Source organism: Arachis hypogaea, chromosome 16, assembly GCF_003086295.3.
Source record: "Arachis hypogaea cultivar Tifrunner chromosome 16, arahy.Tifrunner.gnm2.J5K5, whole genome shotgun sequence".
Taxonomy (NCBI): Eukaryota; Viridiplantae; Streptophyta; class Magnoliopsida; order Fabales; family Fabaceae; genus Arachis; species Arachis hypogaea.
The window spans coordinates 7,284,908-7,342,842 of NC_092051.1; the positions used below are offsets into that span (position 1 = coordinate 7,284,908).

At 33.7% G+C, this 57,935-nt stretch overlaps 3 protein-coding genes and 1 long non-coding RNA gene across 5 annotated transcripts; 3 read left to right on the forward strand and 1 right to left on the reverse strand.

The window, feature by feature from the left end:
• Positions 1–1,782: 1,782 nt before the first annotated feature.
• LOC140179960 (uncharacterized) lies at positions 1,783–2,295 on the reverse strand. Its single transcript, XM_072220330.1, has one exon. It carries the CDS (start codon positions 2,293–2,295, stop codon positions 1,783–1,785), a length of 513 nt encoding a protein of 170 aa, XP_072076431.1.
• Positions 2,296–4,298: 2,003 nt separating this feature from the next.
• Positions 4,299–12,732, forward strand: LOC112758456 (DExH-box ATP-dependent RNA helicase DExH12-like). Its single transcript, XM_025807135.3, has 5 exons — positions 4,299–4,498; positions 4,637–6,666; positions 7,510–7,899; positions 8,984–11,297; positions 12,267–12,732. The coding sequence occupies exons 2-4, from the start codon at positions 4,690–4,692 to the stop codon at positions 11,291–11,293; spliced, it is 4,677 nt and encodes a 1,558-aa protein (XP_025662920.1). The 5' UTR covers positions 4,299–4,498; positions 4,637–4,689; the 3' UTR covers positions 11,294–11,297; positions 12,267–12,732.
• A 1,977-nt stretch (positions 12,733–14,709) lies between these two features.
• Positions 14,710–15,979, forward strand: LOC112756369 (uncharacterized). The gene is made up of 3 exons (XR_003179310.2): positions 14,710–14,981; positions 15,091–15,263; positions 15,365–15,979. It is a non-coding gene; the product is annotated as an uncharacterized lncRNA (long non-coding RNA).
• Positions 15,980–42,040: 26,061 nt separating this feature from the next.
• Positions 42,041–47,224, forward strand: LOC112756368 (protein cornichon homolog 1). Of its 2 annotated transcripts, none has more exons than XM_025804943.3 (5): positions 42,041–42,318; positions 42,417–42,598; positions 43,722–43,844; positions 44,952–45,046; positions 46,830–47,224. In XM_025804943.3, the coding sequence occupies exons 1-4, from the start codon at positions 42,241–42,243 to the stop codon at positions 44,995–44,997; spliced, it is 429 nt and encodes a 142-aa protein (XP_025660728.1). In that variant the 5' UTR covers positions 42,041–42,240; the 3' UTR covers positions 44,998–45,046; positions 46,830–47,224. The 2 variants fall into 2 exon arrangements, with proteins under 2 accessions (XP_025660728.1, XP_025660727.1); XM_025804942.3 differs by lacking the exon at positions 46,830–47,224 and adding an exon at positions 45,710–46,002.
• Positions 47,225–57,935: the final 10,711 nt, after the last annotated feature.

The window sequence follows — 57,935 nt, forward strand, 5'->3', positions numbered from 1 at the left end:
CTTTGATTCCAACAGAGCCATACAAAAATAGAGCTATAGAGATATTATTTATATTCTTTTTTATTTAATTATTTAATAATAATTAAATGATTTTTAATAAATGCATTCTTATGTTCTGGTATTGTGTCATCTTTGGACAATTTCAACTGTTATTAATTAATGAAAATAAATATTTTTTTTTGTACCTTATCCTTATTCATAATTCAAGCTCAAAAGGGAATTGACGTATTGGATATAAAATCATTCATGTGCTTTAAGTTCATGTTTTTGAAATAGATGGTTTGTCAGTTTCGATCAAAGTGTCATAAGGCATAATTTGAGACTGAGATGATCTCAGGTAGAAGGTGACATTCTTTTAGGAGGAGGCTCGTCAGAGGCAATCATCCATCCTACTCGAATCCGAGCGACCTGCTGTATACTCACGGGTCACATCTTGTGCTCTTGATCATGATGCGGAGTGTGTCACTGAAATATTAGTTAGAGGGATTTGTAGGATACCCAATCTAAGGATTTGGGAGAAACCCTTACAACAAATATACGTTGACCTCATCCTCTCCGAGTACAATTCTTCAAGATTGTCAATGATGGAAAGCTGGTGGCTTACCCATGGGACATGCCTGCTCCTCCAACAAATTCGGCAATCCTCTCATCTTCGATGTCTTCTTCGCCGTTTTCACATATTATTGCATTCCTTCCTTTGAAAAAGAGTGAGCCCTTGAATCTCTATGATCCTTGCGCAATTATTTTGTCCTCAAATACTCTCAGAGCGTGGCAAAGAGAGTAGAAGGCCTTATCGAAATGCTACACAAATTGTGCAATGAGATGCTGTGTGATGACCTTTCTCTACCGTTTATTAATATTAATAATAATATCAATAATATTAATAATATTAATTAATCAAATTTATAAATATCTTTCGATCCTTTACTATTTACAAAATTTAAATATCATACAAGTATATGTATAAAGAATATGTCACTAAGATTTAATATTTTTTTAGTGTAAATTTTAAAGTTCTAACAAAATAATAGGTGTCTAATCGATTAAACCTATACTCCATATGCTAGTACCAAAAATCATACACATTACTTATACCCTCCAAATTCAAGAGTTTATAATTTTAAGCACTTATATGGCCTTGTGCTAATCCTGATTTCATGAATATTTACGAGAATAAAACCTCTAAAATTCTCGATTAGAGTAGCACCACTCTTATATTCATATAGATGGAATCTTTTGATAAATAATATTATCATTCCATTTAGAGTTTTAACCCACCCTCCTAATTTAGTGTAAATAACACTAAATCCTATACTTTAGTACTTCAGTTACTAAATAACTTGTTATTACCCATTAAACCTTGAAACTAGTGGTCTACTAGAATAATGTTGGGTTTCCATTGTTTAGTAATAATAGGTTTTAATCCCATTTTAGCAGTAGTCTCTTTGATTTTATCCCTTGACAAACCTTTAGTCAAAGGGTCTGTTAAATTTCTTTGCGATTTTACATAAGTGATGGTAATTACACCATCATTTATTAGTTGCCTCACAAACTCATGTCTCAAACTTATATGTCTAGACTTTTCATTATAAACCTTATTATATGCTCGAGACATGGTTGATTCACTATCACAGAAGATTGAAATGGCTGTCGTCTGCTGTGGCCACAACTTTTTTTTTTTTGAATTAAAGGGAGCTCAACACAATAGAGTGGAGCAAGTACAAAGCCACATGGTTCGTGAAAACATAAATTAAACAACGCCTTATTAAATTTGATATTGTGTCAACAACCAAAGGGTTCACCGCCAATCCATTCTTCTGCATGCGCAAATGACTTGTTTATAATTTCCCGCATACTGGAACTGTGATTTCGAAACAGCCTGCTATTCCTTTCTAACCAGATTGTCCAGATAACAGCAAAGAACCCAAGGAACCACCTCTTTCTCTCCACCTTCCAGATTGCCATGTTTATCCAGCTTTCGAAGTGTTCCTTGAGATTACCGGGAGGGCACCAACTCCTACCAAACGCCTGCAGCCAAGCACACCACACCTGCCAGGTGATATCACAACCAAGAAACAAATGGAACACAGTTTTCTCAGACTTAGAGCATAGCACACACAGCGTATCATGCTGATCAATAACACGTAGTCTACACAACCGGTCCTTAGTATTCACCCTTCCAATCAGCACAAACCAAGACAAGAGCTCAATCCTTGGAGGGACAAACCCTTTCCAAATGGCCCGCGTGAAACTATAACTTGTAACTTCAGTTGGAAGGGCTTCCGCTTGCACCATCTGAGTGAAAGAGTTCGTTGAATAAACACCTGTGGCCACAACTTTATATCATATAACAAATTTCTTAACCATTCCACTTCTTTACGTGCAGCTGATAAAGCTACAAACTTAGTCTCCATAGTAGAATATGTAATACATGTTTGTTTCTTTGAGACCCAACTTATTGCTCCACCACCTATGGTGAAAATCCATCCTGAAATGGATTTGTTATCACTAAGATTTGTAATCCAACTTGCGTCAGAATAACCTTTTAAAAAGATAAAGTATATTTTTTATCCTAAAATTTACTAAAAGTTTTAAAAATACTTTTAAGTTTTATTTTGTCTAATTTTGTTATAGAAGTTTTTAAAAAAATTAGGACCAATTCAAGAATAATACATGATAATTATGTCTAATTTACTTGTGTTGAAAGTTGTTTTTATGAAATTATTATTAAATTAGTTATAAAGTTTTTTAAAAGGATCCCGTTAGAGAGACAATGGACTATTTGTACAATATGTACAATGGGCTATTGAGTTACAAAATAAACATCCCCCATACTATCTAGGTACTAGGGATAATAAACATCTTCCCAAAAGATTAAATTGATTTTGGGGTTCACCAAGGATCGAAATCTTGACTTTTCGAATCTAGAACTCTAATACCATATCATGATATCACTCATCTCAAAAGCTTCAGTTGATGGAAAAAGGTAACACTAATGGTTATATCATACTTTTCCTTTTTAAAAAATTAGCTGTTAAGGATAGATTTAGATTTAACAATCTTTGATATAAAATTGAGACATTAAAATTAGCTTGTTCTTATAATTTTAGCAAATTTTAAAAACAAAAAATATACTTTATATAAAACCTAAAAAATAAAATTTTAAATTATATACTATTATTTAAATTATTGTTTTAATATTTTAATTTATAAATTAAATATTTTAAAGACTATTTATATTTTATAATAACAAAATATAATTATAAAGTAACAATGTTATAAAGAAGGTTTCTAATCTCCATCAAGGCCTAATAATTTTAAACAAGCAAATAAAAATGGAGAAAATAAAAAAATACTAATCTATACAACTAAATTAATTGGTAAATTTTTTCAGAAAATACAAATTTTCATGATAAAAAGGAATTTTGTGGTCCTGTGAAATTTGCATGGGTCAAATGCTAGTTTTAAAAATATAACAAAATTAAAGATAATTTAAGAAATTTAATATAAAACTAAAAAAAATAAAATATTTTTTATTCACTAAAATTATGCAAAAAGATAAAGAGTATTTTGAATATAAATTTTTATCTTTATTTTAAATTAAATACTATTAAAAATAAATAAACTTAATAATGTTTATAAATTTATAACTAATATCTGTAAATATTTATCATGATTTTGTTATATATAATTTTTTATTATTTTATTTAATATAAATTTATAAATTTTATATGTTCCAAAAATAAATAAATATTAAAATTTTTATAATTAATGATTGCTAATAGTTTTATTTATATTTGAGAAATAAGGTTTGACTTTGGATATACTAATAACTAATAAGCTACAAAATTAATTATTATTATTATTATTTGTGTTTTTTCTTGAGTAGATATATTTTTTTAATTGGAATAGATTAAATTTATATAATACAAAAATTTGTACTATTGGATTTATGTTTAATAATATAATTTTGTTTTACACATAATAAATAAAATATTTTCTATGTAAGAGCAAATTAGTTTTTGTTATTATTTAATAGAAATATATCAATTTTTAAAATTTTTAGACCAATTTTTTTATAATCAAGCAATATGATATGTGAGACTAATTTATCTAACAAAATAAAATTTTAAAAATTAATTTAGTAATTAAAATTTATTAAAAAATAAAAGATAGTATCGACAAATTCTTAATTCATCTAATCTTTCTTTCTCACACTTTAGAAGATTTTTTTACCTACCACAATAATACAGGTCGTGTCTTGGGTTCCAAGTTTCAACATTCCATGCATCGTGCCATCAAAATAAACCGCCATCTTCTTCGTGCTTAACACTACGGCACCACCCATTCTCTATTCACTTACCTGCCAATACCCTACTCCAAATCTCTAATCTTCCAAAGTCCCCAGTCTCTCTCTCTCAGGAACATCCGAATGGCCGCCATTCTTTCTCCAGCATTGCTCCTATTTCGTCTCTCCAACAAGGCTACCGTTTCCAAGGTCGGACACATTTATTATTACTTTTTCTTCTTTCGATTGCTTCAATCTTATTGTCTTTCTTATGTTGCTGGTTTTGTTTCAATTGGTTGTATCCAATACTTTTCTGATCCATTTTTGCTTTCAATTTTGATTTTGCAGGGTTAGGGTTTTTGTCCTTTTTTTTAACTTGGATTTAAAGAGAGTAGAGAAAAATGTCGCACCTTGGTGGTGGTGCCGAGGCACACGCACGGTTCAAGCAGCACGAGTACGTGCCAACTCGAGCACGGTTCAAGCAGGAGGAAACAGAGAAGATTGAGGAGGAAATGAAGGGGACAGATTCGCAGCCTATTTTGGAGCAGTTGCATGCAACAAGGGCCTCTGCGAAAGAGAGGCAGAAGAACTTGGAGAAGAGTATAAGGGAAGAGGCACGTCGGTTGAGGGATGATACCGGCGGTGATGGGGATAGGGACAGTGAGAGGAGCAGGAGGGGGCTTGCTGATAGAGATGCAGAGTGTGGATGGTTGAAAGGTCAGCGTCAGATGCTTGATCTAGATAACCTTGCTTTTGCACAAGATGGTTTGTTTATGGCAAAAAAGAAGTGTGACCTTCCAGATGGGTCCTATAGGCATCTCAACAAGGGTTATGAAGAAATTCATGTGCCGGCTTTGAAGGCTAAACCACTTAAGGAGAATGAGAAGCTTGTTAAGATATCTTCTATGCCGGACTGGGCACAACCAGCCTTTAAAGGAATGACACAGTTGAATAGGGTTCAGAGCCAGGTTTACGAGACTGCTCTTTTCAAGCCTGACAATCTTCTTCTTTGTGCTCCAACTGGGGCTGGTAAAACTAATGTGGCGGTCCTCACAATTCTCCAGCAGATTGCCCTGCATAGAAATCCAGATGATGGTTCAACTGATCATAGTGCATACAAAATTGTTTATGTTGCACCTATGAAAGCCCTTGTAGCTGAGGTTGTTGGGAATTTATCCAATCGGCTGCAGAGTTATGATGTTAAAGTTAGGGAGCTCAGTGGAGATCAATCGCTAACCCGACAACAGATAGAGGAGACTCAAATTATTGTAACAACACCTGAGAAGTGGGATATTATCACTCGGAAGTCAGGAGATCGTACTTACACACAACTTGTGAAACTAGTTATCATTGATGAGATCCATCTTCTTCATGATAATAGAGGTCCTGTTCTTGAAAGCATTGTTGCTAGAACAGTAAGGCAGATTGAAACCACAGAAGAGCATATTCGGTTGGTGGGTTTGTCTGCTACTCTCCCTAATTACGAAGATGTGGCACTATTTTTACGAGTTCATCTGGAGAAGGGGTTGTTCTATTTTGATAATAGTTATAGGCCTGTTCCTCTTTCTCAACAGTATGTTGGAATCACAGTAAAGGAGCCACTTCAGAGGTTCCAGTTGATGAATGATATTTGCTATGAGAAAGTTATGGCTGTGGCAGGAAAACATCAAGTTCTTATATTTGTACATTCAAGGAAAGAAACTGCTAAAACAGCTAAAGCCATCAGAGATACTGCTCTTGCAAAAGATACTCTTGGTAGATTCCTTAAAGAAGATAGTGCAAGTCGGGAGATTCTTCATACTCATACTGACCTTGTGAAGAGCAATGATCTTAAGGATCTTCTGCCATACGGTTTTGCAATTCATCATGCCGGTGTGACCAGGACAGATCGTCAGCTGGTTGAGGATCTCTTTGCTGATGGGCATGTGCAAGTTTTGGTATCCACCGCAACCCTTGCCTGGGGTGTGAATCTTCCAGCTCACACGGTGATAATTAAGGGAACACAGATTTACAATTCGGAGAAGGGAGCATGGACTGAACTGAGCCCTCTTGATGTGATGCAGATGCTGGGTCGTGCTGGAAGGCCCCAGTACGACTCTTATGGTGAAGGAATAATTGTTACTGGCCATAGTGAGTTGCAGTATTACCTCTCACTTATGAATCAGCAACTTCCTATTGAGAGCCAGTTTGTGTCCAAGTTGGCTGATCAGCTGAATGCAGAAATTGTTCTTGGTACTGTCCAAAATGCTAGAGAAGCCTGTGATTGGCTTGCATATACTTACTTATATGTCCGCATGTTGCGTAATCCTTCACTTTATGGTTTAGAACCTGATGTGCTGACAAGAGATATAAATTTGGAGGAAAGAAGAGCTGATTTGGTAAGTATCACTGCAATATAAGTTTTAATTGTATCATAATGCATTATTACATGAACCAAAAAGATGTTTTAACTTGACACTTTCTTTTTCTGTTTATTCATTAAAACCTTTTCCCCCTTCCCTTTTCATTTGTTTGTGTGGGCGTTCGCGTGCAACATATATATGGATCGGCTTTGTAGTCGTGTTTATGCTTGTCAGTGTCATGGTTTCTGTAGAATTATTTAATGGGTACTAGATCTTCATCGGCCAAGAAAAACTTGATGTTGCACTGCATTATATGCTTTCATGGTGTCGTTATGCATCATTTAGCTGACCCAAACTGATTTCTTTGCCTTTCTTTGGTTTGTTTTATTTAGTTATTTTTATTTTTTAACCCAACACTGGTTTATTTGTCATGGGTTTTCTTTTTCTTTCCATTAATTGTTAATCTGTTTTTTGTTTGTGAATGTATGTAATGTCTCTCTAGTCATGTTTATGCTTGTCAAGTCATGGTTTGTGTAGAATTGTTTAAAGTGGTTACTAGTTCATTATAGGCTGAGAAACATAAGGTTTGTTTAGTTTCAGAAAATGCTTTGTATTTTTATTTCGTGCGTCCAGAATTAATTACAAAGACGCCACATGGTTTCCATTCTATTTTTCACTTGAGGAAAAACTTGTTGTTTTCACCACCAAAAATTGCCTGGTTTCCTTTACCTGGAATTGGGATTTTCTCTTTCGATAATATGGTGGACGAATTTGAGTGATGTTAATGCAGTTGTTTTGGATGTGTATTCTTGTATTGCCCATTCCTGTCTTTTACTGGTTAAATGGCTAATCTTAATCTCTCTGATTGAAATCTTGCAGATTCATACAGCTGCAACCATCTTGGATAGAAATAATTTGGTGAAGTATGACAGGAAGAGTGGGTATTTTCAGGTCACTGACTTGGGTCGCATTGCTAGTTACTACTACATAACACATGGAACCATCTCCACATATAACGAGCATTTGAAGCCTACGATGGGAGACATAGAGCTATGCCGATTGTTCTCACTGAGTGAAGAATTCAAGTATGTGACGGTAAGGCAGGATGAGAAGGTGGAGCTAGCAAAGCTTTTAGACCGTGTTCCCATTCCCATCAAGGAGAGTTTGGACGAGCCAAGTGTGAAAATCAATGTTTTGCTTCAAACATACATTTCACAGTTAAAGCTTGAAGGGCTTTCACTAACATCTGATATGGTTTTCATAACTCAGGTTAGACTGTGTTCTATTCTATTGAGATATTAATGGTCAATTTGGTTAAAGAAATAAGAAAACATGTTTTCATTTTCTGAAACAGATTTTATTTTCATATTTTCAAGTTCTAGGAAACATGTTTGGTTTGACTATATTTTCTGTCTTTAAAAGCTTGAAAACATTGAAAATCCGTTTGATTTGCCAATTTTCAAGTTGTTAAAACTTTTAGAATAAGTAAATATCAATTTAAAAATAATTTAAACGTGAAATATCTTTAAGTAAATAAAAAAGGAACTTAATTTTATTATGCATCATATTACATGTCATTGTTTTAAAAAATTATGAACTAAAAAATATTTTACATGAACTTCAAAATAAATTGAAATTGTGATATTAGAATATGTTTAATCCTATAATGTACATGCCTGTATTTTATAACTTGGTACAGTTATGTTGATCTTTTTTTTTCCCCTTAAAATGCAAACTCAGGATACAAACTGATTTTTCTTTTCATATCCATTATCAATTCCTTAACACGAAATTAACCTCATTATGAATGCAACTACAATTAATTGAAAGGGAGGAAATGATAAAAATACCAAAAAGGCTTAAAATCACAATTTCATGAAATTACTGTTAATGTATATGAAGATTAAAAGGAAGAAGGAAACTGTTGCAAAAATGCTTGACAGTGGTCGCTTGGGGCATGTTTGGGGCCGGCAACGGAGCAGAAGGCAGTGCCAGCAAGGCTTGGAAGCAGTTTTACAAAGTGGGCAACATTCCCAGCTGTGAGGGTGAAGTGATAAAGGGGTTTTGGGTGGGGGGACTATTTAAAAGGAAGGTTGAAAAGAAAAAGAAAGAAGTTCAGCTTAATTATGGGACATGCCACCATGTTTTCATATCTCAGTTTTTGTCAAAATTTTCATAGAGAACACTTCAAAAAATGCAGATTCCATGTTTTCCAAAATTTAATTTTGAAAATTTTCTAAAATTCTTATAAATAAAAACAGAAAAACACAGCAAAAAGACACCAAATTTTCCAGTCTTGCTGACTCTTGTAATTTGTTAGTATTGTACTGATTTTTATTATTTGTTCTTTCAGAGTGCTGGACGCCTTTTGCGGGCTCTTTTTGAGATTGTACTGAAACGTGGATGGGCACAGTTGGCTGAAAAGGCTCTGAACTTGTGCAAGATGGTGACGAAGAGGATGTGGAGTGTCCAAACACCTCTTCGTCAGTTCAATGGTATCCCTGGTGATGTATTAACGAAGTTGGAGAAGAAAGATTTGGCGTGGGAGAGGTATTATGACCTATCATCACAAGAGATAGGTGAACTCATTCGTGCTCCGAAGATGGGAAGGATGCTTCACAAATATATCCATCAATTTCCAAAACTGAACCTTGCAGCTCATGTGCAGCCTATTACTCGGACAGTTCTGAGGGTTGAACTCACAATAACTCCAGATTTTGCATGGGATGACAGAATTCATGGTTATGTTGAGCCCTTTTGGGTGATTGTTGAGGACAATGATGGTGAATATATCCTTCATCATGAGAATTTTATGCTGAAAAAGCAGTTTATTGATGAGGATCATACGCTGAATTTCACAGTTTCAATCTACGAACCTCTTCCTCCTCAATACGTCATCCATGTTGTTTCAGATAGATGGATTGGGTCACAGACTGTTCTACCTGTTTCCTTCAGGCACCTTATCTTACCTGAAAAGTACCCTCCCCCAACTGAACTCTTGGACCTGCAACCACTGCCTGTGACTGCATTGAGAAATCGAAAGTATGAAGCACTTTATCAGGATTTCAAGCATTTCAATCCTGTTCAGACCCAAGTATTCACAGTTCTGTATAATTCTGATGACAATGTATTAGTTGCTGCACCAACAGGAAGTGGTAAGACCATCTGTGCAGAATTCGCTATTTTGAGGAATCATCAGAAAGGGCCTGATAGTGTCATGCGTGTTGTTTATATTGCACCTATTGAAGCTCTTGCCAAGGAACGGTATCATGATTGGGAGAAGAAATTTGGTAAAGATGGTCTTGAATTGAAGGTGGTTCAATTGACTGGAGAAACATCAACTGACTTGAAGCTACTTGAGAAAGGTCAGATTATCATTAGCACCCCAGAGAAGTGGGATGCTTTATCCCGCCGCTGGAAACAGAGGAAACATGTGCAGCAGGTTAGTCTTTTCATCATTGATGAACTCCACTTAATTGGAGGTCAAGGTGGTCCTGTTTTGGAAGTCATTGTTTCGAGGATGAGATATATTGCTAGTCAGGTTGAAAACAAGATTCGTATTGTGGCTTTGTCTACCTCTCTTGCAAATGCCAAGGATCTAGGAGAATGGATTGGAGCTACTTCCCATGGTCTTTTCAACTTCCCCCCCGGCGTTCGTCCTGTACCTTTGGAAATACACATTCAAGGTGTAGACATTGCCAATTTTGAGGCAAGGATGCAAGCAATGACGAAACCAACTTACGCTGCAATTGTTCAGCATGCCAAGAATGCTAAACCTGCTCTTGTATTTGTGCCTACAAGGAAGCATGTGCACCTGACAGCTGTGGATCTGATTACATACTCCGGGGCAGACAGCGCAGAGAAGCCATTCTTATTGTGGTCCCCAGAAGAGCTTAAACCTTTTCTTGACAAGATTAGTGATAAAATGTTGAAAGCCACTTTACAAGAAGGAGTGGGATACTTGCATGAGGGCTTAAACAATCTGGATTATGATATCATGACCCAACTGTTTGAAGCTGGCTGGATTCAGGTGTGTGTTTTGAGTAGTTCTATGTGTTGGGGAGTGACATTGTCAGCTCACTTGGTAGTTGTGATGGGCACACAGTATTACGATGGGCGTGAAAATGCACAGTCAGATTACCCTGTTACTGATCTTCTGCAGATGATGGGTCATGCCAGCCGGCCTTTGGTAGATAATTCTGGGAAATGTGTCATCTTCTGCCATGCACCCCGTAAGGAATACTACAAGAAATTTTTATATGAAGCTTTCCCTGTTGAGAGCCACCTTCATCACTTCTTGCATGATAACTTGAATGCTGAAATTGTTGCTGGGGTTATTGAGAATAAGCAAGATGCTGTAGATTATCTTACATGGACATTCATGTACAGGCGGCTCACACAAAATCCCAACTATTACAATCTACAAGGAGTTAGTCACAGACATCTTTCTGATCACCTTTCAGAGCTTGTGGAAAATACATTGAGTGATTTGGAAGCAAGCAAGTGTATTCTGATCGAGGATGACATGGATCTTTCTCCACTCAAGTGTATTCCTATACCCTTTACTTCATGTGTGATTCATTCATGGGATGTGATCAGGAGTATGCTTTTGCCATTGATGTCAAAGAAGCAGGGGCTGCTGATTGATAGCAGCAGAGAATGAAGAGGTAGATTTCTTTTCCTTTTGCCGTACGTTAAACTTCTAACTGAATGTTTATTGTGATCATCTTATTTTATAGAACACTTGTCAACAATATCTTGCAAGATGTCAGGAGTTGATGTCTGTGCTGTTTTGTTTTGTTGATAGGTTCTGATTAATTAGGTTTGTGGATGTCACTTGGATTATTTAAATTAAATTTTGGTGGTAGTCATGATGTGTCACATAGTGTTGAAATTCTACGATAATCTAATGCCATGCGTGTGATTTACAAGTAGTAGTATTAACTGCTTTTCTCTCTCTGTTTCGCAATTAAACTGTCTATTTGAGAATGTACAAAATATTACTACAACCGTGTCAAAATACTGTCGATTTGGAGCGGTAATTTAGAAGATCAATGTTTCCAGACAATGAAAGGGAGTATTTGGTTGGGGCAATGCTAGGTAACCAATGACTTTTTTGAACAACATGAACAACCCCAATCAAATAAAAACACACTACACCTCTAAATTACCCACCTAAATCTTAATATTAGAATAACCATCCACACACCTAGTAAAATGTTTAATATTTTCATTGTTTAATACTTTTCCATTTGGTTATTGGGTCATGGCATATTTAATAGAAGTAGTGTCATCAATGTTTCCAGACAATGAAAGGGAGTATTTGGTTATTGGGTCATGACATATTTAATAGAAGTAGTGTCATCATCCCCCTTACGAAAATGTCATCGTCATACTCTCGTATTGAACCCTTTTATTTGAATATTCTTTTGCGTGCTTGCTCTGAACCTTGTGAAATCTGTATATCCTTATCAGTTTTGTGAAGCTGCAAATTTGAATGACAATGCTTCCCTGCTTTGGTAGTAATAGACTAATAGTGACAGTATTTTTATCTTTATTAATCTTTACTTGTTGGTTTGGTGGGAATTTGTAGTAATAGTGACAAGCTCACTTTTTTTTTTTTGTTTTGGATTAAGGAACACGCATAAAACAGTGGTAGACAAAGGAGTAACTATCATTCTCAGGACTCAGGAGTAGGAAGTGAAGTAGATGTAGTGTTGCTTATTGGAACACAATTTTGCAGGCCATAACAAGTTGCAACAGTAGGAAATGAAGTTTGGATAGGATGCTAAATTTGGACGCTTGAGCCCTTTATTGATTATTTAGTATTATTTTTGAACTTTGGGATGAAAGGTGTCAATTATGGGCTATTGCATCCAAAGAATGATAGACCTGAATTTCCATTTTTGACCATTTTTACCCCATCTTTATAATGCAGGTGAACTCTTATATTTTTGTACGTGCATGTCGTTTGGGAGAACTGCTAGTGTCAGTTAATCTTCCAAGTTTTAACTACAGTAGTAGTTTGTACAGATGTGTTGCCATTTGAATATCAATGATTGTCCTTACTCCACGAAATTTTAACTCGAGAGTTCACTTTTATTTTACTTGTTTTTATGGCCAATTTTTTATTTTATTTTATTTTTTTTGTCTACATAATATATAGATTGATTCCAGGTATGGTCTATCAATGATAATGTTTGCAGACCAGCTTATCCAACATTGGGTTTAAAGAAAATTAGGATATATGTAGTTTGATTTATTTATTCTTTTGTTGTCATTATTTTCTGTTTTTATTATTGTGAAAAAAAAAAGTGAATAAAAAACAATTTTATTGATTGGGTTTTAATGACGTTTTTCATTTTTAATATTGGATAAGTGTGTGCTGTATTATGGAGATCAAAGGTGTATTATGAAATTGTGGATGATAATTAGAAGATTTTTTTTTAACTCAAAAAATTTGATCCTCAGATTTTTAATTTTCACATTAACAGAAAATATTTAATCTAATTATATCAATGGGTAATGCACTATTTATCTCTCTCTAAAAGAAAAAATTCGATTAATTCTCTCTCGTGTATTATTTATAATTTAAAATGTGCAATTTTGTATCTAAGAATTCTTTTATGGTGATATTAATATTTCTCTTAAATTTATTTTTTCATGTATTTTAAGAAGGTAATTTTTGAAGAAAAAGCTAAAAACAAAATTTGTATGTAGTTTGATGAGTGATGATTTAAGTTTTATATTACACACAGATGTAGGTATTCAATCTCATCTAACTTGATTAGGTAGAGTTGCCAATCCAATTTGTATGTGTGAGAGTTGAGTTTCAATCCTATTTAACCAAGTTGCACTCTAGGCCTATATATGTATATGTTATGTTATATAAAAATATGTCACAAATGAAAAATGATCCAAGGATTTTTCAGTGTAAAAAGTTTTTTACTACTAATCCAAGATTCTAAATTAATACTTTGACGCTTTTGTTTATATAAAAACTAATTCTATTCAGTAATATATAAATACGTCCCTGATCTCTTCATTTAGATCACAGTCTATAGCGGCCAGCTCCCAAGAACTCTATAGGCTATAACCACTAATGCTCAACCGTTTGAAGAGCCATTTCAAATCATAAGAGTTCCAATCTTGAGAATAGACAGTTGATATTATGTTTGTATTATAATTATGCTATTCACTTATTTGTGGGATGATAGTGTTGTTTGTGTTAAATTTTTAATTTGTATATTCATCAGGTTATATAATGATATTACATCTATTTATTAATCTTCGAATATAGTTAGATATTTGTGGGTAGAAGATAGGTAAGAATTGACACGTTTTAAACTCAAATAAATTTAGAGTTAGGGTTTAAATTCTAACCATATTCTATCCATTACCAGCCTTATACAATAGAAGAATATGTTGTAAATTGTATGAGTAAAAATTTAGAGCAGGTTAATTGTACTTCCTACTAAAATTGTATGATAGTTAAAATATAGATAATGCTTTTAATTTATAAAACCTGTTAACATAACTTTTAAATACGTATGTTCTTATAAAAAGAACATCTAAGAAATAGAATAATTCTATGAAAGCAACACTATAACAATAAATTTTAATTAATATTATAGCAAATTGTCAAATAAATTTAATATAAAATCTACTAAAAATAAATTTTTGATGAGTTTAGATTTTAGATATTTTTTAATTTAATTTAGAATATTTTTGTTGTTTAGAATTTTAATTTTTTTCTTTTATATTAAATATTGACTTTAATATTAATTATGCAATATTAACTTTAAAGACTTTTTTATAAAGAAAAATAAAATTAGGTAAATTTTCTAAAACCAATACTCTATATTTGATCACTATATACAAGAAATGCAGAGGAGTTGGCTAACAAACTTGAATTTTTAATATATTTATTTTATAAAAATTTAATGCCAAACCCTAACATATATTATATATTATTATCTATGCTATAATTAATTGACTATGTAAAATAATTTTATAATTAATAATAATTAATATAAAAAGTTGAGCTGTTTTTATTGTCAATGTTGTTTTGTCCAACACCTTGATCTGTTGATCAACCATAATCATACCCAAAAAAGTAATTGCAATGAACAGAGTCTTCACCAACTCTCCCAATCTCCCGTGTCCAAAGTCCAAGCATATCACTGATTCTAAACTCCAAAAACTTGCCAACTTGTGAAATACACACTCTTTCTCCGAAAACACTGCGCCACGTCTCTGATTCCTCCGTTTTAATGGGTTGGGAATTGCTCTTCTGGCTTCTTATTTGTTTCCTTCTCAACATTGCCTTTTTTGCCTCTTTTTTTTACCAGGTGGGGTTCTTCTTTATTTCTATTTTCTTTCCTAAAGTTTGTTCCTTTCGTCATTCTTTTCTACTTTCTTAGCTTCCATGAATCTGAATAATTGTTCTTTTTATGGTAGGGTATCCAAGGTTTTGATATTATCTAACTTGGAAGATGTCATATGAACCCTTTTGATGCATCGTCTTGAGTCAATTACTTCATGGTTCCCGAGTTTATTGGGAAGGGATTACTCTGTGCTCTTTGCATCATGTTCTTGCTCACACTTCCTCTTGCTTGCTATCATGCCAATCTGTGAGTACATACATGTCTTTACAACCCCAAAATGATTAGTGTGCTGCTTTAGTTATATTAACTGCCTTATATGTTGTTGATTATTTTGTTTCCTAATGTAGATTTTGCCTTACAATGTGCTAATGAGGCATAAGATCTGACATTTGAACCCAGTTTGGGGTAGAGAGTGGGTTAGGCTTGTAGTGACCAAAGGGCAAGTGTGTTTTGGAGCACATTTAGGATAGCTAGAAATTGATTTCTGTGTGGGTTTGGCTTGTAGTGACCAAAGGGCAAGTTCGGGTTAGTGATTTTACTTTTATTATTAAAATTTTGCTAAACATACTAAAATAGAAAATAGATTTTTTTTTTCATTAAAAAAAAAAATGTTTTTCCACCAAAACAAGCACGAACCAACAGAAGCGCTCTTCCTCCCATAGGGAATATGGACTCGCGTACCACTCTAGTTCTGAGAAAAGGAAGAAGAATGCTACCGCCAACAACACCAACCAGAAAACCTTTGGTATCGCTTGGGGCTCAAAGTAGCAAGATGTCAGAGAACACTCTATTATTTGTGACATTAACTAACATCATATTATCACTTGTGATTTCTAGCTGTTGTAGTTCACTTGAACAAGAGAATCTACTTCTTACATTCAGCTTAAGTACTTTGATATTATAGTTGAATTGTGGCATATGTCAAAATATCAATATTACCTCATCTCTTCTTGAGTTTTACATTTTGATGTTGATGATCATTTAAATCAACTTCCAGTTGATGCACTTCCTGGTATAGGGTATGTTTTAGAGAAGAAATTCGTAAACAAAAATTGAAACTTAATTTGAACAGAGAAATTAATGCTTATTGAAATTTATTAGACAAAAAAAATGTGACACTTAGTTTATTGTTTTTTTTTTAATTATTTTTTTGTGAGATATTTGTAAAAGTTATTTGGATCCTGTCTTTTTTTTTTCTTTTCTTGAATATCTTAGTGAATAAATGCATTAATTATCTTTCTATGATCAACCAATGAAATGCAATTATAATGATTTGTATTTAAACTCAATTCTTTTAAACCCTTTTTCTATTTGAGGTCTCATTCATTTTGTATCAAATATTAAATATTAGTATTTTATATATATAAAATGGATTGGTTATAGTAGTTTGTGAAATAACATGAATTTAGTGTGGGACATTAAGTTTCATGATTTTTTGTTATAAAATGGGGCATTTATAATTTTCAACCTCTTATGAATATTATACAAAAAAATCACTCAATGCATTCTATATTTTAAAAAAATTAAATAGCGTTAGTAAGAAATTGTCTTAAATTTTTTGAAAAGATTTTTATTGCTATTTTGCGATTTTAATTAATATACTTTTATATATAAACATTGATATTTATCAAATTTGTAAATTTTTTATATGAAAGTTGTGAAGCATTTTAGGTAATTGCTTTGTAAGAAAGGATAATTTAAATTTAAATAATAATATTTGTTAAAATATATACTCTTTCCTTTAAAAGTTATCAATTAAGTATGTATTATCTATCTTAAATTAGAAGTCACTAAAAAAAATTATTAAATAATCAGATTGAATATTAATATAACAAAAAAAATTAACTAAGTAGTATATTTATATACTAAGTAAATTAATTTTTCTCACAAATATGTAATAATCTTTTTGTGGTTAATTTATTTTATATGAAAATTATTATTGTATTATTCTCAGTTATGGAGAAGTGGTGTGTTTTAATTTAATATGAAGATAGTTACAAATTGGAAAGTCCGATTTGTTGATCTAAAAATAAAAAAAAATTAAAATTCACAAATTGGAGGATAAGTTTTCTAAAGGAACGGCTTAAATAAACTAAATAAATAAAAATAAAACAAACAAAACAAAGGAACGGCTTAAATAGAGGGACAGTCCTGTTTAAGACTACTCTTAAACTCTTCCCAAGGTGAAGGAAGCTCCACATGAGAAAGTTGTAACTTCATCGCCATTTTTGCCATAGTATATGCCACCGTGTTTGCATCTCTCATAATCAAACGAAAGTCAACACGCCAATTCTAATGCATGATATCTCTTATTTTGAGCACCAACGGATCAATAAACCCAAAACCATCTTGAGTAACAAGATTAAATGCTTCCACACAATCCGTCTCACAAATAATATCTCGTTGACCCACATCCCAAGCTAAGAGATATCCTCTCCAAATAGCAAACAATTCCCCTTGAAGAATACTATTACTCTCAATCATTCCCAAATACCCCCTTTGCCAACTCCCATTACAATCTCTAATAACACAAGCAAAACCAATACTATCACCCGAACTAAAATAACTAACATTATAATTAATCTTAAAAGTACCAATGGATGGGGATTCCAAAAACCATTTAGAGTAGAGGAAAAGGACATACGTTGTAATTCAAAAATATTCCTAAGCTCCTTTTCTGAAGTTAATGTCAGACAAATCACTTTTTCCGGAAGCCAAGTTTCATGAGGATTAAATATGTCATTATTCCTTACTCGCCATATCCACCAAAATCCCAAAAAGAACTTGAACGGATGCTCTCTGCTATGATACAAGAACCAGTTCTTCAAATCCAAAGGATGACAACAAATATCCAACCTATGCCAGACAAGCTGAGCTTTTGGACAATCCCGAATACAATGTAAAACCGATTCCTGGCTAGAAAGACATCTTGGACACCTATCCGATGATGACATCCCTCTTCTAAAGCGAAAACTTGCAGTAGGAAGAGCCTCATTAAGACACAACAAAGCCAAAAACTTGTGCTTTTCCGGAATAAGTTGACGCCAAAGTCAAAGCCAAAGCCAATTCTCCCGCTCCTCCCAACCAAACAGCTGCATACACAACCACAAGTAACCATTGTGTGAGTCATAGACTTTGGCAATAGACCCACACTAATACCAACCCACTTCCGCACCTACTTGCACATCTGGATTGTAAGAGAGAATATTACCTTTCAAATTTTGAGATAAGGAAGAATAAAGAGTATCCAAATGCCACCTACCAACCGACCAAATATCCTGTATCCGGAGATTTGAATCAGAAATGTGAACATAATCCATCTCATTAGATAATCGTCCTTCTCTCCTCCAGCTAGAAAACCAAAAATTCTGGTTCAAATCTTCAATACACCAAGTAAACCCATCCTTCAACACTTCCCAAACCTTGCAAAGACTCCTCCAAATGGGAGAGTCCTTGTTCTTAGGATAACTAAAACAGTCATATAGAGATGATCGGTATTTGGCATCCAACAATTGGACCCATAACTTGTTTGGCTGCTGGAAAAAGTCCAAACTAGTTTTCCAAGAAAAGCAATATTTACACAATAAGGATCTCTAATCCCTAAACCTCCATATTTTTTTGGAGTAACCAGTACCTTCCAACTAACAAGATTCAATCCTCTTCCATCAACTTGTCCTTTCCAAAGAAAATTCCTCATCATAGATTCCAATTTACTAATGATTCCTTTGGGAAAAATAGAGACCTGCACCTGGTACGTGGGAATAGCGGCTGCAACAGAATTAACCAAGCAGAGTCTACCAGCCCGATTGAGTAAACTCCCTTTCCAGCTTGCTAGTCTAATCCGAATCTTATCCAAGACACCATTGAAAGATGAACGGGTCACCCTAGAATGGCTAAGGGTAACTCCAAGATACTTGCCCAAGTCCTGGACAAATATATAGAGGATACCCCAGTGAAAACTTCTTTCCTTGTTACAGAGACATTCTTGGAGCAAAGCGCTTTAGACTTCTCCACATTAATCTTCATCCTAGATGCTTTGCAAAAAGTCTCTAAAACTAACATCACATTTTGCACTTGTCTCTTTGTAGCTTTACAAAATAGAAGTAAGTCATCCGCAAACATTAAGTGGGATATTCTTGGTCCCCCTCTAGAAATAGCAACTGGCTCCTACAAGCCCAAATCAATCTGATGACTAATAAAGCATGCCAATCGCACCATACACAACACAAAAAGATAGAGTGACATAGGGTCTCCTTGTCTAAGACCTCGGCTAGGAGTAAAGCCATTCAGATGATTCCCATTTCAAAGAATAGATAAGGAGGAAGCAGTGACACAATTCATAATCAAATTAATTGTAGGAGTAGAAAAACCAAAGCTTTTAAGTGTATGAGCTAAAAACCTCCAGTCAACTCTGTCATAAGCTTTCTCCAGATCAATCTTAAAGGCCAGTGTGACTTTCTTTGATTTAGTCTTCTTCATAAAGTGGAGGACTTCTTGAGCAATAATGATGTTGTCAGGAGTTTCTCGTTCCGGAATAAATCCTCCTTGAAGTGGGCCAACGATCTCCGCAAGATGAGGACGAAGCCTATTAACAAGGACCTTCATGACGATCTTGTAAACTACATTGCAGAGACTAATCGGTCTAAAATCTTTCATAATTACCGGTGACTCAACCTTTGGAATAAGAACCAGTAAAGTCTCCATCATTCTCGGATCAAGAGTAACACCAGAGAATGCTTGCTTAACCATCTTCCAAACATCAAGACCAATGATCTCCCAATATTCTTTGAAGAAAAAAGCTTGAAACCCATCAGGACCCGGAGCTTTAAAAGAATTCATGTGAAAAACAACTATTCTGACTTCCTCCATAGTAACTGGTGTCGTAAGATTATTGCAAGCTTCTTCATTCAGAGAAGGAAGAGGCACATCACCAAGGCAACCCAAATCAACATCATCCAAACGACAGAATAAGCTTTTATAGAAAAACTCTACTTCTTGACTCAGAACCTCTGGATCAGTTTTCCACACTCCATCCTTGAGAAAAAGGCCATGAATCTTATTATGCTTCCTTCGCACAAGAGTTTGAATATGAAAGAATCTTGTATTCCTATCCCCGAACCTTACCCACTGCTCTCTGGACTTTTGGAACCATAGGAGCTCTTCTTGCACAAAGTATTATTATAATCATCAAGCAACTGTTGCTCTTTCTGACACAAATAAATACTATCCACCACTTCCAAATGCTTTTGTAAATAATTAATATGCTGCTCTAATTCACATTTCTTAACAAAAATGTTACCAAATACCTTCGAGTTAAACTCTAGTGAATTCTTTTGTACTTCCGAAAGCTTGCCATGAATCCTCTATGACCAGACCACCATGACTGATTCACAATATCCCTATATCCAGGATGAGTAGCCCAAGCAGCAACAAATCGGAAAGGTCGATTCCCTTTAGGCTGAGGACGACCTTTACAACGCAACAGAATAGGACAATGATCAGACTGAAGCCTATTTAAAACTTCTGCATAAGCCTCTGGAAAGATAGATAACCAACTACTATTTATACAGACTCGGTCAAGCTTTTTTGCCACGTCAACATAATTTTTCACCTTCTTGTACCAAGAAAACTGCCTCCCAATAGTCTTCAGATCAAACAAACCACTATCCTCTAATGAAGTAGCAAACATGTCTGCTCTTTGATGAGAAAATTGACAGTCCTTAGATTCATGAGAAAATTTGACTTCATTAAAATGACCAAGAACAATCCAAGATCCTTGAAAAATTATGGATTGTGCAACAAGATAATCCCAAAGGAGAACCCTTTTATTAAATTGAGGACTGCCATAAATACCACTACACCTCCAAATTAAATTATCAAATTGAACCTCAACAGTAACACCCTGATCAAAAGCATCAATGAACTTACAACATACACCCTTCATAGAGGATAGAAACCAAATACCTCCCTTATGCCCCTCTACTTCTACTATACCAACAGAGTGATATCCCAACCTTTTTCAAAACAATTTTAAATGCTGAAAAGTGGAGTGAGTTTCAACCACAATAAAGAAAACATGTCTGAATTTTCTAACAAGTTCCTTACAATGCACCTGGACTAATTTATTAGAAGCACCCCTAATATTCCAAATAATCATATTTAAACTATCCATAAAAATAGGGACAGAATAAATAAGAACATAAACTCTAAATAGAATCACCAACCTCAATAGGTGGTTTGTCCTGCGGTACTGGCACACTCTGATCCTCAATAATTGCCACCTTCGGACCCCCTAGCACTGCACCTGCCATGCTTTCATCTACCAAGGTTTCCTCCGTTGCGCCACCATTTTTATCAACTGGCGAGTTCTGCAGGTAGGAAGGCCGCGGACGCTTCCGTAGAGAAATTCCACGACGTGTAGGAGTTCTGTGCGATGGAGATGGCGCAATTTCATGTTTTTCTTGCTTCCCCATCCTAATGCCAATTGATTTGCCTCCATCATCATGCAAATTGGGCCTTGAAATCCTTCTCAAACCATACTTGTGCTACTTTCCATCTTGGTCCTTCAAACCTGATGGCTGGCCCATTGTGAATTTTTCCTTATGCAGAACTTGTTGCCAGCCCTCTCCATCATCCATGCATGCCTCATTAACATGACTATCAGGTAATTTCTCACTCAAATTACGAGAATTCTCACTCAAATTGCGAACTTCCGATTCAGCCTCTTTTTGAATCTCATGATTGTTGTGTGGCATTAGTGTCGGGGCTTTATTATTTTTTCCATCACCAAAAGAATCACCGTTTCCTTCCAAGGACTCCTTCTCCATGCACAACGTTTTATCATGCCCATACCGTGCACAAGTAGCACAAATCAGCTGTAAACTCTCGTACTCCACTTCATGAGTTATATCCTCCACTATAATATGTTTGATTACAGGCAACCCAAGATTAATTTGAACACAAGCTCGGGCATATTTTCCACTTTCTACAAGCTTAGTGGCCAAATCTACTTTCACCGGAACCCCTATTACAGAAGTAATTCGCAGCATTGCTTGATCCTGGTAGCACTAAATTGGAAGTCCCGAGACTCGAATCCATACCAGCGTTGATCCGAAGGATTTTTTGCATGGCCTAAAATTCATGTCCCATGGCTTTACTGCAACATAGTGGCCGTGTATCAACCACGGGCCACCAAGAATGAATTCTCACGATCCGCAGCAATATCAAATTTAACCAAAAAATACCCAAACCCCACATCCAACAAATCAAAACCCCCTTTGATGCGCCATACTATCCGAAACTTATGCATAAGAGCCGTGTAGCCATAATGTTTATCCAGCACCTTGATCATGATGGCTTCTTTATAAGGTTCAGCTAGACAGCTCTTTGCCTCCTTAGTAAAACCTACTAATGCAAAGGCCTTAGACTTTTCTGCACCAATGACCTTATCTCTAAAAGAGAGCTTGGATGGCTTTTCTAAACCCTCTCGAGAAGAACCCTCCTTAACACCAGATACACACCCACCCACGCTCTCCCCCCTTATCTCTTCCGATGGCATGATCATCTTTCTCACCGTGTTTCACTGTAACACCCTAACTTCTAGCACCTCATGACCGTACTAAAAGTTCGAGCGCTACTTACCTCTATTTCTTTAGTTTCCTACTAAATTTATTTAATATTGAGCCTCTACACGTTAATTTGTCGATAATTTTTAAGAAAAACGAAATTCCTTTTATTTTGATATATATCTTAAGCTCAATTATGTCCGATAAACATATACTCACATAATTACTATTAAAACATAATAACTATTCATGCAAGACTCAAATATAAACCTACCCCTCTGTAAAAAATACAACACTTTAAAATACCAAGGGCGAGGGAAAAATAAAATCTAAGAATAAACCAAACACGGAAAATGCAAATACATATGTACACAAATTTTGGTAGTTCAGTCGTGGCTCCGCGTCAAGGGTTTCTGAACCTATTGCTGAAACAGAAGATCTGTAGGGAGGTGAGAACGTCGTCCTCGCATGTTCTCATTAAGGATAACGAATGCCGTAAAAATATACAGAATAATATACAAATAGTTAACTCATAACCCCAAAACAGTTTTTTTTATTGAACCCTTGAAATCCTTCTTAAGTTTTACCTAAAGCCGGGTAAATTCATTTCTTTAAACCACATTACTTAAACAAAATCTCCGTTACAATAACAATTCCTCATCCCTAAACAATATTCCTCAATTGGCGCAATATCTAAATAAGCTAGCATCGCAAATAATATACATAAACCCAATCCACAAACATCAGCCCCCACCACATTATTAAGTCCACAGTACAAGTAGAATGTCTAGTCAGGTACACAAGCAAGTCACCAAGACAACAGCACAATCACAAGTAAACAAGATAAGCAACCACAATTAAATGCAAATGTGCAAACAATATGATGCATGTTTGTCCTAAGCAGGCCATGAGCTCACGCGTCGGTTGTCTACCCGTAACCCGATGTTACTCGGGGAGAACCCCGAATATGGTTCATTTACCGTGTCAGTTAGGCACAATTATCATCATGGGCGAACCTATGTCAGTCAGGATATCTTGGCATCACGGTAAGAACAGGCTATCAATTAGGCGAACCTTCCCGCATTAGCAACCTTAGGCTATTAGTTAGGCGGGCACTTCCGCATTAGCACTTTGGCACAAAGGTTCATTTAACATACACAAGCATCTATCATATTCATTCTTTCTCATTTCTTTCCTCTTAAGTATCTATTTCCTTCATTATTTCTCATTTCCTTTCTTTTTATTATTTCTCCACATCACCAATTACATATCCATGCCTCCGCATCACCTACATTATTAAATGTCCCTCCGCATCACCGCTTAATTACACATACCTCCGCATCACCAAATAATCAATCACACATCTGCATTACCATCTATCCACTCATCTATCATACCCTTAAATCAGTTTCTAGGTAATCAAACTTCATAATGCTTAATAAAAACCCTTTTTTCTTAGTAAACCGAACTCAATTATAACTTAAAACAAAAATCTTTTCTCAATAATCGACATATGATTCCAATTCTAGTAAAATCATTCATAAACTCTCAAAATTACTACTTCTAGTTAAAAATCAATTTCCATTCACCTTCATAACCAAAAACTCAATCATAAACTCAGCCAATTATTCACAGCTAAAAATCCAAACTCAATAATATTATGATTACTAACATATTTGTAATTATTTACTATATTTTGGACATTCTTAAATTGAAAACTATTAATTTTAAAATAAAACCCCTACCTCCGTATGAAATCAAAATCAACGAAAGCTTTGGAGAAGTTTTCTGACTAAACTGCTGAAGAGAAAAGCGTCAGAAATTGTCTGTGTCTTCTAGAACTCCAATTGGTCGAACTCAAGGGGAAGGGGAGCTACGTCACCGCCAGCTTCCATCAAACAAAAATGACGCCAACGTGTAGAAGAAGAAGATACGAACACTTTTATCGGATTAGATTTTTTGTTGGAGTTACGGATCGCAAGAAATCGAAGTCGAAAATTTTAGTGGGGTTACGGTTTCTTCATGCAACCTTCGGTCTCTCCTTTTCTTATTTTCTTTCTTCTGAGTTCGGTGAAGAAAGGAACAAGGAAATTATTCATTGAATAATAATCCTAATTAAGGCGCTTTAGGTTTAATTTGATTCACATTTCCGTTCTTTTCTTTCTTTAATGGTTCTTTCTTTCTTTAATGGTTCGGCACAATGGAATGGAATTAAGAATAATAAATTTAGCTAATGAGGTGGCTGATGGTGGTTTATAATTAGAAAAGGGGATTTGCTTAGTAATAGGATTAGGTGTCATGGTTTAATAATATGAAAGAGAACATGTATCCTTGTTATACATGTATACATATACATTAAGTCATGTTTCTTTTCCTTTTGTTATCAAATGATTTCGTTGGAAACTTTCCTATATAATAATAATAATAATAATAATAATAATAATAATAATAATAATAATAATAATAATTTTTATTATTTTTCTTAAAGTATTTTATTATAATAATAATTATTTTAAAATTTTAATGAATTTTAAATTTAAAGTATCATAAAATTTAATTTAATTATTTTTAGAAAAATAATTTTTATCAAGTAAAATTATTAACAAATATAATAAATCGTAAATTACTCATTATTTGATTTTCAAAAATTCGAGTTGTTATATTCACCCTCAACCGCTCGTCTCCACTCTCTCCTACTCTCATTCTTCTTGAGTACGGAGTACGTACTCTTTTTTTACTAAGATTTTTTCTACTAATATAGATGATTTTTAATAAACCATTTATTTAAGTTTACATGTTATTAAAAATACTATTATAAATCCAATATTAAAATTAAAAATCTCTCTTTTGTAAGTAAATAATTTATAAATATAATAAAATAGATTATATACATGACTCGGACGAAGCACGAGTTCTAGACTAGTTCATTTAAAAGTAAATGATAGAGGAGCTTCTTTTGCAAAATTATACCTCAAGACATCTTTGTAATTAATCAGATACGCCACCATCCAGATGGTCTTCAGGACATCCTTCGAGGATGAAGATTGGGAGATGGAAACACAACAATCTCTGACCAGATACGGTGACAGGTGTCCACAATTCAAGGTCAAGATCAACGGGAGTGTGATTATTCCTATTATCTACAAAATACGGAGACAACTACAGTGCAAGCATATGTCTCCGGAGGTGGGGCCGGGAGATGGAAACACAACAATCTCCGCCCAAATATAGCGGCAAGTGTCCACAGCTCAAGGCCAAGATCGAAAGGAATGTGACCATTATCATTCATGTCGTTTACAAAATTAGGCTCCAACTGTAATTTACTCATTATTAGAATATCATAATTAGGAAATAAAATTAGAAAAATATCAAAGAGAATTAGAAAAAAATCAATGTAATTTATTAAGATATTATTTTATAACGAGCGTACTCTTAGTGTACTCTTGGTCTATATATTGGTAAGAACCTTGTAATCACATATGAGAAAAATATTAATAATAAAAATAATACTTTTTTATTGAATAAAATTACCAATGAGTAATAGCTCAAATGGCACAGACTCCCCATACTCAAGAGGTTGCGGGTTTGAGTCTCTTATCTTTCCAAATTTTTACTTTCTCACCATGGAGTGTGTTTTTGTGTGACGACGGAGATTAAATAAAAAGAAATTAAGGGTAAAAAATATTGGGAGTAAATGTTGAATTTCATTGTATTGTGTGCATAAGTGAACTTGGCTAATGAGTAATAGCTCAAATGGCATAGACTCCCCATACTCAATTAAGATGTTGCGGGTTCGAGGCTCCTATCTTTCCAAATTTTACACATAAAAAAAAGTAAGCATCAGTGGGAGTACGTCCTCCTCATCTAGCGCCCGACTGCTAGGGTTTCACTGCGCCGCCTCCATGGTTACACCTTTCTTTGTCTTTTCTTCGTCAAACTCTTTTCCATCTTCTTCTATTTTTTTTCTTAATTTCTTTTCCACTTAACTCCCTAATTTTCGTTTTCTCTCCCAATTCATTCCTCTTTTAATTCATTCCGTTTTCTAATTCACTCATTCCATATATCTTATGTTTGTTTGGAATCATTGAATACCAATTCTGATTTTCTCTACACCATGAGCAACAAATCAGAGACTCGGAACCCTCATATAATTGCTATGACGGTGGAGGGTGCCAGCCTTCAAGTGGCACCCAAAGAAATATGAAATTGCTCTCGTGGAATTGTCGGGGTTTGGGAAGACCTCTGACAATCCACAATCTTAAAGGGATTTGCAAATCCTACTCCCCCGAGGTTGGTTTTATCTGTGAAACAAAAAATCAATCTCGACAAGTTGAAGGAAAACTAAGATCTTGTGGTTTCAAGGAATGGTTTATTGTAGATCCGGATGGATTATCAGGGGGTTTGGCAATGGCATGGAGGGATAGTTGCACTGTTCAGATTTTACAGCATGGTAGATTTTTCATTGCGGCATCAGTTCTGACAGCTAGTTCTAATGATCCCTATGGTGTTCTAGGTGTTTATCTCAGTTCAAATGATCAACATAGAATGGCTCAATTTGCTGAATTAACTTCAGTCACCCAACAGTTCGATGGTAAGGTTGTGTTAATGGGGGGTTTTAATGCCATTTCTAATCAATTGGAGAAAGAAGGTGGGGGTGCTAAATCTCCTTCTTCTATTGAAACCTTTAATAGTTTTATTGATGATAATTCCCTGATTGATATTGGTATGGTCGGAAGACCATTCACTTGGTCAAATAGACGGAGGGGTGATGAGTTGATACAGGAAAGACTGGACCGATTCCTGGTAGGAGTTGATTGGCAGCAACTCTATCCCAATGCAACGGTTCTTAGACTGTCAGAATCAAGCTCGGATCATGCCCCTCTTCTCTTAGACTCTAATCCGAGAACTGAGAGATCTAAACGCCGATTCAAATTCCAAGAAAGATGGTGTTCCAATGATGAAATAAGGCAGATTGTTAGAGAGGTTTGGCATGAACAGATTGATGGTTCAGCCATGTATATCCTAGCTCAAAAAATAAAGCGTTGTCGGCATAAGATTGTCAAATGGCAGCAAGAACACAGATCTAATTCGAAGGTGGAGATTGATTTACTACAGTCGGAATTAGAGGAACTTCGTTTAGCAGGAATTCATGGAGGCGACATCATTTCAGAAATAGAGGACAAACTTGAAAAAGCATTGCAAAATGAGGAATCTTATTGGAAAGATAAGTCTAGAGTCAAATGACTCAAATCTGGTGATCAGAATACAGCTTTCTTCCATCAGAAATTTAGAAATCGAACCCAAAGGAATAGAATTTGGCAATTAACTGGCAGTGATGGTGAAGTGGCTACTTCAAATGCTAGTATTGCTTTTGTGGCTGAATCTTATTTCAAGGACATCTTTTCCTCCACTTGTCATGAGAACCCTGAACCTCTGTTTACTGATTTTGAACCTAAGGTTACAGCTCACATGAACCGTAGGCTTCAAAGACCAGTGACTATGGAGGAAGTGAAACGCGCAACATTTAGCATTCATCCTCAAAGTGCTCCAGGAGATGATGGTATGACAGCAAAATTTTTTCAAAGCTTCTGGAACATACTTAGTGGTGATGTGTTTCGAGCAGTTAAGAGCTTCTTTTCTGGGGGCAGAATCTTGAAGGGTTTTAACCACACTCAAATCTATCTTATTCCCAAGATTTCTGATGCTAAAGATATGACTCAGGTAAGACCAATAAGCCTATCTTCAGTCTTTTACAAGATTATCTCCAAAGTATTTGTACATAGGCTTCAGAGTATGATGAATAGACTAATTAGCCCTACGCAGAGTGCTTTTATTAAAGGCAGATTAATCTCTGATAATATCCTAATTGTTCACGAGTGTATGCATTACTTGAAGAACAAAAAAAGGGGTCTCGAAAATGAAATGGCGCTAAAATTAGATATGAGTAAGGCATATGATAGGGTGGAATGACACTTTCTTTGGTTTATATTGGAGAAGTTTGGTTTTGACTCCCGATGGATCATGTGGATTCGAGAATTAGTGACAACTGTTTCTTATTTTGTTATTGTGGAAGGACAACCTTATGGTTTCTTCAAACCAAATAGAGGTATTCGACAAGGAGATCCTCTATCCCCCTATCTTTTTCTTTTTTGTGTAGAAGGTCTCTCCTTCTTGCTACACAAGGCAGAACAAAACAGACTAATTCAGGGTCTTCAGATACATAGGCGATGTCCCAAGGTCAACCACCTCCTGTTTGCTGATGATTCCATTTTATTCTGTAAGGCTAATCTTGAAGCATGTTCAAATATCCTGCATTTATTGAATTCTTATGAAAGCATCAGTGGCCAGAGGATAAATCTTAATAAATCTGCTGTATTCTTTAGCCACAACACTCCGTCCACTACTCGTACACTACTGGCTAACTCTATGAATATTAATCATATTGAGGCTCAGGATAAATACCTTGGTTTGCCTTCTACAGTCTCTAAATCGAAAAAGGCTTCTTTTAGTATGATTAAAGAAAAGGTTCGGAAAAGAATCCAAGGGTGGAAGCACAATCTTCTTTCATCAGGTGGTAGACACGTATTGCTTAAGGCAGTGGGAGAAGCTATTCCTATTTATACATTGTCTTGCTTCAAGTTGCCTGATGGTTTAATTTCGGAAATTCACTCTCTACTTTCTCAGTTCTGGTGGGGACAAAAAGGTTCTGAAAGGAGGATGGCTTGGATTAGCTGGGACACTATGACTCGCCCACGAAAAGAAGGAGGCCTTGGATTTAAAGATCTCAGAATCCAAAATCTGGCGCTTTTAGGCAAACAGTTTTGGCGACTTGTAACATAGCCTACTTCCTTATTATCCAAAATCTTAAGAGGTAAATACTTTAGCAATGGTAATGCTATAACGGCAGAATTGGAGTCTTACCTTCTTGGGGATGGAGGAGCATACTGGAAGGCCGAAAGATTGTTGAAAAAGGTCTTAATTGGGCTGTGGGTACTGGTGAGAATATCTGAACCTTTGAGGATCCTTGGCTGCCTCCTCCGTATCCTTTAATGATTTCTGACATGCCAAATAGACATGCTATTTCTGAGTTAGTTCCAAGAGTTAAAGATCTAATTACTGAAGATAGAAATTGGAATCATAATCTCATTCAAGAATTATTTCCCCAAGACGTTGCAAACAGGATTTTGGCAGTTAAAATTCAGCAGAGTAGGGACAAATTGCAATGGGATTTGAACAAATCCAAGCAATATGATACAGCTTCAGGTTACAAAATTGGCTATTTATTTTACCATCCGCCTTTGGAGCTTTGCCCTAATTATATGCAACAGAAAAAGCCGTGGATTGATCTATGGAAGTTGAAATTGCCTCACAAAATTAAGCTATTTATCTGGAAAGCTCTCCATGGCCGACTTCCGGTGCTTGCTCAGATTCATCACCGCATCCCATCTATATCACCAATATGCCCTTGCTGTCATGAAGCAACGGAAACAGTCACTCATTGTTTGATCGATTGCTCTAGAAGTAAAGACATATGGTCTCAGAGTTATCTTCGTGACTGTCTTCCCCCTCAGGGTTCTAACGACTTTTGGACATGGTGGACTACATCAACAGAGATACTTAACCCGTTGAAGAATGCTGACCGTAATCCTCAATTGCTTGCCATCATTTGCTGGAACTGCTGGAAAGCTCGCAACCAGTTGATTTTTGAAGGTTCTACTTCTATACCGTCTGCCATTCTAGCAAGCTCTGTCAAGTTGCTCCGTGAAATCCAAAGAATTTCCAGTTTAGGTCGTCATCTCCATGAGACAAGCTCTTAGGTGCATTCAATTTGATTTATCATTATTTCTTCTTTAAGATTTTTCTTCGTTTTTCGACCACACACCGTTGGATGAATACCTTCAATGTAGTGTTTTTGGGAAATCCCCACCTTTTATTATGCTGTCCTGCTTTTGGACATCTTTGTATTTCATTTTTTAATAATTAATGAAATATAACCTATTATCTTTGAAAAAAAAAAGTTGCCAATCCAATCCGTTACAAGTCAAGTTGAATGCGGGTTCTTGTACAGATTGGGTAGGGTGCGAGTTGAGTTTCAATCCTACTCTACCCTATATATATATATGTCAGAAATAAAAAATAACCCAAGGATTTCTCACTTAATGTAAAAAAGTTTTAACTACTAATCCAAAGTTATAAATTAATACTTTAATGCTTTTATTTATATACAAATCAATTCCATTTAGTAATATATAAATACGTCCATTATCTCTTCATTTATATCTATAGCAACAAATTCCTAAAAACCTTATGGGTTATAACTACTAATGCTCAACTATTTGAAGAGCCTTTTCAAACTATAAGAGTTTTAATCTTGAGAATTGACGGTTGATATTACATTTGTATTATAATTGTGTTATTTGTGAGATAATAGTGTTATTTATGTTAAATTTTTAATTTGCATGCTCATCAGGTTATATAATGATATTGAATTTATTTACTAACCCGCAAATACAGTTAGACACTCGTGAGTAGAAAAGAAGTAAAGATAGACATGTTCTCAACTCGCAAATAAATTTATGATTGGACTTGGATCTGAATATATAACAAAAGGATATGGTGTAAATTGTATGAGTAAAAATTCAAAACAGATTGATTGTACTTTCGACTAAAATTGCATAGTAGTTATTAGTTATTTTACATAAAAATATAGATAACGCTTTTAATTTGTAATACCTGTTAACATAAGTTTTAAATATCTATGTTCTTAAAAAGAACATCTAAGAAATAGAATAATTCTAAGAAAGCAACACTATAACAATGAATTTTAATTAATATTATAGCAAGTTGTCAAATAAATTGAATAAGAAATGTACTAAATAAAATTTTGATGTGTTTAGATTTTAGATGTTTTTTCTAATTAGAATTTTAATTTTTTTCTTTTATATTAAATATTGACTTTATTAATTGTGCAATATTAACTTTAAAGACTTTTTCATAGAGAAAAATAAAATTAGATAAATTTTCTAAAACCAATACACTATATGTCTATATCTGATCACTATATATAAAAAAATGCAGAGGATTTGGCTAACAAACTTGAATTTCTAATATATTTATTTCATAAAAATTTAACGCCAAACCCTAAAATATACTATATATTATCTATGCTATAATTAATTGACTGTGTAAAATAATTTTGTAATAAATAATAATTAATATAAAAAGTTGAGCTGTTTTATTGTCAATGTTGGTATGTCCACCACCTTGATCAAGCATCATCATACCCAAAAAAGCAATTGCAATGAAGTCACTGAAAGGACAAATATAATTAATCCGTAATCTTTGAAGGACCAATTTGATTAAAAAAATCTTTTAGGGACGAATTTAAAAAATGTCTCATCTTTAGATATCTCTCTCGTTTCTATTTTCGTGTTAATTGCATTCTTTTTTCTGTTTAATGATTGCCCAGACCGAAGTCTCAACTCGATGCATTCTTTTTCTGTTTAGTAATGGCTCAGACCGAAGTCTCAACTCGTCTTCGTTTTTCTAGATTTTTGGGTGAAATCACTGTTAGGTATCTCCCTCTTTGTATTTAAACAAGTAAATTAATATTTTTTTTATATTTAATTATATTTTTAACCCCATTATCCATTTTCTCTTTATTTTTTTACTTTTATAAGTATAGCAGCTCTATATTTTAATCATTAGGAGCAAAATAATGCATCACTTCTTAATTTGAAATGAAATCTCTTTTCCTTTTTCATCCGTTTTTTTTCCGTGTACTGTCACTCAGATAAAAATGGCACCGTTCAGACCCAATGGCAACACCGCAAAGTATGTGGTTATCGGTTTGACCACCATTGCGCATGTCAAAAACATCGTATCTGAATTGAAGAACATACGTGAGCTACGGTTGACCCTGTATTTTGTAGACGACATGAATAATCACGACCGACTTGTGATGATTTATGTCATCTACAAAAACAAAGGGTCAACTGTGGTTCCTCAACTCAAATATATTTCTGACATGCGCAATGGTAGTCAAACCGGTGACCACATACTTTGCAGAGTTAACATCTGAGGGTAATCTCTGCCATTATTATTTGAATTACAGGAAACTAAAAAAGTTTATAAAGAAAGAAATACATTTTCTTCAAATTAATAAATGACACATCATTGCTCGTAATAATTAAAATATGGAGTTGCTTTACTTACAAAAGTAAGAAAAATAAAAAGAAGAAATGGATAATGAAATTACAAAATATAATTGAATATAAAAAAAAATATTAATTAAGTTACTTGTTTAAGCACGAAAAGAGATACCTAACGAGAGAGACTAGGATGATTTCCCGCTAAAAATGTGAGAGAGAATTAAGGTGTAGCATTATAAACTAAAACATAATATATAGAGGAAAAATGGATAATGCGTTACAATTTTGAATTTAATAATAATTTGAATGAAAAATAGAAAACTAAAATACAATTTTGCCACTCTCCCTAATAATTTATAAAATTATTAACGTATATTTATTTTTACTAATCATAAAATTTTTTACTAAAATACAATTTTGCCACTCTCCCTAATAATTTGGGAGACTTTAACGAGGTTGTTCAAGTGGAAGAGATGAAAGGAGCTACTACTTTGACCGTGACTGCAGCTGAGTTTAAATCTTGGATTTAAGATACGGAGCTTTTGGACCTTGCACTTGCTGATCGTATGTTTATATGGTTTAGGGGTCAGTCGTGTAGCCGCATTAATAGAGTTCTGGTTAGTTTGAAGTGGTTGGAAAAGTTTCTTGAAACAAGGCTTAGAGGAGGTCCGAGAGGTTTATCAAACCACTATCCATTGATTGTGGATAAGAACACCTGCTATTTTCACAATCTAGCCTTAACTCGAAGGAGAAACAATCGGATTGAGTCCTTACTGATTCATGGGAGGATAGTGAGAAATCAGGCAAGGATTAAGGTTGCTATCAGAGACTTTTATAAGAATTTATATTATCAGGAGACCTCGCCGGTAATAGGGTTCCGTGATGAGCTGGTTAACCGAATAACTGAGGAGGAGGCAGCAGAGTTGGAATGGATGCCATCTAATGAGGAAATTAAGGATGCAGTTTGGGATTGTGAGTCAAGTAAGGCACCAGGTAGTGATGGTTATAATATGAATTTCATTAAGAAGTGTTGGGAGGATGTTGGTGGGGAGTTCACTCCAGCCGTGATGGGATTTTTCTAGTCAGCTGTTTTACCTAGGAATGTGAATGTTACTTGGGTGGCTTTAGCGCCGAAATTTGTCGGAAAAAGAAATCAAGGACCTTAGGCCGATTAGTATGGTGGGTTGTGTTTATAAGGTTATATCAAAGATCCTGGTTCAGAGGATGCGAAAGATAATGCCAGGGTTCGTAGGAGAAACACAGAATGCTTTTGTGCAGGGTAGGAAGATACATGATGGGAATTTGATTGCATGTGAAATTGTGCAGTGGCTGAAGTTGAGGAAAAAGAGCTCGGCAATTATTAAATTAGACTTCCAAAAGGTTTATGATCAAGTCAAGTGGATATTGTTTTACAGAAGATAGGGTTTGGTCGTAGATGGAGGGAGTGGATGAAGGAGTGTGTGTGTTCTGCGTCTATGCCGGTCCTAATAAATGGCTCCCCTCTAAGCCCTTCAAAATGGAAAGGAGTCTACGACAAGGGAATCCTCTTTCTCCCTTCCTATTTGTGCTTGTTGTGAATGTTCTACATAGGATGATTAAAGAGGCGGTGCAGAATGGACGCATTGCTCCGTTGTTGGTTGGAATGGATAACATTGAGTTGTCACATTTGTAGTTTGCAGATAATACTATACTTTTTTGCCCTTTTGAATAAGAGACGTTCAGAAACTATAAGTGGTTGCTGGGCTGCTTTGTGATGATGTCAAGGCTGAGTATTAATTTTGACATGTCCAGCTTGATCCCGGCTAATTGTGAGTAGAGTTGGCCACGACAGATGTGTCGATTGTTGGGGTGTAAAGAGGTGTATTTACCTGTCAGATATCTTGCCATTTCTTTGGGGGAGAATCCGAGGTTGGTCAAGACATGGAAATCAGCGATTAACAAGGTAGAGGAAAAGCTAAGTCTGTGGAAAGCAAAGTCTCTGAATAAAGCGGGTAAGCTGATTCTCATTAAATCTGTTCTTAATAGCCTGCTTATTTACTATCTCAGCTTGTACAAAATGCCGAAGGAAGTAGCAGAAAAAAAAATATCCTTATAGAAACGCTTTTTGTGGAGTAAGGAGGACGGGATGCCTCTAGTGAAATGGGAAGTTGTACAGGCCCCCAAAAAAGCAGGAGGTTTGGGAGTTGGTGACGCGGTAATTCAGAATACAGCACTCCTGTCCAAGTGATGGTAGAGATCTTCGAAAGAAGATTGTCCGCTTTGGAAGAAAATTGTATATTCCTGTAATAACATGAATCCTTCTGAGATAATTTGTGATCAGTCTGTACCTACAAGAGGGGGTCCTTAGAAGGATATTTGTCAACTACAAATCAATGAGCCACAAGTGACAGAGGATGATCAGAGGCTTGGAAAACTAGGGGATGGCAGGATAATCCGCTTCTGGGAAGATAGCTGGTTACCTTGTGGTGCTCGAAAAGTTACTTTTCCAAGACTTTTCTCGGTTTCAAATCTTCAAGGATCTGTCATAGGGGATTGTGGGTTCTGGGATGGGTTAAAGTGGATTTGGAATTTCTAGTGGCGACGAGAGTTATTTCAATGGGAGCTGGAACTAGTAAACCAGCTTCATGCGGTTCTACAATCAATAAACTGACAATGGAGAAAGAGGACATAGTGGTTTGGAAATTTGATAAACAAGAAAAAGGTGTTTATTCTACTTACTCCTTTGTGCAAGTATTGCAGGCAGAGGTACTTCCGGCGAATGTCACAAGCTATAGCTTCACTAATACTATTTGGAGAGGATTCGTCCCCACCAAGAATTGAGTTGTTTACTTAGTTTGCACTGGTTGATAGGGTGAATACAAGGGAGAGACTGTGTAGATTAGGTGTTATTGGCCAGAATGATAACATATGTGTTTTATGTCATAAGTATGTTGAAACTGCATTTCACTTGTTCATTGGTTGTGAGCTCATTTGACCGGTGTGGTGTGCTTGGCCTTGGTTGTTCGCTCTTGAAAGGATATGGACTATTACAGGTACGCTCAAGCAACACTATGGAAGTTGGACAGATATATTAGCAAGAAAGATGGAACGAAAATGGTGGTTGGTTAGCTTTTCTGCAGTCATCTGGACAATTTGGCTAGAAAGAAATGATAGAATCTTCAAAAATCAAGGTTCAAGTGTGGTGGACATTATTAACATATCGTTTACAAGTTACGATGAGTGAATTGGTGGTGAATCCTATGGTTGTCGATGGCAATGCCAGACATGGCTAGAAATTGTTATTTTTAGTGTTATGAGTTTTTATTTCTTTTCTTTTACTCCACCTTTTTATGTTGAGCTTTTTTACTTAAAAAAAAAAAAGAACAAAGGCCACAACTTTCTTTAATGGACAAATGAGCTAATTTCTATGGCTAGAGTAGCAATAGTAAATGGGGAGAATTTGGGCAATGTGGGAAAAAGAATTAGCCAAGCGACATTCAGATACAAAAACTAATTATAAAATTAAGCAGACATAGATGAAAAAGAATAACGAAAAAATCAGCATACACAATCAATTAAAATCACATACATAACAAACAAATTCAATCTAACATGCCATTGTCATGATACATAATACTTGATATTTTTAATTGGACGTTAACTATATATATTCATCAAAATCTATTAATTTAGTCTCTTCTTCTCAATTACATAAATTATATTCCCAATATGACCTAACTACTAAATTAATATATTTTTATAAGCATATTTGATCACCGTGCAATTGGACATGTTAAGTATCATGTATGCTATCAGTTAATATTCTACGTCATCAATCGTTGATAAAAATTGTTAATGAAGCCGATGAAAGGACAGATATGATTAATCCGTAATCTTTGAAGGACCAATTTGGTTAAAAAAATCTTTTAGGGACAAATTTGAACAATGTCTCATCTTTAGGTATCTCTCTTATTTCTATTTTCGTGTTAATTGCATTCTTTTTTCTGTTTAGTAATTGCTTAGACCGAAGTCTCGTCTTTTGTTGATGCATTCTTTTTTCTGTTTAGTGATGGCTCAGACCGAAGCCTCAACTCGTCTTCTTTTTTCTAAATTTTTGGGTGAAATCACGGTTTTATCTCCCTCGTCTTATTTAAACAAGTAAATTAATATTTTTTATATTCAATTACATTTTTAACCCCATTATCCATTTTTTCTCTTTATTTTTTTACTTTTATAAGTATAACAACTCTATATTTTAATTATTAGGAGCAAAGCAATGTATCACTTCTTAATTTGAAAAGAAATCTCTTTTCCTTTTTCATCCATTTTTTTTCCGTATACGGTAACTCAGATAAAAATGGCACCGTTCAGACCCCAGACGACAACACCGCAAAGTATGTGATTATCGGTTTGACCACCATTGCACATGTCAGAAACATCATATCTGAATTGAGAAATATGCGTGACCTACAGTTGGCTCTATATTTTGTAGACGATATGAATCATCACAACGACTTGTGATAATTCATGTCATCTATAAAACAAAGGGTCAACTGTAGCCCGCGCATGTTCCTCAACTCAAATATATTTCCGACATGCACAATGGTGATCAAACCGATGACCACATACTTTGCACGATTACTATTTGAAGTACGATTACTATTTGAAGTCTGAACGGTCATCTCTGCATTAATGACACATCATTGCTCTTAATAATTAAAATATAGAGTTGCTTTACGAAAAATAAAAAAAATGGATAATGGAATTACAAAATATAATTGAATATAAAATATATTAATCAAGTTACTTGTTTAAACACAAAGAGAGATAACTAACAAAGAGTTCACCCAAAAATCCAAAGAAAGAAAACGGGTTGAGACTTTGGTCTGAATAATTACTAAACAAAAAAAAATGCATCAACAATGCAATTAACACGAGAATAGAATTGAGAAAGAGAAAGAAAGAGAGATACCTAAGAGAGAAGTTCCCCCAAACCTCCAAAGAAAAACACAAGTTGAGACTTCGGTTTAAGCAATCACTAAACCCGAAAAATAAATTAAAAAAAAACTTCAACAGGAGAGACCTAGGATGATTTCCCGCTAAAAATGAGAGAATTAAGGTGTAGCATTATAAACGAGATAAGCCTCAATGTAGTCCCTAAAATTGTACTCGAACCTCATAGTAGTCCCTGAATTTAAAAGTTCCTCAGAGTCATCTCTGAACTTGCACTCTGAGACTCAAAGTGGTCCTTCCGGCAATTTCAGCACACGTGGCGCAACCGAAAAGCTTAGCTGGCAGCGTTGGTGACACGTAGGACTCACAACGGCTAGCTGATGTGGCAGAGTAAACCCTTCCGACTCAATTTGGTCCCTCAGGTGAAGTTAAAACCCTAATCCCCTTTTTTGAAGGCCACATTGTTCACTCTACTATCTCCTCATCGGTGTTGTGTTCTTCTGTTCTCCCTATCTGAAGCCCGAAGATTATGGCTAGCACGAGCAATGCAGCTGGGAGCTCGAACAACCCACGATCGTTTGGAAGTATCATGAGGAGAATGAACAGAAACAGAGAAACTCGTTTGCCAGAATGGTGTGCCTACGGGTCGAGACCGGTGCTGCGGTGGTCAGGGACGGATTCTAATCCAATGAGACCGTTCCTGGGTTGCCCGAACTACAATGTAAGTACTATTGTTGTTGATTGCTGTATTTATGGATATAAATTTTGCTGATTGAATTTTGCCCGAACTACAATGTTTTTCTCCGGTTCCGTATCCCCGTGGTAGGTCTTGCTCGGCTGAGTCCTTAGCCGGTTCTTCAGTTTCTTTAGGAGGTTCCTCTGCCTTTTCATGTGCATCCTCAGCAGGCACCTCCTGGCCCTCAGATGGCTCATCCCGGGACTCAGCTGGCTCGGCAACTTCACCAGAACCTTGTTCATTTGCACTCGTCTCTGAATCATTCTAGGGCTCAGCAGGTTCACCATCCTCTGTAACTCTTTCCACTGTTTCTTCCGCAGGCTTGAGAGACTGCTCCTCCTGATGCCCATTTGCACTAGCTGTTAAAAACACAGAAACATGTTCTTCGCCACATCATTAACAAAATCAACAATTTTTTAAAGGATAATTTAGCTGAAATGATAATTACATCATCAATTAAACAGATGCAAAGTCGAAGTTGGCATCACTGTATGAAAAATGTGTGAGGCGCGAGATAAAGAGAGGAATAAAGTACCTAGGTCGTCGCCAAGGCGAGGGCGCTTGTTGTCGCCGTCGTCGGAAACCGCGGCATCGGCGTTGTTATCGTCAGGGTTGGATTTGGCATTAGATTCGGTAGGCTCAGAATCGAGATCTTCGAACTTGCGTTTGCAATCGGAGGTAAGAGGGCTGGCAGAAGATGCAACAACTTCTTCCTCCGCCATTGAGCTGCGGTCTTTGGGAGAGAGTGGTTACGCTTGGAGGATTTTACAGTGACGAACAGAAATGAGAGGTTCGATGGAGGGAGAAAACAGAAGAGAAGCGAAGAAAGAGGATTGGGATATTTTGCGGGAAAAAGGAAGGAGGGTGCTACTGAGTGGCTCAGACTTACGACTCCGCGCTTCGCAGTTTGCACGCCACTCACGGAGACCGAGGTGGGCTAAACCAACAGTTTTGGACACACTCCAAAATTTACTCTAGGTGTTTATTACAAATGCACACTCAATTTCTAACTCATACCTTTATTGATAGTCTTCTATTTTTTAATGAATAATAAAACGGTCTAGATTAATTATTTACAATATTTTACACAAATATCTATTCTATTATACTTTTTAAATAGATTATTTTATACTATTAGTTACGAGTGTTCAAATTCAAATTAAATCGCTCATCCAATTTAATTCAAACTGAAAACTGATTAAAATTGCACTAATTTAGATTTGATTGGATTCTATTTTTTACAAATTGCTAGATCGGATCGAATTTCGAATCTACTTTCCATAACTCATCCAATCCAATTCAAATCGCACAATGTGCTATAATATTATACTTATGTATAACATGTTCAATTTTTTATACATTTTTATATTATTCATATATTATTATTATTTAATAAATATTTTATGTTCAAAAAATTATTTATTTATTTATTTTAACTAACTTATAATTTTATTTCTATCATTATGTTATCATTGGCTTTTTAAGATATTGTTGATTATTTAAAATTTGATGTTGAGACTTGTTATATGTATTTAGCTTTTTTAATTTATGAAACCGCAAATCCAATCCAATCCAAACCGCTTAAAATTGGATCGGATCGGATCGAATTGAATTTTTTTTAAAGCATCCAATCCAAACCGCACCGCAAGTAAAATTAGTGGATCAGATAAGTTTTTGACTCAAAATCGATCCAAACCGCACTGCAAACACCCCTGCGTACTAGTCATACTTTTATATACATCTTTTAGATTACTCTATAATCTTCCATAATCTTCTAAAACTTTCTAGAATATTTTCAAGACCTTCTAAAATGTTTCAAAACTATTTAGAATATTTTTAAATATTCCAAAAAATAAAATTAATTAAAAATTTTAAATTGTAGAAGAATATTTTATTTTTTAAATAAATAATTAAAAATAAAAAATAATATTTATTCGGTAAATTTATAATTATATAAATATAAAATTAAATAAAAATATTGAAAAAATAATAATAAATTTTGGTTGTGTTTGAACTTTGAACTTTTCTATCACTTATAAAAGTCTCATACATATTTGAAGACTTTATTTTAAATGTACAACTTAATTTTTGTAAAATATGTTAACAATATATTTTTTTAACATAAAATATATTATTTTTTATCATTATATTATGTGTATGTTTGGGTGCCATTATTTTATTAAAAAATATCTCTTTTTTTATTTTTTAACATGTTTAGCAAATTTCTAGTAGTAAAATTAAAAGCACTAGTAAAATCAAAAAAAGATCTTTTTGAGAAGTTGTAATTTACATCTTTTTTTAAAATATTTTTTTTCCTTAAAAAAAGATGTTTTTCATGTAATAAATAAACAAAAAAATACTTTTATATTGTTATATCCAAACATAATTGATAGATAAAAAGACTTTTTTACATGAGATATCCAAACATAAAATTACTTTTACTTCTCTATAAAATCTTTTAAAAAAAATAACTCGAAAAAATATCTTTTTTTTAAAAGAGTAATTCTTGGCATACAAGCGATTAAGGCTTGTAAGCCTTACAAGTTCAATTAAAACTAACGCTCAAAACACGCTTCGAACCATTCTTTCTTCCTCTTCGTCTTCTCCTTCTTCTTTTCTTTTGTTTCTTGCCTTCTCTTTCTCCTTCTTCTTCTTCTTCTTCTTACTGCACATTCTTCTTCCTCTTACTCTTCTTCTTCTCCTTTTCTTTCGTTTCTGCACGTTCTTCTTCGTCGTCTTCCTCTTCTTCTTCATTTACGTTCTTTCTCTCTGTTTTATCTTTTTTTTTCGATTTTTCATAGTGAAATCGTTTTTGAAAAAGAAGAAGCAGTAGAAGATGAGGAGGAGAAAGAGAAAGAGTTCTAAATTATGCATAAGATGTATTTTAACAAATTTTGGGTGTATTTCTTTAAATCCTTTGGGTGTATTTTCTGTAATCCTTTGGGTGTATTTCTATAATCGTTTGGGTAAATTCCTGTAACCGTTTGGGTGTATTTCTGTAATCATTTTGGGTGTACTTCTGTAATCGTTTGTGTGTATTTCTAAAGTTCCATTATCTTCAAAAGGATTACAGAAATACACCCAAAGGATTACGAAAAATACACCCAAAGGATTTAAAGAAATAAACCCAAAATTCGTTGCATAATTCAGAACTCTTTCTCTTTTTCCTCATCTTCTGCTTCTTCTTCTTCTTCAAAACGATTTCAAAGCTTGATTTCAGAAACTATGAAAATCGAAAAAGAAAAAACGAAGAGGAAGAGGAAGAGGAGGAAGAAGAAGAAGAAGAAGAGGAAGAAGAAGAAGAAGAACCGTTCTGAGTGTAGCGCTTTGAAAATAGAAAACGTTGAATAACGCATTAAAAGGCCTAATAACTTGTAAAACTTGTAAGTCAAAAAGACTTGTATGTGTAGCACTCCTCTTTTTAAAACTCACCCAAACAAACTCTATGTGTACTGAACCAATAAAAATGCAGAGTTGGTTAACAAAGTTGAATTTCTAATGTATTTATTTCATAAAAATTTAAAAAGTTGCCAAACCCTAAAATATATTATATATTATCTATGCTATAAATAATTGACTGTGTAAAATAATTTTGTAATTAATAATAATTAATATAAAAGGTTGAGCTGTTTTTATTGTCAATGGTGGTTTGTCCGGCACCTTGATCAACCATCATCATACTCAAAAAAGTAATTGCAATGAACAGAGTCTTCACCAACTCTCCCATGTCCAAAGTCCAAGCATATCACTGATTCTAAACTCTCAAAAACTTGCCAACTTGTGAAAAACACACTCTTTCTCCGAAAACTCTGCGCCACGTCTCTGATTCCTCCGTTTTAATGGGTTGGGAATTGCTCTTCTGGCTGCTTCTTTGTTTCCCTCTCAACATTGCCTTTTTTGCCTCTTCTTTCTACCAGGTGGGGTTCTTCTTTATTTTTATTTTCTTTCCCAATTCTCTACTTTCTTAGCTTCCATGAATCTGAAAAATTGTTCTTTTTATGGTGGGGTGTCCAAGGTTTTGATATTATCGGACTTGGAAGATGACTATATGAACCCTTTTGATGCCTCGTCTCGAGTCAATTACTTCGTGGTTCCCGAGTTTATTGGGCAGGGATTACTCTGTGCTCTTTGCCTCCTCACAGGTCATTGGATCATGTTTTTGCTCACACTTCCTCTTGCTTGCTATCATGCCAATCTGTGAGTACATACATGTCTTTACAACCCCAAACTGATTAGTCTGCTGTTTTAGTTATATTAACTGCCTTATATGTTGTTGATTATTTTGTTTCCTAATGTAGATTTTGCCTTACAATGTGCTAATCAGGGAAGTCAAGTTTTCCCTCTTTATGTGTGTATGGATTGAATGGAGGCATAAGATCTGACATTTGAACCCAGTTTGGGGTAGAGGGTGGGTTAGGCTTGTAGTGACCAAAGGGCAAGTGTGTTTTGGAGCACATTTAGGGTAGATAGAAATTGATTTCAGAGGAGAAAAATTATCTTTACTGTTATAATTCTTGCCTTTAGTTTGGAATGGTTCTCCGCTTGATTTGGGAGAAGTGAAAATTTTTTTACTTTCTATCAGAATTGCTTTCTATAGGAACTACCTAATGTAAATCACTTTACGTTAACATAAAATTCTAATTATATCAGTTCTGCCATAATTAATATCACCTAGAAAAAACATTTACAAAAATGGTACCAAACACACACAGTGATCTTGCTTGAGCTAAGATTTTTGGGACTTACATCAGTGAGCAGATAGTTGTGGTGTTGATTATCAATTTTCGGAGGTTGAGAATGGTGTGAGTATGTGGAGTAGTGGTTTCCCTCTGTATGGAAATCCACCTTAACCTACTATTTTGTCCCCTCTTTGTTGCTATTGGATTTGTATAACTTTATTGAAACTTATTGTCAGACAAGGTGTTTTGTGAGAGTCATTTAAGCTGATGTATTGCTTTTCCAAACAACTTAGGTGGAAGCTATATTGAGATTTATCATCCAATTACTTGGCATCACTGTTCTGAAGTTTTTTAATTGCTATAAATTGCTTATTGATTTTGTGAATAAGATGAACTTATAGCACATTTGTCAAAGCAAGTTTTATGTTTCAATTTTTTTTTTTTTTTTACTTCTATTATCTGTCTATAATCAATGTGATTGTATTTCATGGCCATGTAGATCTCACAAATTACCATTAACAGAAACGAAGTTGATTTAATGAACTACCTGTGCATTGACCTGGTACTTCCATAAAGGCTTTTGGCTTATGAACTTGTGTTTCCTCTAACTAGTTCATGGTTACTCTGTTTCTATGACTCAGGTTTATGAAACGGCAGCATCTTCTTGATGTTACTGAAGTTTTTAGGGTGCTTAAAGCTGAGAAGAAATTTCGGATTGTCAAACTTGCTTTCTACTTATCAGTCCTGATTATAACTATCTTCAGGTTTGTCATGCCCTTAAACTACCATATACCCATTATTGTTTTTTGACTCTTACAGTCATACCACTTAAACTTATGTCTATTTTTTTTAAAAAAAAATAGGTCTTCTTTTAGGATTTATGCTGCAGGAAGAACTTTAGTATAATAGTTCTAAAATTGAGGAATTTGACATAACTAGCAATCCACATAGGAACTCTAACAATTGGTCGAGTAAAAAATAGCCTGGCATCACACAGTTGAAATGGAACCTGCTAATGCTTTTGTGTTGGGTAGTTCACTTTGTTATGTGTTATTTCATGAAGACTTTGACATCACTCACCTTTAACCACCCTATTCACTATCTTTACACTTGCATATGCTTCAACAGGATTACAGAGGTCACAGTCAACACCTTTTGTTGATTAACTGTAGTTAGGTTTAACTTAAAAATTTTCTGTTCAAGTGCCATTATTCATGTACCGAATTATGTATTAGAAATGTTCTGCAAACCCGCCAAGTTGTGTCTCCTTAGCCAATTAAATTCTCTAAGTAGATACATTACCCAGCAAATAGGGCAAGATATATTTGCCTGTGTCATTTGAACTCACAAATTATTTTCTTCCTGCCAACCTCCTCCCTGACCTTTGCTTCTTAGTGTATCCTACTCCTGTATTCTAGATTTTAGTTATTTATTTATTTATTAAAAAAAAATAGGAGTTATGGCTAAGTTCTTGTATTAGCTTCATATATCCCTAGCTGATTTGAACTTGGTTGTTTGTTGTCATACTAAATTCTTTCATGACCAAACCTTCTCTTTTAGGAAGGGGTTGGTGAAGGTTGCTCTAATTCGTCTTTTGATGAAGCACTCTAGACTATGAAATTTTGAAATGCAATAGAAAGCAAGCATTCACTTGCCACCTTGCTTTTTCAAATGCAATAGAAAGCATCCATTTTGTCTTGTGGTGCTGCTTAAAGATCTCCTTTCAATAGGAAAATTAGATGGACCTGGCTTTTGGCATGTGCAATATTGTATGATTATTCATGTATGCTGCATTTGCTGCCATGGCTAGTTATACATCAAAATCTCAATGAACCTAAAGGCCAACTTCTCTTTGAACTTTCCTTTTGCAGGCTTGTACTACTACTTGTCTACTATTTTGATCTTGAAGATGAATGACACACAAAACCTACGCAAACCCACACTTGTGCTGTATGACCACCAATGTGTAAGTTGCTCTGAGATTTTTTGTTTTTCCCCGTCTTCTGGGAAGGAAGTCTCTTTTTTATGGGAAACTGTAATTGGATATGTTGTAATTGGATTTAGAAATCATAATCAAAGATCATGGAAATAGAAATCTGTCACTAATTTGAGCCAACTGAGGTAGTTGTTTTGACAGCTTTAAAGGTGTTTTCCCTTGAAATAGCTTATTAGATGAATTAATATGGTTAGCAATAATAGAAAATGATTCAGAAGTTATTTGAGTGGTAGGTATTGTTTGACTGTTCAAAGTAGGCTTGAATTGGTGATCTGAATAGTACTTTTTATAGATGTTATAACTTGTTATAAAACACCTTAACCTTGTGTAGATTTAAAGTAAATACTCAATATGGTCCTTCATAGTATTACTATAAAATAACCATCAATTTAAGGATCAAATGGATAAACTAAATTGATGAGAGTTTGTGAAATCTTCCTTTTTGGAGAAATTCTGAAAGTCAAGAGGATTTTGAAGTCTATGAAAAAATCCCTTTTCTCAGAGAACTCCCTACCAATGTTATGGGAGACACTAAGCCTTTTTCTTCTTTATCCAAATCTATTATCTAAAACAACCACAGCCTTGTTTGGTTGGTGATCAACTGATCATGTCCTTTTCTTTGTTTTTGGTCAGAGCTGATCATGTTTTGTTCTGGATACAACTTTTGGGTCAACATGGGCTAAATCTAATTCAAGTAATTTTGGGCCTGAGATAGATTTGTTACAGTGGAGTCCAAGATCTATATGGACTCTGGACTCAGTTTCGGATGAGACTAGTGGGACTTGTACTCCTCCTTCTATGGAGATTGGAGGCCCACATACTTTGATTTCTTGTTAGTCCTTTTTTGTTGTAAAAACCAGGTTGCAAGTCCATGATCAACTAACAGCAAGTCGTTTGGTTGATAATTTAAACAATTTAGAGAGAAAGTTATTTATGTTTATGATAGAGATTAGTGTCAGTCATAAAATACAAGGTTGTTGAATGCCATAATTTTAATATAGAAAAGGGTTGTGGGTAGAAAGGCCTAATAATATTTACCCTAAGTATTGCACTATAAAAATTGTGAGGAATATTCGTTGAAATGGGGAAAAGTAAAAAAAGCATTGATTGAAAGATATATCTGGGGCCCAAAAAGGTAAAAAGAGATTGTGGATAGGGTGTGATCCATGAAAATGACTAAAGTGCAATAAGCATCTCTTGCCAAACCCGACATACTGTAGGCAGCTTCAAAACAGTGTGTCTTTCTTTTTATTACTTTTTCGTTTATCTTGTCAACTTACCCTCACAACTAAAAGACACACAAATTTATGATTGGGTCCATTTTCAAAGCATTCATCAATCATCAGTGCCCATTTCCCCCCTTCCTCCAATGCCTTGTGAACAAGTTATTTATGATGGGAACGTTTTTCCCTCTTCATGTGTTCTACCCTACACAATTGCCCATTCAAGTTAAGCACAATGCTGAGTCCTTTTCATGTCTCAATGCTTTTTCTTTGTGGGTCCTCCCAATTCTCATATTGTGTATGGTCTTGTAAAAATGTTACTGAGTTACTAAAAATTAACTACTAAATCAGTTATTATATATTTGTGTATAAATTCATGTGTTTTTTAATTCATTTTAAACGTGTATTTTGTATTTCGAATATGTATTTTATATAGGTGACTGATTATTCACTCTCTAATACAAGGTACTAGTACTCATATATTATTGTTCATGAGTCTAAGTTAAATTTACTTGAACCCATGATTGAAGATACCATTTGGATTTGAAGTAAACCCAGAAAAGATTGAAGATTCTTAGAAGGAAATTCTGTTACTCCAGAATGCAGACAAATAAGAAGCAGCTAAGTTTGATAACTCCTTTACCCAAAATAGAAAATCACGTCACACCACTCACATCGGTGGTGTTTGGTGTTTCATGTTTGTCTTACTTAACCAAAGGAAGCTCCAACAAATGTAGCTCTTTGTATTGGCTAGTCATTCTTCGTTTCACTTCTTTTACATACCAAGGGCTTTTATTATGCATATCTTCACTTATGTTTCAACTTTCATGTCACCCTCATTAATGAAAAAATCCCGTTAGAGAGCTAATAGAATATTTGTACAATGTGTATAATAGGCTATGAATTAAAAAATAAACATTACTATGTCATAAAACCATTCATCCCAAAAGTTTAAGCTAATAGAAAAATGTAACACTAATGGTTATATCTCTAATACTGAATCGGACATCCCTAAACCTCCATTGTACACATTGTACAAATATTCTATTGACTTCCTATACTTCCTCTTAATGAAATTCATACGGCAGGGAAAATATGAAAATGTGAACCCCATACTTTACTCCATCAAAGCAATAACATAAAAAATGATTTTTTTTTTCAATGCATATTCAATAAGAAAATGTTTTATTGAGACATTTCATTCAGTGGCAAATAATTATGTTTTTTTTATTATGGAGTGAAATTAATCCAATTATATATACTAGTTATTAGTAGGTAATATCATGTTCATTAATAAATTATTTTATTTATTAAAGATGTGAAATATAATTGTAAAATTAATCAACAGGATAAATATTTTATACGCTAATTAAGATGTTTCAGTTTTAAGTTTTAAAATATAGAAAATAAATTTTTTTATATATAACGAAGGGTATTTTTAAAAAAAATTATGCACTGAATATTTTTTAATTTATATTATATATAGTAGATATTTTTTTAACAGTCAAAATAATTTAAAAGAGTATTGAATTTTTTATGGTAAAAGTATATTATATATTCACATTAAATAAATATAGAAAATTAATTTTTAATTAGTCAATGCTAGTTAATTTTTTATTGTAATTTTCTTAAATTTCAATTTTGGAGGATTTAGTTCTAAATTTTAGAATTTAAAATTTAATAAAAGAATAATTTAAAAACAATTGACTTTTGTGACAATTAAAAAGAATAGTTAATTCTCTAATTAAATTTTTTATATATGCATTATTTCAAATGATTTTGGATGCGGGCCCTTGAAGATGGATAGGTACCAAAACAAACTTAAGCTTGATAGGTTGGGCTTGTGGGCCACAAGTCACGTGGGCTAAATACTCCATAGGCCCACATAATAGGACATTCTCTAGACATTAAGATGTTGGTTAAGAACTAAAGACCAATAAAAAAAGAAAAACATTCATTTCATTTTCGTGTTATTTTTTCCTGCTCATCCCTCTCCTAATTTCTCTTTCAGCTTTGTTTCTAAATAGGAGTATTTTGTTTTTATCCTCGTATTAAATAATAATTATTTTCGCAACTCAATTTCAAAATTTGTGTTTAGACTATTTTTGTTTTCACTATGATTGAATTGAAGCAAGTCGTTGAGAGTTTGGTTTATTCTCTCGATAAAAATCTAAAACAAATATATGCTTATAAATATCTTGTGTGCTACCTAGTTTATTTTCGATAAGACTTTAGTAGCATAACAAACTTACACGTGGAAGAGCATTAACATCAGAATGAGCAAATTGGTCAGGCATTAAATTATGAACAATGCTATATGAAAGAATCTTACTTCTTACATTATATTTGACATATAACTTTAACATTAATGAGATTGTCAATTTTTTGTTTTTGTTAAAATTCTCATTTAAAAAAAAAAGAAGATAACAATAATAAATGTTCAAATATAAGCATGGATAGACATTTCGTTAAATTATTATGAGACACAAACTGGTAACAGCTAAACAAGATTGTCGGGTTGATGACGTCACGTATGATTTAACAAGCAGTGTTGTACGGAATATATATAAAGTGACAAATTATTTTTATTTTAGTGACTCCATTGAGCAAACTAAATATTTTTTGTTGTTGTTTGTTTCTTTAAAAGGAAAGGCTAAAAAGATGTTGCATTGAGGACTGGGTGCTAGTTGCTCCACCAGATTCTTTCACCTCTATGAAATAAATTTGAACTTTCAATCAATATAATATACTTTGAATTATTGTAGCTGACTATCTCTGCAAATTATAAAATATAGATAGATATGGGGAAGATCAAGTTCTGAATTAGAAGCTTTGAAGGTGAACAATAATGTGTAAGAGAGAGAGATAGAAATTAGGGTAGCTATGGATTGAATAGACTAGTGATAATAGTAGTCGCTTTACACAGTTGGATAATAACTCCATAAAAAGAGGGGGCTACCCTTTCCCATTTGTCATTTCACTGTTTGATTCCAACCACACCTTCAAGTACAATCTCTGCTTCTCTCTCTCAATTCAAAAACTCAAATTTTATTTGGATAGACAATAAAAAATAAAAGAACGAAAAATTGAGAAGAAAAATTAATGTATACTTTTATTTTTCTTAGAAGAACCATACATCATCTCTGGACTATAACTTTAAGAATGTAATTTATGTTAGTGTTGCAAGTCTGAGGAGTGTTAAAGTTAGTCCCACATCAAAGAAAGCAAGGAAGAGTGAGGAGTTTATAAAATGAGAGACTCATTAACTTGACATCTTAAGGTTTTAAGGGATATTCAAGGTAAAGCATCGAAAGTCTTCCCGATAAAGTTGGTCCGGGTGGCATGTCCCGCGGTGTTTTGTGATACTCGTGGTGGTGGAAGAGCTCTCCGCGGTTGGCCAAACAATTTACCCAATAAAGAGATATGACTTATGAGTAATGCATAAAAATTATGGCACAAAACTTGGGTCCACAACTAGTATTAGGCCCTTTGCTTAATTGATTAAATTAAGATGGGCTTCTTCTTCCTTAGAATTATGCAGAGGAAAAGCCCAATTGGGATTTATGAGTCGCTAACTCACTACCATTATTATATGGCATATAGTGGCGGTACATAACCAAATTAAAACCACCTCCTTTTTCTAATTTGATTTGTTATCCACCAAAGTCTAAACTTTATACATTGTATTTCATATTTTAGGCACCAAGACACACAACTAGTTTCTTTGACTCGTTCCTTTATTCACCAATATGTTGATGGCTTATAAAAACATTAACTTCCTAATCACATATAATTGGTTAGTAAAAGTTTATAACATAAAGAACTCAAGTCATGAAATTTCAAACTTTTAAAAATCAACATTACATAATTTTACGGTTCAACTCTTAAATTATATCGAAAGATGTAGTTGATCTAAGAACTCCTCAAGAGAAATATGTCCGTTTATACAAGACTTAGTCTTAATCATATTTACATAAAAATTGTGCATATATTCTGCACGAATTTATTCGATTTTTCTTCAAATTCACCCTCCAATGCAAACTATAAATAAAATGCTTAACATATATCCAATATATAATATTTACCCTTAATTCTTATATCTATTCAATTATTACCGATTTGAGTATCAAAATTCTTGCAAGTAATCAAGTATGCTCAGTACTACAAATTAGTGTTCCAATTATTATACGAGAGATAATTATCTTAACTTCACATTTAGAAGTACGTAACTATTTCTTCTAAGCTAAATTTCTCTAAGTGTTTGTTACAAATGATTCACACATGACTCACACTAACTCTCACTTCGTATTTAATGGATGGTTAGGATTAAATCTAATCAATAGTTCAGGTTAATTATCTAGAACCTTCATTACAAATATTTATCCTACTACAACTTTCTGAATATTTTTAGATTCTTTCATAATTCATACTACTCTTCATACTCCTATATACAGCCACACTCTTCTAGAATATTCTATGACCTTCCATAATCTTCTAGAACCTTTTAGATGGTTCTGGGACCTTTTAGGAGCAAAATCCATCTACCCGTAATTACATCAAATAATCTCATTTTCAAAAAAAAAAAAAAAAACAGTAATATTTTTTTATATAAAAAACATTAGCCCTTATTTGACATATATGTTTAAAGTGTTAAAAATAATGCGAAGTGTATAGTTTTTTTCCTATGAAATCTTTCAAGAGTGCAAATTTGTGTTTGGGGAGAGATTGAAAGAGAGTTGAAGTAGTATTTAGTAACGTTGAAGTGCGAAGAAAGCATATGTACAAACATGGTTTCATGGTTAGGTCATGATCATAGCTCTATAGGACAAGTAGTTGCTACTTGCTACTTGTGAGTTGTGACACTCAATAGTAACTTAATAATAATAATAAGTGGGGAATGCTCTTCTTCGTTCTCTCATCAATAATAATAATTAATAACATTAAATAATAATGGTTTTAACTATTTTTAGGCCTTTGGACCACATAATTCTTAGTGCTGCTATGTGATATATGAATAGTAATGTTCTACGTAGACCTTTTATCTGGAGCCACACAAATAAAAGGTTCATCACCATTAATTTCACTGATTCATTGCCAACTTATTAAACTTACCTTTTCTGCATTTCTTTCTGAATAATAAACATCTACCGCCTTCTGTTTTCACATAATAGTAATTAATAACCAGACCTATATGTGATATTGTCCTGCCCCTATCAATATCATGAGAAATTAATCATATTAAACAAGTTTACATTTTTATGTATAATTTATTTCATTTATTGTTAACTTTGATTAAAGACTTATATTTATCTTTTGGTTGGTGCATCTTAAAGAGTACACATTTAAGTACAATATACAATGTACATAAAGTAAAGAAAAATTGCGGTGCAATTTTGCATGATTGTGATAATAATATTTTAATTAACGGAAATGTTAAAGAAAATCAGTCAAAAACAGCCATAACTTGTCTTATTTAACATTTATTAATTATTGCGATAATTAACAACAATGCTAGGAAATTAAGAGGGTACTAGCCAAAAACCAGCCAAATGTCTCGGGGTGAATCCAAAACATCTACGATGGTGCTTATGCTAGGCATTAGGATGTTTCTTCTACTATGTATTAAAATATTTCTTTTTCATACTAAATGGATGTTTTTTTATATATTTTATAAATTTTTTTATATACTAAGAATCGGGATTGTTAGAAGTTATGTGATCTTCGCCCTTTTTCTCTCACGTATCATTCAGAATTTTAATTTGGGGTGAGAAGTAATTAATATCAAATATTATAAATTAAAAACAAATAAAATTAATTAAATATAATTATAAATTAGTTAAGTTGTTTATTTTTTGACTGATCACCTCTTAATTCATATACTTTTTTAATAATTAATTAATACTAAATAAAATAAATTTTGATTATTTCTTTTTTTTTTTTTTTTTGTCTACCTAGTATTACCCTTTAATTAAATGCCAAAGGCAAATACATTATTAACATTAATATTAGTGTACAGCTAAAGACCGTAACCTATGTTATGTCTATCAAAGAGGTGTCTTTTGACAAGAATAGGGGTCAAAGGATTTATAGATGAGAGTTAGTATTGTCATCATTTACAAATTCGGTAATATTAGAGATATACAAAAATTATTAAAATTTATTTTATTTAATATTTATTAATTATTGAATAAATTTTGTTTATTTTAAATTAATTAATTTTTGTTATTAAATATTTTTATTATAAATTTTATAATATTAAGTTTGAATGATAATGTTAAAAAAATAAAAAAATTAATCAATATTTTTTTATTTAATATTTATTAATTATATTAATAAATATTAAATAAATATTAAATAAAAAATTCTGATTATTTTGATTAATTCTTTTTTATTATCAACTATTTCTGAAATTTGAAATACAACCCTAGATCCTAATCTCACCTCTTAAATTTGGCCTTACTTATGTCTGCCAATGACTTTAACTCGAGTTACGGCGGTATAATAAATTGTTTCAAAGTTATTATGCTTTTTTTTTTTTCTGGGACCATTTGCTTCAATTATTAACCTACCATATCTTATTACTCATTCTGCATTTCTACTTAATAGCAGCTAATAGCCTAATACCTTTGTAACTAATAAAAAAAGAAAGTAAATGACTGATCAGTTATAAAAATTGAAAATCCTGTAATTACATCTTTTTAATAATAATAATAATAATAAGGTGAATTCTACCATAATAAATTAATAATAATCATCACAATTGAACAGTCAATTAGATTAAATTAATTAATTTTTTTTTTATTAAAAATAGGAGACTCAAATCCGTAACCTCTTAATTGAGTATGAAGAGATTATGCCATTTGAGTTATTACTCGTTGGCTTAAATTAGTTAACATTTAATGGTAAATTATATTGCTATTATATTATAGGGTTCATGTGATGTTAATTGTATGCGGCACTATCTACCTGAATTATTGAATGTGGTTAGGGTTAAGTGAGTTAAAAGTACCGTTTGAAAAATATATTATTAAAATAATATTTAATTATTTTGTCAGTCTTTATATTTTATTAAATTTTAAATTTAGTCTTATAATTTAAAAATTTATTATTAAATTTTTATTTAATTAAATTTTTACTAGTTTTTATTTTTTAGATAAAAAATACAATAATATTATAATAATATTTATTTCTTGAATATTATATAATTTATTATCTTACATCAGATACAAAAACGAATATTTTAAGAATATTTTAGTTTTTAAAAAATTAATAATGATTTAACTAAAAATTTTGATCTAATACATGCATGAGTTTAATTACAAACTTCTAAATTACAAAAATTTAACTAAAAATTTGATAAAATTATAAAAAAACAAAATAATTAGACTTAAAATAAAATATGTCATTCTTATTATATATATATATATATTATAAGAAGATTTTTAAGTGTACTGTCATACCGGTGTATCAGTGATTTTTAACCGTTGATCTTAATTATATATATTATATATATTTTTTATAATTAAGATCAACCGTTAAAAATAACTGAAACACCGGTATAACAGTACACTTGAAAATTTTCTTATATAGTAATGAGTGACTAATAATTCAAGGATTTTTCTGATTTGGTATCATCTTTTTAATTTGTGTGTCCACACTCCATAGTACTTGAGACTCAGAAAAACAGGTCTGAGGTTGTTTCCCTAGCTAGCTATAGCTAGCTGCTCTTCATTTTATTATATTTGTTGCAGCAATTATTAAATATTAATCACCTATATATATATATATATATATATATATATATATATATATATATATATATATATATATATATATATATAATGTACATATAGCCGCACATTTTCTGCACCTTCAGTTTCTGCCTCGAATTAATTGAGCCATCATTAGCACATAATCCAAATGCAATGAATGGAAACTATAAACCTTCAACTTGTTAAACACCTTTAGTTATCATATGCATTATGTTTAACTAATTTGACTTAAATTATTGCTGAGAGATTGTTGTATCACCCTCTTTAATTTCTTTCCTCAATGAAATTTCACAAATTAAAGGAATGTCATCATATAAAACTAAGAAAAATAATAATAATAATTTGAAATCAGAGATGGTGACATGGTGTAAGGTCAATGAAATATTCCATATTGAGGTAAAAGTTTAAAGGATCCAAACATTAAGCTTTTGGTGAAACTTTTATTCATTTTTGTGAATGATGCTGCTCCACTGTACTGCATGAGATAGATGCTCAACACATACAGTGCTGCTCTATATGCATGACACGTGTCTCGTTTCACCAATTAACATGTTCAAATAATTTCGCATAAAAACGCAATCATTTCTAAATGTAAAGGGTTAGATTAAGAGAAGATGCTTAAATCATAACAAGGGATCAAATAATGATGATGATAAAATAGGAATAAGATAGTAACATAATAATGTGTTATATATTGTAATATTATATGATATGATATAAATGCAAGACAAGGACGGGTCATCTTCAACGATTAAAAACTGTGTCGGGCGTTGGCTTCAATTCGGTCCCCACTCTATGGGCCTATATGGGGCTTTCGCCAACTCACATTCTATGCTATTCATTTTTTTCATCAACAATGCTAAGAAATTAAGAGAGTATTAACTAAAAATCAGCTAAACATTTTTGGGTGAATTTAAAATTTCTACGAGTTAACATATATATGGATATTTTTTCTACCAAGTATTAGAATGTTTTTTTTTTTTTACCAAAAATAGGAGACTCGAATCCGTAACCTCTTAATTGAGTAGGAGGAGATTATGTCATTTGAGCTATTACTCATTGGCATTAGAATATTTCTTTTTCTTATTAAATGGATGTTCTTTTATATATTTTTCGAATTTTTTTGTATTGCAAATGTGAATGTCTCTATTTCTTTAAGAATTTCATTTTTTTTTAATTTTATAAATATTTAATTATTTTTACTAAAATATAACTGGATATTTCTTTTATTAAGTATTTGAATGTTTTTTTTTTTCATATTAAATGAATATTTTTTTTATATTTCTTTTCAAGAAGATCAATTAGGCATGCATAGTGCTCTAAGGTTAATTGAATTTTACAATCTGCACTCGCTTGTTTGAATACCAATTGCGCCTCAGTTAAAAAACTGGCATGATTACAAGCAGATAATACGGCGAGTAAGGTAATTGCGTCTGACTTCACTCCTCTCTCTTGCATTTCATGAAAAAGTTACAATGCTTGGTCACCACATCCATGAACACCGTAGGCACTGATCAAAGTGCTCCATGAAACAGAGATTTTCAATTTGAGGACATAGCCATGGAATGGACAACCATGTTTCAGTAAAGATAAGTTTTTGTGGCTCCGGTAACACATCTGGTTCACAAAAGGGAAGCGATTTTTGTCGATGGTGTCGAATCCGACGAGCCAGATGTCGGTGATAGAAGAGGAGTGGGTCGTGGTGGGGAGGCGGAGAGGGCCTGACGGTGAGAGAGAGAGGTCTGTGTGTGTGATTGTTGGAGGTGAGTAGGTTAATATAAGAGAGAAGAGAAAGATTTTTATAGGTTTTAATTAGGTTTACTTAATCAATTTTAAATTTTTTAAATATTAAATTTAAAAAATTTAAAATTAATTATTAATATAAATTAATATGATTTTGTTTAGTTTTTGACTGGTAACCTCTTGATTCTATATACTTTTTCTTTTTTCATTAACCATCCTATTTTTCGGTTTTTTTTATTTAAATGAAATAAATTAATTAATTATTTAAATAAATCGAAATATATAATTTTACTGTTTTAAATATTTAGTTACATTTTCACCGGTTGAAAAAGCAAAACCAGTAAATAAAGGTCTTTATAGTAAAAATAGGGCAGAATAATCTTTTTTATTTTCGCTTTCTGACAATGAAAATTAAAAAAAAAAATCATTTGTTTCGTTATTGCCAGCGAAAATCAAGTAGAGAAATTTCATTGTTTGCGTTTTTTATCAGCAAAAATCGAGGAATCGCGCCTATACATAACACATTTTTTGCCGGCGTTTTCCAAATCATTTCATTTGTGAAATTTTGAGTGTTCATTGTGGGACATTGGGGAAGAGAAGAAAAGAGAAATGGAAGAAAATGCTACACAGTAAGAATATTAATAAACGGGTAATTTATAGAAATAAAATGATTGAAGAAAATTTTACGCAAATACAATATTGACAAATTCTAGACGTAAATGTAATAAACGTAATTGTATGTAATCTGTTATATTCTGTAGCGAAACCCAATTATACGTAATCCGCTACAGGCTATCGCGGATTATGTTGAGGATAACAATACTTATAAATCGCTACACTCTGTAGCGGTTTATGATCAAATTGTGTGTGTGCATAATCCGTTACACCCTGTGTGTGTGCATAATCTCACGTCTGGCAATCTGTTGCTCTTTTCCATCAGAAGTGGGCAAATATGTGGCCTATCTGAGTTGCAGAAATAGCACGTAAGTATGTAATTTTATATATAGAACGTTATGAACTTAAAAGAATACGTGATGTAAATTATACCTGGATGCCAATGGAAAAGAGAAAGCGTCAAAACCCTGCGGCCTCAGTGTGGGAAACTGCCAAAAGATCCATGACTGCTGCAACTATAGGGGTCCAGCCAAGTTGGTGACGTTTCTGTTTGCCACCCTGCACATGCATCGGTACAGCCACGCCAACGCAGCGGCGCCCCAACTATAGCTGCCCATGTCATCAAGTCTCACCACAAAAGGCAATCAGCGAAGGTGGACCCGATTGACACTATTGTCCATGAACAGCTGTGTCGACAGAAGCATCATAATATACGAACGTGCATATATGCGCACAGTCTCCTTCGAAGCATCAGCTGGTAACACCCTGAACCGCTCATGGAACCATGTGAAATGGACTGTGTATAACTTCCTCTCATCCGGTGGCGGAAGCTCACCAAATAAGTCATCGAACCACTCCCATGCCGGTCTGGCCCCCTCGATGCAGGTGAAAGTCTGTCATGCACCTGAAAAGAGCCTAGCCATCCACGGGCAGCTCGAGCTGGTATGCCACATCCTGGAGCGTGATAGTACACTCTCCGAACGGCATATGAAAAGTGTGGGTCTCAGGCCGCCACCTCTCGATAAATGCGCTGCGGTTCATCCAACCAGATCCAATGCGCGTTCAGCCTAGCCAGGTGGTACAACCCAGCCCTCTCCAAGTAAGGTATGATCCTATCATGTAACGGCATATTCTGTTGCCTACGGACGCTATAAATACATCAGGTTGGCTGCATATTCAGAAATAAAGAACACCGGCTTAATTTCTAACAATGACATCACGAAATTATAGCTTATGTTTCTATTCTTAAGCTACTTGGGTTTTAAAATTACTAATTTACCATCCACAACTTACAATCCTACTTCCCTACCTTTACTATTAAATGTTAAATGTCAAAGTTTAAATTTCAAATTTTTATTTTCAAACCAAAAGCTAAACTAAGTTTCTATTTTTCTAATTAATAAACTACTTCTTTAATATTGAATAAAATATACAGTTATTAAAATATTGAAAGAAAACAGTGACACTTACCTCTTCATCGATGGTTCCGGCTACGTGGGCAACGCC

Excerpts from the sequence above, each read along its gene's own strand:
- LOC112758456 (XM_025807135.3), top strand. The coding sequence starts at position 4,690 with ATGTCGCACCTTGGTGGTGGTGCCGAGGCACACGCACGGTTCAAGCAG. Across the intron at positions 6,667-7,509 it reads AGGAAAGAAGAGCTGATTTG|ATTCATACAGCTGCAACCAT; the intron begins GTAAGTATCACT and ends GAAATCTTGCAG. Across the intron at positions 7,900-8,983 it reads ATATGGTTTTCATAACTCAG|AGTGCTGGACGCCTTTTGCG; the intron begins GTTAGACTGTGT and ends TTGTTCTTTCAG.
- LOC112756368 (XM_025804943.3), top strand. The coding sequence starts at position 42,241 with ATGGGTTGGGAATTGCTCTTCTGGCTGCTTCTTTGTTTCCCTCTCAAC. Across the intron at positions 42,599-43,721 it reads GCTTGCTATCATGCCAATCT|GTTTATGAAACGGCAGCATC; the intron begins GTGAGTACATAC and ends TCTATGACTCAG. Across the intron at positions 43,845-44,951 it reads CTGATTATAACTATCTTCAG|GCTTGTACTACTACTTGTCT; the intron begins GTTTGTCATGCC and ends TTCCTTTTGCAG.
- LOC140179960 (XM_072220330.1), bottom strand. The coding sequence starts at position 2,295 with ATGGTGCAAGCGGAAGCCCTTCCAACTGAAGTTACAAGTTATAGTTTC.